The sequence below is a fragment of the Perna viridis genome, chromosome 14, assembly GCF_037379345.1.
Source record: "Perna viridis isolate PV_CMFRI_1.1 ecotype Kerala chromosome 14, ASM3737934v1, whole genome shotgun sequence".
Classification (NCBI taxonomy): domain Eukaryota; kingdom Metazoa; phylum Mollusca; class Bivalvia; order Mytilida; family Mytilidae; genus Perna; species Perna viridis.
In genome coordinates this window covers 28773821-28842078 of record NC_142458.1, presented here as the reverse complement: position 1 = coordinate 28842078, position 68258 = coordinate 28773821, and the positions used below count along the sequence as shown (strand labels likewise).

Here is a 68258-nt window from a genome sequence, read left to right as displayed (position 1 = left end):
GGTTCTTCATGTTGTGTTTGGTACAATATACTGGTGTTGGTAAAACAGTATAAGCTTGCAGATAAAATCTACAAGTATTACAAAGTAAGTGTTTTACATGTATAAAACACTGGTCCGTCCTATAGGCCCGAAAGGGTAGTCACGGACGTTGGAAATACCCCTGAAGAGTCGATCAAAATATATTGAATGGTATTTTTTTTAACCTTAAAAGTCTTGTTAAAATATTGATCACTTAGGCTCATTTGAAATCTATAACACTTTATAAAGGTACTCTTTCATATAAAAGCATGTTTGAACTGCGTTATTAAGTAAAAATGGCCAAAGGAGTAATCGTGGTTATAGCGGTAATCAAAAGAATATAATTCAGGGACAAAGACCAGACATGGAAAACAGACATACACAACAAAGAACATAAAATAACCAAAATAATACATACAAAGCAACATAAGTAAATGAGCAACTCGAACTACACTAAAATCTGGGAATATAGACCAGGTGCACCGATAGGGTAAGCGTCCTAATGTGTGTAACCCAAAAACGATAATTAAGTGCCTGAATTGAGCAGATGTGTTGGATACATCAGTATTTAATGTAATGTAATAAATGTGAGTTTTACGTGTTGGTATGTTGTGAATAAGCATTCTGTTTCATACTGAGACTTGTTTTCTAAGGGAAGGAAGGAATACATTTTATTATCTAGGATAATTTTTGACATGAAAAAAAAAGCTTTTCTTGATTTCATGAGGTGGACAATTAATTAATCTATCCAATGATACCAAATTTTTAGATGTTTTCGACGTGCAAAATGCTGTATAGTCCAATTTTATGGACTCTTTATGGAAGATCGAAAATCCCATTTTACGCATTTTTTGGGATAAATTCTGACTGAAAAATCGCCACAAATCACCAAATTATCTCAGGAGTATCAATTGCGATATTTTGGTACCATTAATAGGAAGTAATTTACTTCTTGTTTTCGACTCAACGAGGTTAAAAAAAATGCAAAAATATAAAAATTCTTCAGTTTATTCATTTTTGGCCACAAATTGATTCTGAAATAGTAGGTGTTAGGGTTCTTGAAATCATAGTGGTGTTGTTGATTGGTGGTTGGAAGGGGGATTGCACGAGACGAGGGTACGTTATCGCACTCCACGTAGTGGCATTCAACGATCAATACCACTTTTACTGCTTCCATGACCGAAAACGATCTACTATTCCTTTCTGTTAACATATTACTCCGCCCATTTTGAATACTACTGTTTTTTTTAAATCATGCACACTAAATGATTTTAACCATATAGCGTCCCTCCGCTTGTTGTGAAATTTACTTGGGGCATAATTCTTTCTGTCAAAGGCAAAAGCGTATAACCTGATATCTTTATTTTCATAATGAATAAATCATAATTATGTTCATTTGCTTAATTACTTGAAGCAATCAAAGTCATCAGTACAATGTTATAATACACGCATGCTACAGTACATATATTTCCGTTGAAGCAACATGCAACATTGCATGTGTCAGACTTGTGACAACATGAAAGAGTACATATGTCAGTCTTGTGACAATATGCACCAGTACATGTGTCAGACTTGTGACAATATGAAACATTACATGTGTCAGTATATGTCAGAGTTATGACTACATGCATCAATTCATTTGTCAGGACTGTAACAACATGCATAATTACAGAGAAAATCAGTTCTAATCTCTCAGGGGAACTGTCAAGAGAGCCGACTCTAGGACAGTTCTAATCTCTCAGAGGAACTGTCAAGAGAGCCGACTCTAGGACAGTTCTAAAAGTGTCATAGAACAGTCCTAGAACTAGCTTTTATGATCGTTCTACTAGCAGAACGGGTTCTACGAGAACAGTTCTGCTACTAGAGTCAGTCCTTTTGACAGTTCTGTCAAGGCTGGCTCTGCGAGAACAGGTCTTTAATAGTAGAACCGGCTCTGCTAGAACTGTCAGAAGAGCTGGCGCCAGATCTGTCCGAGACTATTCTAGATGTGTCATAAACCTATTGTTATAGAGGAAAGAGCTGATTCCATCTGTACATGTGTCAGTGATGTAACAACATACATCAGTACATGTGTCGGTGTTGTAACAACATACATCAGTATATTTGTCAGGACAATAACAACATTTTTTATAATAACATAACAAGCAGTACATTTGTCGGGACTGTAACAACATGCATCTGTACATTTGTTGGGACTGTAATAACATACATCAGTACATGTGTCAGTGCTGTAACAACATGCATTGATGCAAGTGTTGTGCCAGCATAACACAATTCAAACGTCAGTGTTATGACAATATGCATCGGCACACATGCCAGTGCCGTAACAACATACATCAGTACACGTGCCAGTTCTGTAACAACATACATCAGTACATGTGCCAGTGATGTAACAACATAACATAAGATATGACAATTCAGACAAGCAAATACAATAAAGTGGTTTCTTCTATAATTTAAGAAATAAAGTTCTGAATTTAAAAAAAATGCGTGGAAAAAGAATTTGCATAAATTACTCAATTTCATAACATCTTCTGTATTCTGATATAACTTTATTAGTTTGAAAGAAGATGACTCAGAATGATAAAGCTTAACATACCGACGTCTCAAACATATACTGTGGACATTGCAACACAAAATGAAACTTATTTTCCGTAATATTAATTGTGCACAATGCTCACTTTCTATTTGACTTAAGGTGACCAGATCAAGGTCTCCTTCGAAATAAGTTCTTTGCTTCCTGTCTGAATTTCTTGTCCATAGCACTGTATATTAAAGGATTTGTAAAATATGTAACCATATAAAGCCTCTGAAGCGTCACCAGCATTACAAGTTTGTTCCCGGAATATTTTTCCCAGAAGTCATTGTCTGTTGATTGGACTGCTAGAATAATTATACGAGGACTGTATGTTACTATAGCAATCAGAGCAATTACAAAAAACATAATGTTGATGTTCCTATATTTCCTGCATTTGGTGTTTGTCATTCCAGAGGCTATCGAAGTTTGTGGAGATGAAGACCCAATTGACGATAAGCTAAGAGCGGATGACCAGATATTCAAACATATTTTCCTTTTCTCCTGCCGACGGCTCCCGACAAGAGCTTGCGGAACCATGTTGATTTGTTCGCGCTAGATCAGCCTGGTTGCCAGCGCAGAAATCTTGCTTATTGATTTACCATAGAGGGTAACAACCGTAACTACAAAAGATGCACGAAAAATGTTGGTGAAAATGATATTCCAAAAAGTAAAACCGTTTAAATTATTCATATAAGGGAGACACATAAATATGAATTTCTGTATCGTAACATTTATTCTCTCTGTGGTGTAGTTTACATCCAGTCGACTTAATCGCTTAATGTCTGAAGTAAAAACAACAGATAGTGGATGTAGTAGTACGAAAACAAATGCTATGACATAAAAAGTTTTCGTGATCATTGCTGAATATCGCAGCTCAGGATGACAAATAACGAATCGGTGCGCGGCAATCAGTAATAGAAGCGAGCAAGACAAGCATTGAAATAAGTCCACAATGTACCACGCTGCTTTACATAAAGTCGAGCTATTAAAGGCGTTGACGTTTACGTTTTCATAGATAGAAAAGCTGGAACAAATCACAGCTGCAAACAAATCAGATAGCGCCAAATACGGTATAAATTTTCTGAAGTTTTTATTTGACCGTAACTTTCGCCATTGTACATACATAACAATTGTATTTCCGGAGATAGAGAGAGATAAAACTATCACAATCATCACTGTATTTGGGAGTAAGTCCAATCTCCGATTAGTTTCTTCCATATTAATTTTCCAATATTCTTTGGCCTTGTTTCTTTTTCTGCTGTTCGGGTACAAAATGAATTAGCAGAATATGTATACTTTTACCGCGATCATTACATAGAGCTGAATACTCAAACAGATGTTTTATTTCATGGAATTCAAATAAAAAACTGTTTCCTTTTTTTCTAAACTTTGCTTCGCTTTTTGTCTGTCCAGATGTCAATCACATTGGTCCAACATTTAAACTGACAGGATATACTTTTAGACTTTGGCTGTTGACATACTATCTCTCTTTTATTGTGTATTAAAGCTATATACAGTACCTGTATGGGATAAACTTCCCATTTTATGGGGTATGGGGCAATGGGGAACGGGGAATAGGGCAATGGGTAATGTGGCATTGGGAATGGGGTAAATGAATAGGAGAATGGGGCGATGGAATAGTTTTGATTGGTCAATCAAACAAATTATTCTGCCTTTGTTCGCAAGAAACGTACATATCATAATTCTATCACAACAATTAAAAAAAACAAGATTGTTTTAGAGTACTTTTTAATTGTTACAGGTGTCGCAGTTCATTGACATTTTTTAAAAATATTTACCGGAAATACATTTGTTATTGATTGAAAATTTTCGCGCTCATACGATTTCTAAACGTAAATTATACTGAAATAATTTCGTGTCGGAGACACCCGTATGGTTTTGATATTGACAAATTAAACACATTAAGCAATAATAACAAGATCATTTAAAAATAATAATAAAATGTTTATTCCCTTATCTTTCAATTGGCAGAAATATGTCGTTCGTCGCAACCTCGAAAAGGATAACAATATTGCCGTTTTTAATATTTTATACAAGAATTTTAGACCATTATTGAAATTAAAACTGTTCGCATCCTAACAATATGCAGAAATGTGTAATTTTCAGGTAATTGAACTGAAAGCAATATGTCACAGCCAAATATATGAAGCCTATTTTGACAATTTTAACGTTTTAAACCATAATATAAGACCGTAAATTTAATTTCAAGTGTTTACACTCATTCTATTTGCAAAAAAACAAAAAAAAAACATCTCATTTTCAAGAATTTGGTTTGAAATATATGTATCACAGCCATCAACAGAATAATAATATAGTCAATTTTAACATTTTTTTACAATACTAATAGACTAATAGGTATATCAAAAGTGTTATCATACATACACTTTGCAAAAATATGTCATTTTGAAAATTTATGACTGAAATGTGAGTGTCGCAACAACCAACCGGACACTAATATTGCCATTTTTTATATTTTTTAACAATAATTGTGGACCTTTATCGAAATTAAAATTGTTCGCACCAATACAATCTGCAGAAATATCCCACTTTTGAGATATTTGATTGAAATAAATGTATCACAGCCACACATATGATGTTTATTTCGACAATTTTAATATTTTGAACAATACTATAAGACACTTAAGGATATTTTAAGCATTAAATATTAAAAGTTTTATCACACATACACTTTGCAAAAATATGTCATTTTGAATGTTTTTGACTGAAATGTGAGTATCGCAACCATCAACCAGATACAAGTAATGCCCGTTTTAATATTTTTAACAATAATTTTGGACCATTAATATGGTTGTAATTAAAATTGTTCACACCCATACATTTTGTAGAAATACGTCATTTTTGAGAAATTTGATTGAAATTAATGTATCACAGCCCATATATAATGCGTATTGTAATAATTTTAACATTTTAAACAATAAGTTAAGACCATTAAGGTACTTTTAAGTGTTGGCACTCATTTAATTTGGAAAAAAAATATCTCGTGTTGAAGATTTGGTTTTAAATATATGTTTAACAACAATAAATAAAAACCTCATATGGACAATTTTTATATTTTGAAGAATAATTTTAGAAATCAAAATCATTCACAATGTATACATATATCTATATTTTTAAGAATATTGTGCATTATTACTTCTCATGCAGCTCGGAGTGTCGATAATACATGTAAAGTATGCAAGTATAGCGTGATTTCGGTAATTCTCGAACTCGCCGGCGAAATTCTAAAATCAATATTGATTGAACATAGCTTTTTGCATTCTTCGGAGTGGGGAAAGGCATTTGACAACGGGAAATAAGTCGATACAATGGGTGATGGAGCAATGGGGAATGGGGCTATAGGGAATAAGGTAATGGTGCAATGGAGATGGGGTAATGGGGGATGGGGCTATGGAGAATGGGGCATGGGGCAATGGGCAATGGGCAATGGGGGATGGGGCAATGGGGTATGGGGCAAGTGGGAAGCTTATCTCATACAGGAACTGTATTATAAAGTTATATATAATACTGCTCTTTAAGTAGTACTCCAACTAAGAATCAGGCAAAATGTGATTCATGGTTGGATAGCCTACATATTTCTATTTTTGATATTTTTTTAAATTGTTATAGTAAACAGAAATTGACATGTGGTTTTTCGTATAACCCGTGCTCTTAATAAAAATTATATAGAATGTACTGTGGAATTCATAGCTAAGGGAGTTAACTCTGTAAGTGACAGTGAAATACAATAGAAACTGTTGTATTTTCAATGTGGATTATCTCCAAAGAGCAGACAGATTGGAATAAATAATTATACATTTCATCATTTAGATCTATAAAAACAACTTAATAAAAAAAATAAAAATATGTAGCCTTTTTTTAGGTGGATCACATTTTGCAGAATTTGCATGATTCTTACAAAGACTGCTACTTAAATAGTCAACAGAGGTGTAGATCTCTCTAAGTTGGTCAATATTTATACAAGACTCCTTTCTCATTAAATTTGAACTAAAGGTTTCTATAGATAGTTTCAATGTTATGAGCGCAAGAAAACAGAGCATAGATGACAACGATTGGAGAGATGGAAGAATTCGCATTTACAAGCCAGATATACTGACAGACAGGCTGATAAAATGATAAATATAACTGTAAATGTACGGCCAGTTTTTTTTAACCCAGAAAGTAGATTTCCTTGAAAGGTTAACACTTACGTTGCAGTATAACAACACATATCCGTCCACTCGGTTTCAATGTGTACTACATGTACATGTAATTAGCATTGCCATTGCATTCAAGAGGGAGTATTAACATAAGATAACATCATGCATACATGTTAAAAAATAAATAAAAGGAGAATTGAGTATCGTTCTGTGTAAGAATCAGGCAATGGTGGCACATCATTTGTTTCTCAATTTCGTCGTTTATACGTAAAATACACCCAATACATTTAGGAATCAACTGAAGCATATATGATAATATACTTCAGACTGCCTATCTAGGACAAAAGAGATTGAAAATTTTCCCGCCATTTTTCTAAAGGTGCATTTCAACTAAATTTCACCTATCAATATCTTAAAAAGGCAAACTTCATAAAAACTTTGATAATTGTTTCTGCAGGTTATGAGGTATACAGACCTGGATAATGCCATACAATCTCTGTGTTTGCTCTGTTTGCTTCTTCACGTGCAACACCTAATACTCATTTTGCCTGATTCTTAAACAGAGAAGTTCTTAATATCAATAAATATTGAGTGAATTTTGAATCGTCATAACCGACCAATTGGAACGAGAATGTCCACTATCCATGCTAAATCTTCCATGTACTTAACAACAACATAGATCTGTTGATTTATCGTTTGAATACTTATAGTACTTTTGTGAGAGGAAAATACTTCGATTCGATTTTTAGAGGATGTCTTTGTCTTCCAAGTAAAATGATAACAATTTTTGTCATATAGGACAACCCGGACAGCGGTTTCACTTTTTTTCATTTCTGGTTTGTGTGTATTTTGTGTGTGTGTGTGTGTGTGTGTGTTGTTTTCCATGACTCTGATCTGCTTAAGGAATTTCTTTTCTGTTTACAGTACTATGAACGTATTTCCACACAGAGATTAAAATATTATATTTTCAGGAAATTGAGTCGAAGCCAAAATGCGCTTTTAAATTCTTAATCCCCGTGCAGGTCCGGGTATCAAAAGAATAGGCCTGCAGCAGCGCTAAGCTTGTCGTAATAGGCGACTAAATAGTGCTCAGAAACCTAGCCGGGGGCTAGGCGCTCTGCCTACAGAGCAACTGGGATCTGTGCCCCAGGTGCTGGATTGGGGTACCCCTGGCGTATGACATGTTGGGGTTGTCAGGCTATAATACGGAAAACCTGACCGCAAACCATAGTGGTGCACCGTGTTGGGAAAGATGCCACGTTCCTCGCACGTTAAAGAACCTTGCTGTGGTATTCGATAGGAGTAGGAACATTTGCGCTCCGCCACCGGAGGCTAAATTGCCCGATCCTACTCATCCCTCCCATTTTCTAGTGGCAATCAAAATTTGTCGACCCTATTATCCTTGTGTCCCATCCCTTTTTCATTTCATCATCATTTCATATTCATTTTATCATCCATTTCATGTTTATCTTCTGAATATAGCTGAAATATTGCTGCTCTGACGTTTAACCCCAACAATCATTCAATCATAAATTCTTAATAGATCGTCACAATAAAAGCAGCGACAGTGTTTATTTTGTCTGTATGACATTTGTAAATTGGCGTATCAGAGATGATGCTGGAAAGCACATAAAATTTTGTAAAAGTTTATAACTTGTTTAAAATAGAATAAGATCACTTGAACTATGTTTTCTTATTGATCGATTGTCTTTATTTCCTCCATAATCAGATATTTGATTTGCACGAAACATTAACTATAATATAAGACATGAAGACAATGTAATTTATATACATTATTATAAAAATTATTTATTATTAAAGACACTTTAGCAAAATACACATAAATTTTCCAAAACAACAAATGAATATTACTGTTGAATAACTTGAGAATTGGCCGATCAAAAAAAAAATGAACAAAAATTTGTTAATGTTTGTTTTACAAAATTTAGTTGTCTGCTGGCCTATATTTTACGTGATTTTATACATGTATCTATACGCGTATTCAATTGTTGACATTTCCTTACAACTTCCCCTACTTTTCTGCGTAAAGAGAATCTATACCCGTTTTGCTCATTATTTCCTCTATTCTCCACATCGGTTCTAATTACATGCTTCACAAACGGGTTGATTCTTTTGTCAAAGTGATGAAATGTCCAGTGATATTTGAAGAAAGGAGAAGTCAAAATATTAATGAACTTTTATTATCACCATGATAACAATAATAAATCAATACAGTTTCACTGTATTACATATGTACAAGAAATACAGGTTGACAGAATCATAGAATGACCAAATACATGCACATATACATGTAGGTACTTCCATATTTACTATCACTTAGTGTACACGCATCGGATCAACTACTGGCAAATACATGTATGACTATAAATATCTTCTTTCTGCTAAAAATAGAAATTTACACAAATAGCAAGATAAAACATACCATCATGTATTTATTGCCAGTTATCTATTATGTTTATGTCCCTGCACATTGGTACTTCCTAAACAGGTTTTTCACTTCTTTTCTAAATTTCGTGTCCCTAGCAGTGTCAACTATTGGATTTATAAAATATGTAGGCAAGTATAGCCTCTGGAGGGACAAGATGATAAGAAGTTTGTGTCCGGAATTGTCCGATGATTGGAGAGTTAAAATTATTGCACGAGGAGTATATATTACTATGACAACCAGAGTGATGAAGAAAAACATAAGATTGATGTTCCTGTATGTTCTGCATTTGATATTCGTCATTTCGGAACATGCCGTCTGTTTTGATGATAAACGTCCAGGTGCAGATGCATGTAAATCTGATGGTCAGATATATACCCAAATCCGCCCATTCATATTTCGACGATTTCCCATTGACTTTGGTGGTACCATATCATTTTGTTCGCGTTGTTTGAGCTTTTTGGCTAGGCTGGATATCTTGCTTATTGATTTACCACAACGGAAAATAATTGCTATAGCAAACAATGCACGGAAAAAGTTCACAAAAACAAAATTACAGAATGAAAAATACGACAAATCATCAAAGTATGGGTGACACATTGATATTGATTTGTTTATTGTCTCGTTTCCTTTCTCTGTTAGGCACATCTTGTCCATATTGCTTAATTCTTGATGTGAATATCAAACATAGTGGATTGATGAATAGCAAAATAAATGCAAAGACTTAAAACGTTTTCATTATCACCGCAGCATTCTTTAATCCTGGATGACACATAATAAAACGTTGGGCAGCTATCAACAAGAGAAGAGATCCTGATAAGCACTGAGATATGCTTACCATATACCATGATATCTTGCATAAAATTGTATCGTGCAAATTATTCCAGTTTTCATCTTCATAAATAGAAAAGCTTGTATTAATAATTCCAGCAAATAGATCAGAAAGTCCCAAATAGGGGACAAAGTTCGAATAGGTCTTAGTTGGTCGTAGTTTTCCCCATTGTATGTACAAAACAATCATATTTCCACAGATAGATAACACTAAAACTATTACTGTGACAACTGTAATCGGTCGTAAATCCACTTCCATCTGAATCTCTGCTATTTCTTTTCCTTTTCTAACACGGTTAGAGCGAATCAGTTCTATAGGGTATGAGCATATATCGTTCGTTGTAGAAGGTTATGGGTTTTTTTTTCTCTTATATTACATCGTTTCTTTTCTTGCATATTGAACTGCCTTTTTTAGAGGTCGAACATTCTAACCATTCTCTTTTGTAAGTGAAGGAAATATTTTTAAACTTTGAGCAAAACAATTCCATTTTACTTCGAACGTACTTTAAATATACTAGGGCAAGATTCATTTCTTCTCCGAAAATATTTTAAAGTTGGTTTTCACGCAAAGGGAATTCATTCTCTTCTGTCTGTGTGCTTTCTGGTGCTGTTGGTTTCTGTTTTTCTTCTTTTTTTCTTTCATGTTAGTTTTGTCTTTGTTTTGTGACTTTTGAAATTCAGATACATGTACATGTTGTACTGTAAAGTATTTCTGAACTGTATTGTATGAAAGGAAACTTAATATTTGCTAATAAAGAACAGTGATTTTCCCTAGAATTCTAGATCTCACACATCTGCCTTAAAATTAGGATTATTCGGTTCTTTCGCAGACACATGATATCCATAGAAAAGGAATGGGTGGCACACGACAAAATTTATTTTCAAGACATGTTCATCCATTTCATATCATAAATTCACCCGTTCTTTCAATTAATACATATTTTCCAAAGTATATAGTTAAGCAAAATTGACATGACTGTACGAAACGTGTTGAACACATTTGTGCGATATACAGCAAAACTGTACACTTCCGTTCCTGCACTGTGATATTGCGGGTGTTAAATGTGGCGACTTGAAGCAAAAATATTAAACAAGAATAATTTGCCTTTTTAATTTTGGTGCGTGCTAGAGTGTGTACTAAGTAATTAAACCCAGAGTAAACATTCTGTGGAATTTATGCCTGGCGTTTGAAGACGTAGCGCTAAAATATACAAATGTAAGAACCCCTGTTCAAGATATTAAAGTGGGCGAAATGACAACTAACGACGGTGTTTCAACAAATTGACAATGCTTTTTTTCAACATGGCATATTAGCATTCGGAGCATTGTGTATTTCTTATTGTTAAGAAATAGTTGCGTAATCACCAGGCATAATAGTATGTTTGTACGGAAGAGGATTTTACTTTGTGGCGATTTGAATATCAGTATGTACTATAAGACAAGCACCTTTCAATACGTCATCACCAGAGTGTTTTGTTTTGTTTTTGCGACAATTTTGTTTTAGGACATGCATGTATCATATTTGCACCAATTTAATTTAGCATGTAGGAATATGGCTAAGACCAGAGAACCACGGAGCACTATGTAAGAGAATTAGGAATTGAGGCGCAAATTGTTAAAAAAAAAAGCTTTGCCTTCTCTATAAATGAAAATTATGGTACTAAAATTTTAATAAAACACAATTTAGTTTTAACATGACTTGTATAATTGGTCGAAGGGACCGATTGCGAAAACAAATGGAAGGAGGTGGGGACGGGAGATTGGAATGGCATAATGTAAATTAGGGCATCCAATGGTGAATCAAAGAGGGTCTGGGGGTTAAATTTTTCCTCTCTTGGAATATTATGTTAATTATGACTGGACACATCTATAACAGTGTACAATGAGATTGTAACATTACAGATATATATTCCGATGAAATCTTCTTTGAAGTACTTTTATCGGCAGCTCATCGGTCCTTAATATAAAAATGAACACATACATTTAAGAACGAATTTGTTGGTTTGCTACTTATTATTAGTCTGAGAACTGATATAGGAATTTATTGTCATGATTATTATTATTATTTTTTGCTTGTTTGTTTATTTTTAATTTTGTTTTGTTGTTTTGTTTTGATGGTTTTGTTTTGTTTTGTTCTTCACCCACAAAACTAATTCACTCTCAGTATCAACAAATAAAAGTAGATTTTGAAGTTATTTTTGTTAGATTATTGCTATACCACCGGTTTTTTTACCACATTTTTTCATATCTTTTGTCATATATACATAATCATCTGTAAGCTCAATTCCATCAAAATCACCAAGTTTTGTCTCTACAAAGAAGCATATGTCATATCATTCATTTTTGTCTCTAAATTCAATAGATTTGAGTTTAGGCATCAGTCTACACACATTCAAAAATAAAACTTTCAAGTTTGAATTTGTCTGTTCCTTATTTTGTCATTGCTGGATTTCATGCCCTCTTGTATATCTGTCCTAGGTATGATTTTCCCTCTGACCTGTCTGCATTGGAGAATCCTGGCTGTTTTGTCTGTTTTTAGTTGAGTTGGAGGGGGATATGGCACAAAAGGACTCCTTGGCATAAATCTCTTTCCATCTATGTATAGCTTGTCCTCTGCATGATGCTGTTTGTCTCTAGCATCTATAAGTTAGGTATGAGCTCCTTTCTCCTCTCTATAATTTCGATTAGATATTGCTCATTGACACTGAATTTATCATTATCTTTAAGCTTATACATTGCCACACTCAAGACCCTGTTTTTGTCTTTTCTCTTCTCCAATTTCGGTATGATTAAGCCCTAGGGGATTTATCTGGTTTTGGTTTGAGCCTATGCACATCATGAAAATTGATATCATCTCCTATCTTTAATTCTGTCTTAATAGATTGAATCAGTGTTTCTTCTGTGTTCTCATCAGTGTCATATATATCTTTTTTGTTTGTTTGTTTGTTTGTTTGTTGGGGTTTAACGTCCGAGCAGCAATATTTCATCTATATTCGGACGATGAACATGAAGTGGATGATAAAATGAACATGAAATGATGAAATAAAAAAGGGATGGGACACAAGGGCAACAGGGTCGACAAATTAAGATTACCACCAGAAAAAGGGAGTTATGGGTAAGGTCGGGCAATTTAGCCTCCTGTGGCGGAGCGCAAAGGTTCCTACTCCTATCGAATACCAAAGCAGGGTTCTTTAAGGTGCGAAGAACGTGGCATCTTTCCCAACACGGTGCACCACTATGGTTTGCGGTCAGGTTTTCCGTATTATAGCCTGACAACCCCAGCATGTAACACGCCAGGGGTAACCCATTCCACCACCTGGGGCACCTAGTCCGCGGCTAGGTTTCTGAGCACTATTTAGTCGCTTTTTACGACAAGCTTAGCGCTGCTGCAGGCCTATTCCTTTGACACCCGGACCTGCACGGGGCCATATATATCTGTGATACCTTTGTGAGATTCTCTCTCATTGATCTGGACTGCTGTTTTTTTATCTTTTAATATTTCATTTTCTTGTTTAAGATTTGCCATTTGTTCATCTATATTTTTTAATCTATCATATGCATCATGAATGCCTTTATCCATTTTGATAATTGTCTAATTTTACGATTTCATGTTCTGTTTTACTTCACATGTTTTATTGTCAATTCTTTTAGAATTGTTCTCCATAGCTACAAGTCTTGACTGAATGCCATCTAACATATCTAAGTTTTTTAGCTTTTTTGTAACAGTCCTACTAAAAGCATCAATTTGTGGATGATCATTGAGAGGAGGTGGTGACGGCGATGGTATAGGTTGTAGGGATTGGATTTGTTGGGGCAACATATTGTTTTTGTATGAGGCACTAATGACTGGTTATAAGGTGTGAATGGGTATCATTGTTATGCTCCATAATGTAGTATGGGCTGTTGATAATACAGATACATTGCTTTGATCTAGGGTATTATAATACGCCTGTTTTAATTTCGTATCAGAGTCGGACCTATCCGCCATTTTATCAGAGAAGGGTTGTTTGAGCTCGCAGCTTGTTTACGTTTTCGTTTCTCTGTCTTCTTTTGATTTCTTCCCATTTATTCGTCTTTTCATCGTTTATACACATAAACAATAGTGTATGTTTCAAAATGTGGTAACATGTATTGTAAAAGTTCTTTGTTTCTCTTGTCTATTTCAAAATTTTGCGTTCGTAATTTTCACCGCACCTCATCCTTGCCGCCATCTTTCATTAAATTTTCGAAGATATCAGTGAGTCTAGCCAATTAATTATCAATGGTCAAAATGCAACAATAATGTCAATGAGTGGTGTAACAAATAGACACAAATTGTAGCCCAAACAATTAACTCATAGGAGTTATAGGGATGTAATAAACACCTGCATAAGTACTTTTTTTTCTGCGATGATGAAAATGTATGAATAGATGTATTAACATGAAGTTCGGAAATGATATATTTCCTTTCTTTGAATCATTTGAATCGGTTTGATATCATCTAATTTCTTCCTTGTATAATTATCTATAAAAACCCAGCATTCAGCGTGGACTGTCGACACAAAATAAACAGAAAATGAACTTTATATTTAAGTCTTGCAAATTCAATTGATCTACGAATTCGGTTTTGTTTGTACCATCCTATAAAATGTGTTTGGAAGTTTTAATTTAAATTTCCTCTGGTGTCAAAATTCCTATCAAAGATGTAAGTGTCCATATCAACAGGCTTGTGCAGCATATGTTTTAAATTGCTTGATTACAAATGACCCCTGTTTATTTATTATGATGTTAGGAGTGAGCTTATTTGATAAGGTATATGTTACCAGACCAGGCTAACGCTTTGTTTTAATCAATTGTAAGATAACTTCAAAAGTACATGCAATATGATGAACAATTGTATTTAATTGTCGACCAGGAAACTATTTTAGCCGTGATAATTTGTGAATTGTATCTAGAAACATCGTATGGTCTAGTCATTTATTAAAGTTCGTGAAACAATTAAATAAGGACAATCGTAACAATTCTCATGAGCATCTAAAACAATAGTTCGACATGGACGGCACCTTTACTCGGTCTGCTGTATATACAGACAATTCTTCACATGTGATTGAAATATTCAACCAGAAGGTAGCAGATGTGTTGATACCAAACACTGTTCTCCTCCTCATTGGCACAATCCTAGCCATTATCGGGAATATAGTGGTCATGCATATACATTGGAGGAAACTGAATTCTTCACAGAACTTTCGAATGTTCATACCATATCTCGCATTATCAGATCTTATCACCTGTGTGGTATGTGGTGCTTTATCGGTATGGAATAACTTTACCTGGTTTCCATTGATTGATAAATATGTATGTAGACTATGGTGGTTCGTCGCTAAGCTTTTTCAGACCACCTCGTTAGCGTTTTTGATGACGATTGCGTTTCAACGGTATATACGAATTTGCCGACCATTCAAGGGAGAAATTTCCAAACGTATTAAATTTGTCTTTGCTTTGTGTTTACTGGTCTTTGTCATCTTCCATTCTGTTCCATTCTTGATAATTGCCGACTTAAAGCACTCTAACGGGACATGGTTGAATCAGAACTTTTCGTTTAATGAATGCAGACGCTACGGAAGCAATAGTATTTTAAGTAATATTTATAGAATTTCAGAAAACACTTTCAGTGCAATGTTCGTACTTTTACTGATTTCCTTTTACCTCAAATCCGGATTAAAATTATCAAAAGTTGGAAAAAGGGTAAACCTATCCAAGTGCACTCATGTGAAAGATAATGCAGTCGAGTTTACCATTGATCCAGACGAAAGTTCTGTAACAATAGGTCGGTCCCTATTTTATAGATACCCTGCATCGTCGAACGGCAACCTGACTGAAAGTGGACCATCGACTTCAACAACTGTTAACTATGGAACTAATGGGAGAGCTTATCGAAAATTAAAAGCAAGAAACCGGAAATACCAGAAGATAAATTGTATGTTTTTAGTGATATCGTTGATTGCCATTATTGCTTTCATACCTAGAGTAGCGATAGCCTTTTTTGAAGTAGACGATGAACAGTTTTGGTATCCAACTAGAATGTCCACTAATCTTGATGATGAAATGCTCCTTTTTAGAGTATCAATGAGTAGACTTTACTTTACATCCTATGTAATTAATCCCCTGGTTTACAGCATCATGGATATTGAATTTCGAAAACATTTGAAACTGTGTTTTTGTATTTGCAGATTAGAAAACGCTCCTATTTGAAACAAAACTAAAAAGCAGCAAAATCACGACGTGGGTTTCTAAACAAGCAGGGGACGCTAACCCTACCTATGTATCTAGTCCATACTCTAAGAATTGAGTGGAATCCGAGTTCCTTATTTGCTTGTTTTGGTTTGTACGTATTATTTGGGTTATTCAATGTTCATTGTTGTGTGTGCCTGTTTTCCATGTCTGGTCTTTGTCCCTGGATTATATTGTTTTGATTTCCACTAGAATCTTGGTTTCCCTGATTACTCTTTCACAGATACCTACCTGTTTCTTGAATAAAATTCATTTGAACATTCAATTGTGTTGGTAAATGTCTTTTGTACAAAGCAAATTTGAATTGTACGTTAATATTTAACAAGTATGTGGAAACTTGAATTCGGTTCATATCGAACTACGTAAACCAAGAAGAATTACTATTAAAATTATCCTTATTTTGAAATAAAAACTAAGATTAAGCATGAAGAGAAAACCAATAACAAAAAACATAAAAAATAAATGATTTTTCTTTAAAGTTAGAAGATTTTTTGGATAAGCACTTGGGGTGAATCACTTATTTTTTTTTGTGGAAAACACTTCTGAAACCACGATGTTATTATATGGTTTTGTCTGTGAACATCATACTTCAGAATAACTTTATTAGTGGAAACAATATGTATACAATTTGGGAAAAACCATTATGTTCAGAAAAAAGGTTAAACATATAGATTTTATGTAAACGTTTTTATTAACGGAAGAAGAAATTGAACTCGCTATATCAAGTGCAAACATTTGCCATTAGTTAGTTATTCCGGGAATACCAATGTGTGTATAAAAAAAATACTACACAAAACAATCAAAAATAAAAAGAACACCAAAGTTGAAGAAATATAGACAACACTGATATCGAATATAACAGTTCTTTCTGTGATACGCATAGATTGTTTTACCCCGTTTGTGAACAAGCGTAAATTGTCCAAAAGTTGGTTATGCATGCATAAATTTGCCAATAGTTTAAAACATTTCTGATAACTTTTAATATTTCTATTCGATTCCAGTCAACATTAAGATGTAACCTTTCGTTTTGTAAAGAAATATATGAATATATGACAGCGTAACGAAGACATTAACGACGTCATAGTCTCAAGTTAGTGAAACTTACCTATCTTACCCAAGAGAATCAACTAATCAAATTCACTCATATCATAACAGGTTGTATTAGAAACGTGCTCTCTGATATTTTATTGTCCCTTGACATTAGTAGACCTTTGAAGACATATCCTTTTTTAACCACGCTTTTGAATCATTATTTAAAAAAAATGGAAATTGTTCACACAGATTGTTCGCTACTATATATGTTAGGGCATAGCTTTATAAGCAAAGACAGTTACAAGACAATTTAAGACATAATTAAAGTACCGCAAAACTTATTTAAACAGTACAATCACGCTACGGAGAGACAAACAATACATTTTCTTAGATAGTATACGATTGAACTTTATCATAATTAACCAGATGCATAGTTACAGAGAAACGAAGGTGTGTAAATTTATCAGACATGTACATGCATTATCAATCATTATGATGAACAAGTCATTACGTTAAAAGCGAGAAAACCGATGCTATTTCTAACTAAAAACCGCATATTCCAACAACCTTCCTTGTTAATACAAAGTTAAACAGGCTTATGATTCAATAGGGATCACTGAGTTCAAAATTCATTAAAGAGAGTAATCACGGAACCAAAATTCTAGCGGAAATCAAGAATGTAATCAAGGACAAAGACCGGAATGGTTTTAGAATGAGTTAAATATGCTCCTAGCTTTTTAAGAAGTATTACCAGTTGAACCTTGGTGTATTTCGCCATTTTGGTGTACTTTGACATAACAACTCAGATTTTGAAATAAATGCATGTTCAATTTAAAGATTTTCAGGTACGAATCAATTTGTCTGTAAAGAATATTCCTGGATTTTAATATGACGTGCTTCAAAGCTCTTTAGACCACAGCCATGGTAAAAAGTGATTATTCATGACCCACATTTCAACACATAGGCTGCTTCTATTAGAAAAAAATGAAAAAAAAACTGGTCCTATTAGAATCGAAATAAATCACCACATGGTATAAAATGGTCTGCCCGTCGTAAAACAATGATAAAATGGAGTTTCCGTGATACATTTCTTAATTCCTATATAAAAATAGAGCTTTCGCTGGCCGGGTCATTCCTCCTCGTAGGATTAATCTAGGGCTGTAACTTATTACACGATGTATGGTAGTACGGGACAGTTCATCTAGGTGTTATTATGTAGGATAGAGGATCAAATTAATGATACATGTCACAACAAATCAATATTATACAACGTCTCAGAATGTGACAACTCTATTCGCTACACTGCTCCATCGGATCAAATTGATACAGAAAAGATAACGTAAACTTATAGAAGGGTCTGAAAAATCCCAACGATGTTAGAACTGTCAAATATAACGGAGGGAACGACCAAAAATTTAAGGCGGCATTGAATGGACATTAAAGAATTAATGGCTATTTATAAATCTTTATTTAGATTGTCTATTTATACAATTTATTTTTATACTTTCGTTTTCTATTTTTAACGTTCCTATGTTGTTCTATTATAACGTAACGTCACAAGAACGTTACCAAGTTACTATATGTATTCATTCACTGAAGATCTGCGCAAGCAGTGAAAGTACTTGTGAAATATGTGAAATACAAAATGAAATATCTAGTCGTTTTGGAATTTTATTCGACAACTATATATATATATGTGTGTGTGTGTTTGTGTGTGTGTGTGTATTGTCTCGAAAGCAAATGTTTTTATTTAAATTGTTCTAGTGTCTGGGTCACTCTTGGATATAACTAATTCAGAAACTTTAAAAGTCATACATCTAACTATTATTTAAATTCAAAATAGATTGTCAATTGAATTCAAATGTGAACTGAGTAATGCATCCTGTTTCATGTTCAGTTTCATACAGATCACTTATTTAGCTTCCGTGGAGGAAAAGTTATCTGCAATGTAACAATACATTTCATTCATTATCAAGTAGGATTAGTCATTAATAATTTCTTCCCCATTTCACTTGGGTTTTCCATATAGTAGTTGTTTTCTTTTCAATTTATAGACAAGATTCTCACATCTTTTTCATTAATCCCTCGGAATGGATGTTTTATTTTCACCACATGACATTTATCACGAGAACAAGAATATCTTGCAAGTATTGTTACCAAATACTGTTGCCATCATCATAATAATGGTTATGGCTCTATGTGGAAATAGCATTGTTATGTTTATTCAATGGAAAAAACTTAAATCGTCACAAAATTTCCGAATATTCATTCCATTTTTAGCTCTCTCGGACTGCGTTGCCTCTGTCGTTTGTTCATCGTTTACTGTTTATGAAAATTATAATTGGTACACCTTTAAAGACAGAAGATCCTGCAAATTTGCCTGGTTTTCCGTTACGTTTGCTCAAACAACTTGCGTTATATTTCTCTTTCTGATTGCAATTCAGCGCTACATCAGGATCTGCCACCCATTTTATGCTGTTTTCAAACAGAAGTTGAAAATTGGAGTCGTCATCTCTGCAATTATCTTTCTTTGTTTTCAAACAGTACCTTTAATTTTCTTTTCGGATGTGATTCAACACGATAATATATTTCCTAATTTTACTGTTTATGAATGCAGAATGTTGGAGAATCACAGTACCATAAATACGACATACCGATATATTGATGATGGTTTGATGTTAGGTGTTATATGTGCAGTTGTCATACTATATACTAAATCAGGTATCACTCTATGGAAATTGGCCCAACAAGCCTTAAACCAGTCATCAAAGTACTGTTATAATGCTAACAATGTTTCAGACAAACCATCACCTGCGTGTTTAGATATGACACAAACATCAGATGAATTGTCGAGCTCGATCGGCGTTCTCGACTCTGATTTGCCGAAAACTTCAAAATCCACTACAAGGAAAAAATCAAAAACAATTTCGGAATCTAAATATAGAAAATATCGAAACATCAATATCATGTTCATTATAATAACAGTTATAACGGTCCTCGGCTACATCCCTCGTACAATATTTAATGTTATTGAACTGCACGTCGATTCTTTCTGGTTTCGTTTACCGGAAAAACAACTGAGGACGCTCCTTGTTCTTAAACGGCTTTATTTGGGAACTTTCTTTTATAACCCGATAATTTATAGCATCATGGATATTGAATTTCGTAAAGAAGTCAAGAAACTCTTTTGTAGCCGTTGTTACTTGTGAATTTGTTTTGATTTAAACGTACTTGTACATAAACTTTTTTTTTGTGATGTTGACAGCCACTTTATCATGGCTTATACAGCACTAGATTTTTTCAATCTACGCATATGGATAAAATTAATCTAAAAACTAATAGCATTGAGCCTCAAGGGAAGTTGAAAGCTTCACTGAGTTATGCTAATATTTTTCACAAAATTCTTTGTTTTTCTTACTTGTTCATGGAATTGTTACGACAACGTATATAAGTTATAAATGTTCAATATCAACGCTTTTTGCAGACAGTACGAAATTGGATATTTGATGCAAAATGATGAATGGTGACATTGGAATTAGCGGACAGTTTATCTTTGATGAATAACAAGCGGAAAATGCTTAAAACTCATAATCATAATTCAATGTTTTACTCTTTCTCATTGATTCCTGTATTTACAAATGTAGTTTTGACTTAACGTGTTTAATAGAAATGATATATAATACATGTAAGTGATTACTTTGATGTTATGTCACATATCTGTCATCGCCACCAACAATACGCCAGGTTAAAATCAGATAACTAATCAGACATAAATGACTTAGATACACCGCAAAATAAATCCGAATTTTGCTTTATGATAAAGAGAGGTGTCTAAGTAAAATTTGTAGGTCTTCTTTAAAAAAATGATACTGATTTAATACTAGCAGGCTTTGAATGTACGATACGGTTACATTGGCTCTTAATGAAACCAAACGTTAATAAAATTAACCTCTTAATATATGATACTGTTTTATTATAATAACAAAGTTGGGGACGAGAAACATGTTTTTATTTGCAAGTTCGATTGTTGCGTTATTCATTGAATGACCTTCTAGATAGGTCATAATAATTAAGAAAGATTTAAACATCAAAATGTGAAATATACATAATATTATTGGTATTTTAGTATTGAATAACCACTTGTTAAATGTCACTGGTGGAGTACGTATTAAAACCTGAAACACTGAGGCTTCATTTATTGTATTGCCAATAGTTGATCATCTCAGCAATGGATTCCTATTGTGGTAATTGCGGTTTTGATTATTTTTTGGATTAAGATCTTCCTTATACTGCTGATTAGAAATCATTCATGCAAACACGTATATATCTAAATGTATATCTCAATGTTTGTTTTCAACAGCCAGCGTTACACGAGAGACAGTGAACCACATAAAATTAGGCCTGCTGAATTATAACATTTTGGTTTTTTTTAAATTATACATATTTATAGTTATACTCTTTAACGTAAACTGAAAAAATACTTTCTTTTTTTTCAGCTCATTTAATAACATTTTTGCCTTAGGGCGAAAACAAAAAAACAAAAACAAAAAATAAAACAATATTAATAACAAATAAAAAAAATATGAATAATTATTTAAACACTCAGCAATATTACAATCAAAACAATTCCAAAAATGATTGTCCATCATTTGAAATTCATCATTGTCCCACAACACATCTTACCTGTTCTACCTGTAATTTTCAAATGTGGGACACTCAGGACATCCTGTCCGGGCATCGTGCAAATAGTATGTGACAGATAGAGAACAGAACACGTTCCTGGAGATGAAAGTGGCTTCAAATGAGAAGACTGTGAGGTACTGCGAGTTATTTGCAGAAGTTAACTTTACTAAGTACTATAGAATACAAAAAAACCTCCAGCTAATAATTAACAATTTCAACAAATGCTTAGTTGTCACAAAAATGACCAAAATAGCTGTTAATTAGGTAATATTTCAGACTGAAATGTAGGACTTTCGACATTTTCTTTCTTCAATTACATATGTGATGAATTATGTTTAGATTCTCCCTTCTCTCCGTGGTTCATTTTAACATTAAAACCGCACACACACACACACACCTTTCTCTTGTGCACGCAATAAAATATCAGTTTGAGATAAAACTCGCTTCAGTTCTGTAGTATTTTACAATATATATATATATATATATATATATATATATATATATATATATATATATATATATATATATATATGTCTGAAAAATTCCCGACGATGTTAGAACTGTCAAATTTGCGAAGCAAATTTTTGTCGTTCCCTCCGCGGGACTCGAACTCGTGCCGCTGTTACATCTATGGCAACACCGCCTGCACTAAGTCCAGCGCCCTAGACCACTCAGCGAGGTAGGCTATATAAAAATATAGCTTTCGCTGGCCGGGTCATTCCTCCTCGTAAGAGTAATCTAGGGCTGTAACTTAGTACACGATGTATGGTAGTACGGGACAGTTCATGTAGGTTTTATTATGTAGGATAGAGGATCAAATTAATGATGCATGTCACAACAAATCAATATTATACAACGTCTCAGAATGTGAGGAGTCTATTCGCTACACTGCTCCATCGGATCAAATTGATACAGAGAAGATAACGTAAACTTATAGAAGGGTCTGAAAAATTCCCAACGATGTTAGAACTGTCAAATTTGCGATGCAAATTTTTGGTCGTTCGTTCCGCGGGACTCGAACTCGTACCGCTGTGACATCTATGGCAACACCGCCTGCACATAGTCCAGCGCCCAGGAGGGTTGGTTGGCTATGCAACACCGTCCTCTGATGTGGAGTGAACGTGTTCTGATGGCCAAGAACCAACAAATGAAAACATATTTATTTCCGCGATGTTCTAATTTCTAATTTATTGTTTGACTTAAGGAGATAGACCTAGGGTAAGGAATACAACTCTTACTAATCATTGAAACGTTTGTATTCAGCATTTTACATCAATCTCATGTAGGCATCAAAGTGACTTGGACTGATTTCAATCAGTTTCAAACGCTAACTTGAAAGGCTCTGGTGAAATTAAATTTATACAAACATACCACCTTTAATAAAGGTAAAGGATGACTTGTGTTTATATTATATTATCTTAAAAAAAGATACTTATCAAATATTTATGGCATGAATCTCGAATTGCAGTTAATATTAAAAGCGCGTTCATGTTATCTTTATAAATATATAAATGACACGTTTTATTATGTAAAATACAATTAATAAGGTTAAATATCTGGTGATAATGAGAATACATTCACCTAATTTCTATATCTTCTGACAAATTTGTGCCTTTCAACGCACTAAGTCGCTAATAACCAAGTTGTTAAATCCTGAATGGACAAATTTTCCTGAAAAAGAAATAAAAAAACTTTGCTTTGCTTTTCCTAGATTATTGTTCTTATCTGAGGGACCGTCACGCAATATTTAAAGGGCTAGAGTGACAATTTCTTGTTAGACTAATGCGTCAGAGTGGGATGGCATGCCAATCTGGAGGATGTTCTTCTGTTTGATAAAGCAACAAAAAATCCTGCTCAGCGCGTCGGATAATTTCAAGGAAGAGTCACTGAAATGCATAAAATGCCTCCCATAGGAGGTTAAACCATAACCAAGCAATCAATCAATCAATTATCTACATACATGGTTAAGGTGTTATAACAGAGTATTGGAATGTGGTAAATCTTTAAGTCAGTGACTACTATCTCTATAATGGCAAGGTGTCGTATGATTATTTGTTTGTAGGAAAAATTCCATTGCGTTTTAGTGAAACCAGGTCTAATGACAGTTTTCTGTTGTTTTTTTCTTTTTCTTTTTTTTCAGTTTTAGAAGGATATTTTGCCTAACCCCATTAGGGTTGGAGAATTGCTGCAATTTTTACTGCGCTGGACTCTGTATTTGGTTGATCTATCGAATCCCAATAATTAGATTAACATAACCATGACATATACTTTATCAGAATTCAACCACTTGAAGTTGACAATTCACAAGCCGAATCAAAAGTTCGGGAATATTTTTGAACTATCAAGGATAAAGAAATTTCAAACAGCTTATTCTCTCGGGCTGATATGTTGGATAATATCGTTCTCACAGGACACAGGAAACATGTCAGAATTTAAAAATTATAGCAAAACAAATGATATCATGGCAAATGCATTTATCGCAACAGCCATAGTTATTCGAAGCAATTGATTTACTACTAGTATATTAAGAGATTATGTTGTACCTGAAGCTATATCAGGTTATTTTGAAAATTCAAAGACCTTAATTTTATGTTATTCCTATAATATTTGATGTCTCGACTGATGCGGAAATCATCATGAATTATAATTCATTATGATGTCATGCGGTTTCCAGATTTCGATATGAATCCTGTGGCAATATATTTACCGAAGAGAAGAACATCATCGGGGACGGAGAAATTTGGGAAAAAATCCCAAATATCGTCCCTAACTAAAGTTGATGGAAACATTGTTGCAACACAATTAAAGACTTGTTAAATGTTTCTTCCAAACAATGGATTATATTACCTTTTAATTTTCATTTTATCTTCCAGCAAATGGTGTGCCACAAAAGTCTCTAAATTTTTAACTTTTACGTTAGCCACTGTAAAGTTATTAATTATTGCAATGTTATAAAATTTACTGTATTTGATCGTCTTCACAACATTTAGGATTAGTATTATTATGTTGAATTTTTTCTACATTGTTTACAACGCTGTCACATAAACAAATTAAAGAAAAGTTGTCATACTTGATTTAATGGTCCTTAATAAATCTGGCTCTCAATGAGTTTCCTGTATTGACTATAATGCATTTTAAACGAGATAACTACATTAATTGGACTTATTGAGATATGATCAATACTTTGATTTTTTTAGTTGATGGTATTAATATTAAATTTGATAATATCCAATGTGTTTCTCAACTATTTCGAATCATGGCTGAACTCTCTAAAACTCTTTCGAAACATGATATGTTACATAATGACACTTTTTTTATATATTGATAATATTTAGGCAATAAATAATCCTAACTTCGAAACTATCTTCTAGAAATCTACCCGAAATACTTTAAACAATAAAGTAACGGTAAGCCTTTACTTGTTTTATATAAATACTCTTCATACTTCATACTAAACTTTATGAAAAAAAGAGATGTTCAGTCCACTGGAATGATAATGACCAATTATTCCTATTGCTGGTGGGTTTGATGGTATTTTCATTCTTTAATACGCCTTGAGCTAGCTTTCAGAAGTTGCAAACACCATTTAATTAGATATCTTATTTTGTCGATATGGTATATGTTGAGGTATTTCATAGCGAAAGAGAGAGAGAGAGTAATCAAGGGAACCAAGGTTATAGCGGTAGTCAAAAGAATGTAATCCAGGGACAAAGACCAGACATGGAAAACAGACATACACAACAAAGAACATAAAGTAACTAAAATCATACATACAAAGTAACAAAAGTAAATGAGCAACTCGGACTCCACTAAAACCTGGGAGCAGGGACCAAGTGCACCGGTAGGGTAAGCGTCCTCTGCTTTTCTAGAAACACCCACCGAGTTGCTCATAAAAAGTCAAGTCCAGGGTAGACAAACTAGGCAAGGAAAACTATGACCCGTTGAATAAATCAGTTTTCATGGTGCAGATGGATACACCATAACGATCCACGAGTTTATGATGACGACCATAAAACTTCTGTAGTGATGACTTCAAACTTGTAACAACATAACCCTGTTCCAGAAGCCTATTTGTTAGAGTTCTAGCAAAAACTGTCCAAAACTGATCATCAGGTTTTGGAAGCTACTCAGGGAAGCGTGGAAAAGAAAAAAAGATGACAGAGTCATGGTTTAAAGCAGCAAAATGTTTCATAACAAAGGTAGATAACTCCGGTAAAGTAGAAAAGTTTAGAACAATCTCCTTGTTAAACATTGAGGGCAATTCTAGCAAGAATGATATCAAAAGAGGGATGCAAGAAGATGCTTGTGTAAAAACAAATCTTAAGGGAAGCAAAGCAGAAGAAAAGTGACTTGTTGAATGGCGAATGCGAATTTTGACATCATGGTGATGAGATTCACAGAAGAAAACTGCTAAATGAGAAATGTGGAAAGCTTAACGCAACACCAGCAGACATAGAAAATATCGGAGAAGTACAAGAACAATCGGGGGAATTGATTAAAAGGATAATCAAGCGAACTAAGATTCGATTCTAGCGGTAATCAAAGACCAGACATGGAACACAGACACACGCGACATAGAACAAATCTAACGTAATATAATATTTTTGTGCTGTTTTAAGGGGGGTCGACAATAATGTCTTTGCATTTGATTAATTATAGTTTAATATTGTTTTTATCAAGATTTTCTCCTTTTTATGACGATGTTTTATCTTTCTATTAAAAACGAAATGCTCCAGATTCAAAAGTTTAAAAATATATTAACTTGAATCTCACTGTATAATTACAAGCTTTTCGACATATATTTTATCTCGCAAGATTTTTAAGAAACGTGACCACGGGAAACTTTTACGACCAATCAAATCTTAAGCTATGATGCCTTTTCTTTCAACCCATACCAAAATTAGCCATGTGTTAGGTAGGTGCAATAAAAACTTTAACAGGAAGCTCGCTTATCATGTTCAACATTTTTTATTTGCACTCGATTTAATAATCATATTTAAGATATTTATTTAGTTTCTTTTCCCCGATGATTTTAATTGAAGAACAACTTTATAAAGAGATAGGTGTCGTCTGACATTCATGATATCACATTTATAAAAAAAACACATTTTTTTCCGAACTTTTGTATTCTTTTAATTATATTTAATAGAGTTTTTATAAAGTTAAATATTAGCACTGTAGAACAAAATAATTGATTAGTGGTATAGTATATTTTGTGACTTTCAAGTACATGTATGTTTCGGGCATACAATTCACATGTTTACACAATTATATATATTGCCAATATATCATAGCTTTTTATACAATTAAGCGAGCATTTTAGTTTTGTTATATCTAAACCTGAAAAAAATGTTTCATGATGCAAGCAATACCACTTTAATTGTCTACTGTCTCTTGTTACCCATAGCTAAAGTTTATGTTTCTCGAATTGAGTACCGCAATGTATCTTTTACGTTTTGATACTGCATAAGATACATATACTTTTAACACTCAAAATTAGGGATGATGCATGCTACGTTTTTATTTACAACTGGCCAGTGTCAACCATGTGGAGATAAAAGATGTAAGACTTGTACTCACTGCACACCCAAACGTTTAAAAGCTACTTCACTGGAAAGGAATACACCATTTTTACAACGTGACTTGCAGAACCGTAGGCAGCAGATCTCAGATGGCGACTAAGAGGGAGGTCTGGTTTTCATTTGTAGTCACTGCAATGGCCATTCATTCGCCTGTTGAAAGGTTGTTCTTTCTCACCAACCTACTGCATCCAACATCGGCACTGCAGAGGGTGTGTAGTGAATACACCATTTTTTGCAACGTGACCTGCAAAACCGCGGCGGGAACGACAAAAAATTTGCTTCGCAAATTAAACAGTTCTTACATCGTTTGGAATTTTTCAGACTTATATCTTGTGTTAATTGTTGACTTGTATACGCATGTGTATTCATCAACGTTAAATTAAACACATTATGAACATTATCATGTGATTGCACCAGATTGTGGAATTAATTAAAGATATTTTTTACCTTTTGAGAATAATATATTTACACTTAAAATAATAACTAGTACTCATGTATACATGCTTTAAATACATGTGCCTTTGTAAGAAGCATGCGTATAACGCATTTGGAACATGTGGTATTTTTTCATAGTATTAGTTATATCACTTTGTGAATAATTAAAACTAAACTTGTTTAGATTAAAGATAGAATGGATATTTACAGAAAATCTTTTATCGTAATTTCTTAAACTATGAAGTAACATGACAAAGTTCGTGTATTTATATATCTAATGAGCTTCACACGAAGACTGTCGTTAGTGATGCAAAGAATTCAATACCAGGATCTTCCTTGTGCAATTGAACATATGAACTAATGAAATCGTTGGACATAAAATCATGTAAATTTAGTGCATTCATTTTAATTTGCAAACATGTCTTCAACTTATGGATTGTACTGGTTTTACGTTTTATTGAACGGTAACTGGATATTTAAAATGCTTTGAACTTTATTCAAAATGCTGCGATGGACAATTGAAGATTGAAAGTGTAGAAAACTTACATCATGTTTATCATATAGGGTATAAAATCTATCTTTTTATTATGAGTAGATGGCGATGAAACTCAGGAGTAAGGCGCTTAGCATATTAATTGTATTCACTTATAGGTACACCCCCTAAAACATGTAACATTCCCATTTTAGCGTGCTTCGTGTTCTTCGTGTGCGTGTATCGTGTGATTCGTATGCATGGTTTGTAGGATCGTGTATCGTGCAGCGTGAGCTTCGTGTGCGCACTTCGTGCTTCGTTCTTCGTGTATCGTGCAAAGTTCTTCGTGCAACGGTTCTGTATTTTGATTGGATGATAAAAATAGCTCTTATGGTAGATCAAATTTTATGGAATGTCGTAATTTCGTTTTCTACGTCAAGATCAATATTCCATTGAAAAGACAATATTTTGTCAGAAATCAACATTTGTAGTAATTAATTTGTTTCAAACATTCGAACATTATTTGTAGATAAATTACCTTAAATATTTGAATGGCATTCCGGAAAGTTCGAGGAAAAATTTTTCGAACTATAACTGTTTATGATTTTATGGCGATCATTCCCTAGTGGAAATAGTTTGTCTTTTGAGAATAAAAATTGAGTATATATTACCCCAATTTTATGAAATATCAATATTTTCATACTTTCAGACAATGGACACTTTTCATATCAACAAAGCAGCATTTTATTATTTAGACAAATAAAATTGTATAGCATTAGCTAAACTACCTAATTTATTTGAAAATAGATAGCTTTTTACCAATGCATTGTGAAATTTTGGTATTTTTGTTCCCCTGGAACAAGGAAAATGTGTTCCCAATAATCTACATACAACAAATATGGAAATTTTTCATATAAAGACTACTTTCTTTTCATATTTAGAGCAGTTATATGGTATCACATAAGCAAAACAACTCTTTAATCTAGAAATTGAATATATTTTAACAAAATTTATAGAAATTTCAAAATTTTAACACTTTGAGACCAGTCAAAATGTTTTCGAAATGACCATGTATAATAAAATGAACATTTTTCATATCAACAATGCAGTATTTCCTCTTTTATACCAATAAGATGGTATTCCTTTAGTCAAAATAATTAAATCATTTCAAAATAGAGTGCTTTTTATCAATACCTTATTATGAAATTTTGGTTTTTTTATTCTCCTGGGACAAGGAAAATGTGTTCACAATGATCTATATTCCCCAAATATGGATATTTTTACATGAAAATAACTTTCCTTTCATATTTAGAGCAATTAGAAGGTTTGGCATAAGTCAAAAGTACTCTTTTTTTTCTAAGAATTGAGTATATTTTACCCCAATTTATTGAAATTTCAAAATTTTGATATTCCATGACCAGTAAATGTTTTCGCAATGTACCATGTATTATAAAAATGGACATTTTTCATATGAACAATGCAATATTTTCTTTTTTTAGATAAATAAGATGTTAGCCAAAATAGCTAAACTATTTTAAAAAAGGGTATTTTCTACCAATACTTTATGACTTTGGGGTATTTTTATTTCACCTGGAACAAGGAAAATGTATTCCCATTGATCCATATACAACAAATATGGACATGAATTAATATTAGTTTCGTTTTGCAAATTAAAAGTCAAAATATACCAATTACTGAGAAGAATACTTCCGGCGCACACGATCATGCGTTTATCGGTGTTCATGCAACGTGTTTCGTGTGGCTTTCGTGTATCGTATGCGTCGTTTGCGTGTTTCGTGGGATCGTGTTTCGTTTTTCGTGTGCTTCGTGTGCGTGGGATTGGGAACGTTACACGTTTCAGGAGGTGTAAAATGAACTTTTGTTTCTGAAAACAAGACCACTTGAAAACGTAAGTTGTTTTCATAACTGTTTTCATTTTGCTGAAAGAGTAATCAGGGGAACCGAGGTTATGGCGGTAATCAAAATAATGTCATCCAGGGACAAAGACCAACAAAGAACATAAAGTAACTACAAAGGTAAAAAGCAAATGAACAACTCGGATTCCACTAAAAACTGCTTTTCTATAAACACCCGCCGAGTCGCTCATAAAAAGTCAAGTCCGGCTATGATTCCATGCGTAAAAACTTTTCCCTGCTTCTCAAGAATAATTACCAGTTCAAACACGACTCATAATGCATGAATGATGCATGTAATAATACTCGGGAACACGTTTTTATATCCATTTTTTTTTCAGAATGGTGATATATGTGATTATAAAGTTAAACTTTATTTGAAATTTAAAATACTAAGAATACTACTTCCTATCATTTTTTTTCTAATATAACGTCCTTTAAAGACTGTTGGACCATAGCCTTTGTTTATTGTCGATTGCCACGTGAGAAGCACCCACATAAAGTTCAACTGTCCTCCATTGTTGTTAAATATTTAGCTGTTTATGTTCACCTAATGACTCACCCTAATATGTCGGATATCTCAGGTTACCTTAGATAACAAATGTATGGAGAAAACACCATAACTGTACTATTGGAATCGCTATATATCACAGGAACTCCATTTTATTATTGGTCTACCACGGGATGACCATTCATTGCCATAAATATTTTATGCAGAACACTAAAACAGTCGACAGTGATGCAGAAATAAATAAATAAATAAGTATAAAATATAGGAAAACAGGAACTTCCTTGTACAATGGAACGAATTGGAAATTATGTAAATTTTGTGTATTTAATTCTAATTTGCAAACATATATTCACCTTTTGGATTGTATTATTTTTACGATATATTGAACAGTGACTGGGATACTTAAAATGTATCTGAACTTTAATCTAAGTGCTGCAACGGACAATTGAAGATTAAAAGTGAAGAAAACTTACTCGATGGTTATCACATATGACATAAAAGCTATCTTTCACGAGTAGATGGCAGTAAAAGAAGGATTAAGGCGCTTATCTTATTGATTATATTCATCTATAGATAAATTGAACTTTTGTTTTTTTTTAAATACAAGACAACTTTAAAAAAGGTAAGTTTCATCCAATTATTTCGGCAAAATGTATGTCTCCCACACTAATCACAGCCATTGATAATTTGTAATGAATAACTTTACAGAAGTTACTTACTACCAGAGGTTTCTCTGCCCTAAAATACATGTTCATGTATATCACATATTGTTTAACATCTTTGTCTGATAAGAACCCATCCAGTTATGTTTTTGTTTTCTGTGAATTGTAATTAGTGCCCCCACTAAAATAGGCAAAGCATGGGTTGCCAGGGGTAGATTTAGGCGGTTGTAAGTTGAAACTTTAAGTTCTCGAAAATTTTACCACAAAAAATATCTACAATGCACCCACTCTAGGAGAATATTTCAAAAATTTAACCTCAAAATATTTTAACTGTGCGCTCCCCCCAATCTAACATTCCCGATCCGCCCTTGTAAATCATTATAAAACATGCAATGATTTCATTAAATAATCCACTTGAATATGATATTACCCATTTAATATCATCTCATCTAAGTATATAGTAGCTTTCTGAAATACTAATCAACTGCCCAAATTATGTGGAAGTGCAATTGACAACAAAGGTGCCAGTGATATATTTTTCATGGCCTACATTTGTACATGTAAATAAAGAATCCCTCATGCTTACATGAGTATGGCAGTTCATGTCTTTGATCCCTGGCTGAGACACGCCAGAATATAAAAGTGGTAGTCGTGCATTGCTTCTCTGTGCCATATGAGAGATGGCATTATAAATGGTTGGCATGGAAACAGAACAATGAGTCTGACTGCCTAACTGCAGGATGTTACAACTGTCAGGTCAAGCACCATGCAGGGTAAACTTTAATGGTCAAACATTCTCGTCCTGAAATGCATGAAAAAATGGATAAATCACAATCAACAAAAACTAGATAGAAAGGAACATTATTCAAGTGACAGGTGAATATGAAAAGCTAGCTATCAATTTCAATTTGCATTGAAAACACAGGCCCCATTTCAGACAGAGCCTTGCTCTATAAGTGCTACCACTCTTGTGTGGTAATGGGGTCTGTGCTTTAATATTATGCTTTGTAACCCACTATGGCATGACCATGTAGAATATAATTGCTATAAAAGACTTTAAAAATCGTACCTTTTTAAACTAAACTGTAATTTATAGATAATGAAGTCCCCATAATGGTACTCAATAGCAATAGAGTCAGATACCACTTTAAAAATCGTACCTTTTTAAACTAAACTGTAATTTATAGATAATGAAGTCCCCATAATGGTACTCAATAGCAATAGAGTCAGATACCAAACACAATGCCCAGTGGACAGTATGTCATTGACTTTCATACCTGGCTCAAATTTGAGGATGGTGACCTAAATAGCTGCAAAATCATAGCTACTGCCATATTTTTTTTATATTTAGTAATTTGAATGGTCACAACTAGTAAATATAATAAAAAATAATGAATGAGCAACCTCAATAGCTGCATGTTTGCAGCTACGGACTGATGCAAGAGTAATCATGGGAACCAAGGTTATAGCGGTAATCAAAAGAATGTAATTCAGGGACAAAGACCAGACATGGAAAACAGACACACACAACAAAGAACATAAAGTAACTAAAATCATACATACAAAGTAACAAAAGTAAAATAGCAACTCGGACTCCACTAAAAACTGGGAGCATGGACCAGGTGCACCGGTAGGGTAAGCGTCCTCTGCTTTTCTAGAAACACCCACCGAGTTGCTCATAAAAAGTCAAGTCCGGGGTAGACAAACGAGGAAAGGCAAACTATGACCCGTTGAATAAATCAGTTTTCATGGTGAATTTCATTACAAACTTTTTCCCAGATTGTGTAACTTGTGAAGAAAAATAAATTGAAGATGATTTAAAGCTGTAAAAGGCACACATTTGTTGAATTTTTAATTTACTTACTTCATGCTTGTACAGGTTACATCTGCCTCATATTATATATTTTGTATTTGTAATTTTTACATACCCGAATTAACTGGTACAATATGCTAGTGGTTGACAAGTTCATCTCTGGTCTGATTTCTCCTTCTGACAGAGCAGTTGAAGCAGAATAATCTTATAAAATAATAGTACATTGTCCTCCAAAGTTTATGGCTGATCTTAAAACCAACAACATCTTTGTTGGAAACAAATTGACTCTTTCGTAAGAAGTTCATACAGGAATATGATTTCTGGTATTATTACATGTGCATGGACTGGGAATGAATTACACTTTACTTCCTTAAGTGCTTTAGAGTGTCTGTCCTACAATTAAAAATTAGTTTCTGCTCTCTAAAAAGCGAAACAGATGGACAAGATCCAAATGGTGAACAAAACTTCTCAGAGTAATGGGGGATGCCATTTGTGCAATGAAATATTTTACCTCACAATTGAAGAGTGGTTACCTGGTATAGCTTTTCTTACATAATTTGCTGACATTCATGGCCAGAGATGATTGTTAAAAACAAGTATTTCGATTGGAAATAAATTGCTACATATTTATTGCAACGTAAATTCAGGGCTATTTTAACAGTCATTTTTTTTTTAAACCGGCGAAAACCCAGACATACCAATTGACATGAGAAGAAAAGTTGGTTTACCCAAACCAGTAGATTTCCCCAAAAATAATGCGTCCATTCTATGCTTTTATACTGGGTAAAGTTGATACTAATTAAATCATAGCTGATATGACGCCATAGCAACATGTCATTTACTGTTTTGAAAAAATTGTAACTCATACTAGATATGTATCATTACTTTTCACATTTCTATTGGTATTTTGTGGAAATAGCAATCACAAACCTAAATTTATTTCATTTCATTTTGTTATTTTTGGCTCGATATTTTTCGTTCATTTTTATGCTTCTCAATCCCCTCTTTTAAAATTATATAAAAAAAAAACAGACGACAATGCATTTTTATCCTTTAAAACACATATACTTTTAAAATCTATCGCAATTTTAAGGTTTGCGAATACTGCAGAAATTTATATTTTTCAATATTGCCTGGTTTTTTCGTAGAATGACAGTTAAACGGATTAATAGGGAAAGGAAAATATTCTCTGAAAATAACAGTTTGGAATATACATTTTCATGTGTCGATTAATGTAGCGATTTACAAAAAGGAGGAGAAACTGTCCTGGAAAAGAAATTACATGAAAAGACTCCCGAGAAAAAAAATCGACTGGGCGAATTACATTAACATGATAAACGATTGTATCTCCAGTGAATATATCTTTCAAACGGTTATGTGTACTCCTGTTTGAGGACGAAGTGGAAGTTAAATATATAGATACATTATATCTACAAAATCCTTCTCGTAGCTGTTTCCCTCTTGTCGCTCTTTTTTTTATAGACATTTTCATATTTTAATGGTTTTATCACATTTTGATGCTTCTTGACACTTCTTGTCGCTAATTAGTAAGACCGGTGTTACTTAGTGTTGGTACATCGAACTTTCAAGCTGAAGCCAGAAAGGCCTTTTTTATGGCATGTCGGAAACGAAAAATAGTATCTGAATTTAGATAATTATTGAAGAACATGTAATTAATTAAATTTTGTTTTAATATAGATCATACGCAAATGGCGAATTATGTATGGGAAGCGGCGAAAGACGTGACGTCTTGTGTGGCTTTCGGTGCCTCCAAGTTATGACTTAACTTCACATTAAATACGTTCATTAGGACTTTAATTTGAAGCAACATTATTTCAAATTCGATACCACAGTAATAGTTCTCATCGTATTTACAATCACGTAATTTCAGTTCTGTCTATGAAAAGTTTGCCAAAGTGTTCAACCAACCTACATTTAAAAAAAATTACTAAATTGTATATTGATAGAAATTAAAGATTATAGATTAGTATCTTAACATGGCAGTTTTCTCTGTTTTACTACATAAACATAGTAAAATAAGGATACGTCGTGTACGTTCTTACCAATGAAGAGGATCAAATTTATATCAAATGCTAAAAAAGGGTGATGGGGAAAAGGGTATTTATTATCTAATAAACTTCATTTAAACGTTGACACTTTACTACCTTTCAGTACTATACTGACCGCGTTCTGATTATCAGTATAAAATGTTACTACGCTGTTTGCTAGAAATTTAGAAAAAGCTAAAATACACAACTGAATGGCCTTAATTTCTCTCCAAGTGGAACTTTTCCCAGATTCATTATCAAGCCACATTTTATGCCTGACAAAACTAGAATCTTTAACGTACACTGCGGAACCTGTATCACTAGTATCTGTAAACACATGAAACTCTGAACATGAATTTGAAAGATCTTTAGAATTCAAACACCTCAAGTTTGTTTTCCAAAATGATACTTCCTGCAAACAATTGGGATGTAAATTAATATTGACATATTGATCCCAAAACTCTCTCTTACTGATGACCGAAAACATACATCTGGTCATAATTTGAGTTACATTACCTAGAGCGGGAGTCAAAGAAATTATCTTTCCTGTGATTTTTGCCAAGTGTCTTATTTGAATTCTACCATAAAGACCATATAAAAAGGAAATTAGCTCAGATATTTTCTTTTCTGGTATATACATCGCATAAAGTCCAAATAACTCCGAGCCACTCAACCTTTTGTTGAGGCTCCCATAAACTCTAATCTTTGTTAGGAACAAAACCAGCTGATATGAAATCTGACTTCACAAAAAAGATTGAGATTTACTAACCTCAAAGTCTTGGTTAATGCTGAACCCATCATCTAAATACACAGCAATATGAAGACTGTTATTACGCCAATGTTTGACCAGTTGTCTTACGACTTTACTGAATATATAACAACTAACGGATAACCCAAACGGCAACACAGTAAAAATATAATGTTTAACCTCTTGATTTTGTTTCCATGCAAATCCGAAATAAGTCTGATATGCATCAAAAATATCTACATGATGGTAACTTGATTTTAAGTCAAATGTACACGCATAACAATTAAGTGATAAATACTGCTACATTGTCCTCCAATCTTCAAATTTCATACTGTTTACCTGAATATATTTATTAACATGTCATAAATCTAGAATTAATCTATGTTTGGAATATCACTGAAACTGACAAAGGATTTATAACATGAGGTTTAAAAGTTACACATTTAACTAATCCGCCTTGAACAAGATCAAAAATAGCATTGTCAATAAATTTACAGTGTTCAAAAGCGGAACGATTATTTCTAACGTAAACATTTTCCGGTTGACTTAATAGAGGAATTTTATATTCGTCTCTAAAAACGTCTAAAATAAAGGAGGATGCACCAATATTCTCCCAAAAGTTTATAGACTGTCTAAGTCTAACTTTAACACAAATATCTTTTACACCAGAATCATACTCATAAAAAGATTCAAAAAGATCAAGGTTTTGTACATGTAGTTTGTCCATCTGCCTTTGTACCTTAGTTGGAGGTCCCTCGTTCGTTCTGGTTGATGTTTCTGGTCTCTTTTCTACAGCTACGGGCCCAATGCCCGTACAAACCACAGGCATGACACTGGTCGGTAGGTTTCGCCCTGTTTCTCTGGGTAACAAAGTGTTGCCCACTCCCGTGAAGGGGCTGGTTATTAGCAGGAACATTAACAACATTCGTACGAATTTGTGAGGCAGAATCCGCTGCTTCTGCTGGCCTTTAACGTACATTTCCATACTTTTTATCAGTTTTCGAAGCTTTCAACTTCTTAACCGCACGATTATCTGCTGCACGGATCTTCTCGTCCTCGGAATCACTGGGACGTCGTCCGAAAGATATTCCTAGACGGTCTTTCAGCCAACTTCACTTTTGTCCACAATACGGATCAACTTGTTTCTCTTTTTTATCAACGAGAGGGATTCTTCAAGAATTGACTCTGCTTTCGACAAGCGCGTCTTGTCAATATAACGCAAGGCCCGCTCAATATTTATCCAGAAGATCAGAATTAAATTCAAATTGAATTTGGTGTTCCTTAAAGTTAAAGTTAATTTCAACTTTCTCGACTTTCTTAGCAAGTGAGCTAGTAGTTTCTTGGAAGTTACTTTCTATACCGACAAATTTAGAGTTCATATATGTTTTCATTAAAGATAGCAAGTCTGCATTGGTCACCGATTCAAGGTTTGCTGAAACAGAAGCGTTTACTGTATTATCTCGAGTTACCTCAATCTCTTCTCTAATGTCGAGTTCAACTTCTGAGTCGGACATTATACAACCTTAACTTCAGTAATGGCTTCTTGGTACAACGTGTACCTACACAGAACTTGATCATCGGCCTACTCATAATTCAACCGTATTCAAATAAAGCTGGAAAATTCCTCCGCGATCGACCGGATTTAAATTTATTTATTCAGTCCCTCGATGAGTGAGTATCTAAGTTAATGAACATATGCATGTTCCTAATGAAAAACACATTTGACTTGTATATGCTCTGTGAAAAAACAACAACAACAACAAACAACAAACAACAAACAAACAAACAACAAAGAAGCTTGTTTACCCACTATTTTAGTCATAAACGTCTTTACTCATTCAAGACCATAAAGTTTTTGCCGATCTTTCTGATTTTAAAGATATGAACACGTTTCTTCTTGTAATTATTTCTACTACTAAGTGTTTGATTATCACTTCAGTAATTTTGTGTTATTAGCATACTGACGACCACCGTTTTAATTATTTCACAGATTTCAATTTGACTGCAAAGATTAAATAATGTTGTGGAATATTAGATTATAATATTTTTTCAACGAGAGGGAGTTGACAAAATATTTAATGAAATGTTTATCGCTGTTTTGCTGAGTTGTAAAGTATTAGTTTTCTTTTATTTTCAGTTTTCTTGACCTGAATATGTACGTTTTATACGAACTGCAAAATTTCCTTTCGGGACTATTTTTCTGCGACGTGCTACGTGGCGTCACGTATGTTGTGCAGCTGTGATACATATTTTTGTTAAAAACGAAATCGGTTAATTCTAATCGGGTTAGTAACTGTATTTAATCATTTTCCATTGTAGACTAGAAAATATTGCCACAATTTAGCCATTATTTCATACGTAGTAAACAAACAGATGGTTATTTGCGTCGTCAAATATTCCTACACTGTTGCTTGTATGTTACGCGAGGACATAAAAACTAGTGATAATTTTTCATTCTCACTCGACCGGCGTGAGATTGAACATTATCGTATAGCAAGATCGAGGGCGTTTTAAACAAAGTAGCGATAATACACGAGTCCTGAGTATGCTAAAAATACAATTATATAGTTCTTAGTATAGATTCCTCATAATTTGTACGAAATACTTCCAAATCATCTTCCAAATATACAGAAGGAGATGTTTACAAAATGCTGGAATTTTTACTCGACAACATATTTGTCCAGTGTGGTGGACGCATTTTTCAACAAACGGTTGGCATTCCAGTGGGAACAACGTGTGCTCCTCTACTTGCTGACGTATTATCTTTAAGGATTCCTAATTTCGGGCATTTGATACATCGCATCTACCCCAAAGAACTTGAGATAAAGGATACTACAACCTCATATCTTGACCTTCACTGAAAAATCGATGATAATGGAAAACTATTGACCAAACATGACGACAAACGTAATGACTTTTCATTCAGAATTGTCAATTTTCCTTTCATTTGTGGCAATGTCCCTTCAGCACCTGCGTATGGAATGTTCATATCATAACTCGTACGTTATGCCAGAGCCTGCAGAAACTTTGCAGATGTTTTGTATCGCGCTGGACTTTTAATAAGTAGGCGTCTGGAACAGGGTTATTTGGCTACAAGATTGAAGTCATCACTACCGAATATTTATGGTCGTCATTATGATCGTGACAGTGTATCCATCTGCACCATGAAGATTGATTGGTTCAACGTGTCATAGTTTTTCTTTCTCCTTTGACTTGACTATTTATGAGCAAATCGGCAGGAAAAGCAGAGGACGCTTACACTACCGGTGTACGTGGTCCATGCTCCCAGTCCGAGTTACCCATTTTCTTTTGTGACTTTGTATGTTTTATTTTAGTTACTTTGTGTTCTTTGTTGTGTATTTTTGTTTTCGATGTTTCTTTGTCCCTGGATTACATTCTTTTGGTTACCACTGTAACCTTGGTTCTCTTGATTACTCTTTGTAAATCTAGTTTGAAAGCGTACACGATAACATTATGTCTGAAACGTGAAAGGGGAAATAACATCACTTAAACAAGATATTACAATTTTACAGAACTTACAGTGTAGATAACCCATTCGTAACGTGCATATGTGCCCAAAGCTTACATAAAATAGAAAATAAGTGTGCTAGGCTTTATCTTCTTATCTTCTCATCTTCTTCGTATGCACTGATACAGACACAAAATGACCCTTTGTCCATATAGAAATTTATGTATAGAAATATAGAAGAACACAAACTTTCATAATTTGTAATATCTTTATTTATAAGTCTTTGATACTCTTTAAATAAACTAAACTTCCATAAAACACTTTCAAACAATATGTTACTTTTGACAGGCTCTCGATTCTGGTTGCACTTAGTGTAGTCCGGAGAAAACAAGAGAAGTAAAAAGGATAGCCAAAGTTACTAAAGTTCAGATTTTAATATAACACACCACTATAATGCTGCGTTCACACATTATTTGTATTCAATTCGCATTGAAGCATTGGAAATGTTCAGGCGTACTTTTAGCTTTCATCAATGGTCATTTGAATTTGCTTGGCGTTTATATGCAAAACATTACATTTTCATTGGATTACAATTAAAAAAATTGCTTTCTTCGAAATCCTCCATTTCAACGGCTTTGAACGCGAACTGAATGCAAATCATTGAACTCGCATTAATTTCCTTTATCGATGATAGCGTATCCAGGTGCGATATGAAATAATGCGTATGATTTCAGGTCGCATTGATTTGCATTGATTGGAAATTCGTTTTCTTGTTGTCGAGTAACTGAATTAGAATTCGCATTGCTCTATGAGCAGAGCACTCTAGCCCTTGAATGTGCATTATGTGACTGTTTGAACGCACCATAAAAGAGAAACATACCGAATAATGATCAAATATCATCAACCTCAAACAAAAAAGACAGGAAAAGAACTTGATGATTTAATTGCTTAAGTACACCACAATTCTGATATACGGTAAGGATAGGATATATTGTTACGCATTATTCACTTGGCATGTGTTTCAAGAACAAGTATATATTTATAGAGTGTAGTATTTCCTGCCTGGATAATCCACCAAGAAATTTATTATTAAATATTTTGTATTGTATTTATTGGTTCAGATATATTTGGCGAATACACTCGATGTGATTTGTAGAATATGTTTACAATTTTGATCCGCTTACTTACTCAAATGCTTTATATTCAATCTCGCAAGATCATCTCTCACATCAGCTGACATGTTAATGAATTAGGACTAACTATATGTTTTCATGAATGATACATTGAATTAATGTATTCTGTGCTTATATTTACTTAAATATTAATTTTCATATATTTGTTTTTATTTGGTTGTATTCAGATAACATGACAAAGGTAACTTGATACTTATATGACTCACCAAGAATTGCTATAAAACCAATGATTTGCATCAAATAATTTTCAGGCATGATACTATTGACATGTTATATTTATCCTTCTCTCCTGACTACTAAGTAAGATTTTGAACGCTTTTTTTAATTGAGGAAACTATTGATAATAATTTATAACTCCACTCGATTATATCTTCATGTCTTCACAAATATCAATAAAGGCTGTTTGTTTACATTGAAATTTAAAATATGACACCAAATCAAGTATTGATAAAAGCAGCGATAACTAGCTCGACACAATGCAAAACATTTTCAAAATATTATAAAAAAAACATCATATGTAGTATTTGTTGGATGTACAAGCTAAAACAGAAATCTGTAAAAGGTTTATCATTTTAATACAATGGAGTTTATTTACTAAATATCACAAGACGTTAGTGGTAAAACCCAAACGATTCAGGTTGATCAATCATTGAAAAGCTACATTGCTTGTTCCGTTGTTGTTGTTTGTCCTTGTTTTGATTTGTATTCATTTTTGTTTGTATTTGTAGTTTTGGGATATTTTGTATTAGATTTGAGATGAACACTTGACTGCACATTTGGTGGTTATTATAAGTTTTAAATTTACATCGATTGTTTTCACAGGTTTAAAACTTTTTTTCACAACTCTCTCCTTTTAAACTGATCGATTAGACCTGTTGCTGTCGATAAAACAATGAAATGTTTTATTCGATATTAAATCTGGCATGTTGGACTAACCTAAACTGCATTAAATGCTTCTGTTTAGCATATATTTTATCATATCCATCATTTTGTCAGCCATTCCAAAGTTTTCTCTAATACACTTAACTAACTGAGTAATTAGTATAACTGGTATTCTTAATAGACATCTAAGTATCGGTTGGATTTAAGCGTTGTCCAGTACTACTTTTTCGTCTAACTAATGTCAAAGTTCAGTAGGGGTCTTGGGCCAATAGGAAATACCGCTGATTGAAGTTATCTTTCCTGATATAATCAAATGAGTGTGATGTCCTGTACTTCTCAAAGAATGTTCTTCTGTTTATGAAAATGAATAAGCAAACTAAATCATATTATGCGATGAAATGGTATCAACATTTAAAGGAGATTCAAAGTATTTGTATTCCACTCCGTTTAATTTGATTGATATTACATTTCAATATTACTACTAACATTGACTTAGTACCGTATATGGGTATGTACTTGTATCAAGTTACAGCTTAGTGCCTAAAACTATATACAAAAAATGTAACTACTGGTAACTATGTGGTAGCTAAGGTATCTCATTAAAGCTATAGTACAGAATATGTTTTGATTAAAAAAATGTCATTTTAAAATTATTTTACTCCTTTGTTTACCGATTTAATGGGAGCCTGTACACGGTTGTGAAAACTTGAGGTTTTCATGGCTAGGTATTTATCAGATGTTAATCTGATATTTTAAACTACATGTGTATGTACGTGGATCAATTGAAAAGAGTGAAGAAAATAAATTATGACTTTGAGCTTTTAGCCTGTTTTGCTTGACATTCATCAAATATTCCCCTTATATTTATTCCTATTTCATCATTCATCATATCGCACCTAATTTGCTGATTTCTTATTATCTATCAAAAGTACTATCTTGAGCTAAACTGCTAGAACATTAATAATTAATTTACGTTGCCGTATTCCTTGAACACATTAATAAAACCTTACAATTCCATGAAAAATAAATAGTTTAACTCTCTGAAGCAGCTTACTTCCATTGATGTTCGAGGTCGTTAGGTTTTAAATTCATCTAATATTTCTGCTATATAGGCATAAATAAGTTGCTGTCATCATCACAAATTATAATAACCGTGAATGTAGAAGTGCGATATGAAATTTAAGTCAATTTCAAATAACTATACAGTGTGAATTTATTTATATTGTTTGACTACTATTAATTTCATTTTTATTGTGTTTTTCTATAGAGAAAGATTTTAGATTTGTTTGGTTCTATGTTTACGATAACTGATGCATGTAGTATTTTTCATAACTGGTGCATTAAACTGAGAAAAAATACATGTAGCATAGTTCAATTTATTCGACAACAACAAATCAACACCATTTAACAATGTGCTTTAGAAATTGTATTTCCTGGAAATATGTCATCCTTATTTTATTGTCATAATTTGTTAAATATTACTTTTGCTGAATAATAACAGAGCTTTTGATTTTCAGCCTTAGAAACAAAACAAAACAAAAAATATCAGATCTCTCGATAATAAAAGCCAGCTTTCTCAAACACATCGTCTTGTTTTGCATCATTTTTCTACTTTGAAAAGTCGTGTCGTATATTTTTTTCTTTTTTTTTTGGAACCTAACGATGTTTCGAACATATACAAAAAATGTAAATTGCCCTGCTACTTTCGACCTAACATATGTTGTAAACACCATCTGATAAAGTTTGAAGTTATTGACACTACAATGTCATGTGATATTTTTCACTGTAATAAAATAGAGACTTAATGATATTATCGTGTACTACGGAAATAGCAGCAAAATGATATGTTTACTAAACGGTAGATACTTTATATTAGTGTTTTATATATCAAATGAAGACTGCCGGTAGTGATGCAAAGAATTTGATACAGAGATCTTCCTGGTACAGTTAAACATATGCAATAATGAAATCATAGGCCGTAAAAATTATGTAAATTTAGTGTACATCTATTCATTTTAATTTACAAACATGTCTTCATACTATAGATAATAATGGTTCACGCTATATTGAACGGTTACTGGGATACTTAAAATGTATCTTAACATTGACATAAATGCTGCGACGAACAATTGAAGATTAAAAGTGTTGAAAACTTACTTGATGCTTACCACACAGGGTCTAAAAGCTATCTTTTAACGAGTAGAGTTCTTATTGATTATGTTCACCTATAGGTAAAATGGAACTTGTGTTTTTAAAAAATCAAGACAACTTAAAAACGTAAGTTGGTTTTTTTCATTACTGTTATCATTTTGCTGACATTTTAGCAATGTTTCCGTGCGTATAAACTTTTTCTTGCTTCTCCGGAATTATTATCAAATCAAACATGATGCATGTAATACTATACGCGAATATGTTGTTTTTTTTTTTTTTTTTCATTTATTTATATATTTTTTTTACCTATTTTTTTATTTGTTTCTATATAATATAACGTCCTTCAAAAGCTTTTGGGTCACAACCGTGGTTAATTGTCGATTGCTACATTACGAGCACGTGCTAAAGTAGGTGTGGTTTGCGTCTGTATTAAAATCCAACTGCCCTCAATTGTTGTTAAATTTTCAACTGCTGGTATTCACCTGATGACTCACTAAAATGTCAGATAACTTTGGTTACCTGAGGTCACAATAAATAAGGAAAACACCATAAATGTACTATTTGAATCGTTGTAATCATTGGTCTATAACGGGATGACCACTCATTGCCATAAATGTTTTAGGGGTAACTCCAACTGTAGGCAGCGATGCAACAAAATAATAATAAATAGATATAATAAATAAATAAAAAGGAAAACATGGAATTCCTGATACAATGAAAGAGTAATAAATGGAACCAAGGTTTTAGCAGAAATCAAAATAATGTAATCCAACGACAAAGGCCGGACATGGAAAATAGACAAACATAGCAAGGAATATAAAGTAACTTAAATAAACATTCAAAGTAACAAAGGTAAACGCGGACTCCACTAAAAACTGGGAGCATGGACCGGATGCACCGGTAAGGTATGCGTCCTCTGCTTTTCTAGAAACACCCGACGACGAGGTGCTTATAAAAAGTCAAGTAGTCTAGCGCGTTACAAAAAGTCAGCGTAGTTACGGCAAGCTGTGGCATAACATAGGAACGTATTGGAAAATATGAAAATTTTATGTATTTGATCTACTTTGCAAACATGTGTCCACCTTTGGGATTATATTGTTTTTGTGTTATATTGAACAGTGAATGGGATCCTTAAAATGTATCTGAACTTTAGTCTAAATGCTGCGACGGACAATTGAAGATTAAGATTGTTGAAAACTTACTTGATACTTATCACAAAAGGTATAAAAGCTATATTTTAACGAGTAGATGGCGATAAAGCTCCGAAGTAAGGCGCTTATCATATTGATTATATTCACCTATAGGTAAAATTGAACGTTTGTTTCTAAAAACAAGACAACTAAAAAATAAAAGTTTTGTTTATTGTTTTTGTTTTTGTTTCTTTTTTTTTGTTTTTTGTTTTGTTTTTTCGTTTTTTGTTTTTCGTTTTTGTTTTTTTTTTATTTTTGTTATTATTTTGCCGTCATTTTGGCCGTTTTCATAGCGTAGAAACTTTTCCTTGCTTCGCATGAATTATTACCAGTTCAAACATGACTTATATGGATGACGTATGTAATATTATGCGGAAATATGTTTTGTATCTATTTTTGTTCTTCTTTCAGAATGGTGATTTATGTGGTTATAAAGTTTAATTTTATTCGAAACTTAAAATACTGAGAATATTACTTACTGTCATTATTTGTTTCTAATATAACGTTCTTTAAAGGCTTTAAGACCACAATCTTTGTTAATTGTCCATTGCCACATGAGAAGCACGCGCCAAAATAGGCGTGTCTTGCGTCTGTGTCAAATTTCAACTGCTCTTCATTGTTGTTAAATATGTAATTGTTGGTTTTCACCTAATGACATACCCCAAATTGTCGGCTAAATAGGCTACCTGGGGTCACAAAAATATCCCCTCTTCCAAGAATTCTTTAATAGAGTACATGGTGAAATAAAACACGGTTACATTTAAAGTCATTTCTGTACAATAATCCAATGAAATTATCGAATATTACGGAAGCATAACGTTACCATAGGTAACACAAATATGAAAGAAAACGCCATAACTGTCCTATAATAATCAGAATTATGTATATGTGAAGTAGACTAATGCTGTAAGCCGTCAAATTGCCAATATAAATTTCGATAATGATTATTTTTCAGGTTCACTATTTTATGACTAGCCGGATCTGGTGATGGAAAAAGCAAATGTCATTATAATTGCCTTTTTACAGTGTTTGATTAAGTGTAAAAGCGAAGGTAGGCGGTAATGGATTTTTAAGCTTTAAAGTGAGGACTTTAGTTAACTTTGGTTAATCTTTCTTTTTTTCTTTTTTTTTAATCGCAAGTAAACGGGGAACTGTTAAATGATTCAGTTGTTTACACCACTAGTCAACAATTAAACAGGAAATAACATCTAGGCATTTTTTCTGATAATATAGATTCAAATGCTAATCCCTTAAGTTCATCAGTGAAATGATAAGGTTACAAATAAATTAACAGATAGATGGATGGATGGAAGAATATATGACCATATGTGCGTACATATATGTATGCATTTTGTTTTAAAGAGAACATATAATAGACGTATTCGAAAGCTAGTTCATATCAGTTTTTTACCATTAAGTAAAGTCTCAGAGATATTTTTTACATTGTACTTAATGTATTACTATTTTTACACGACTGTAAGAATAAAATTATTCCGATCATTTTAAAAAAAAACTCATTGTTTAATTATGATTTTTAAAGCTAAAAATTATATTACTTCAGTAAAGGTTCTAGCGGTAATCAAAAGAATGAAATCAAGGGACAAATATTAGACATACACAACAAAGAACATAAAGTAAGTAAAATCAAAAATACAAAGTAATGAATGCACATAATCAACTAAATGTAACAAGGTAAAAGCGGACTAAAAACCGGGAGCATGGACCAGGTGCACCGGTAGGGTAAACGGCCTCTGCTATTCAAGAAATACCCGCGGAGTTGCTCATAAAAAGGTTAAGTCTGCGGTAGACTAAAGAGGAAAGGAAAACTATGAAAATTATTTATCGATTTCAGAAATCATTATCTGTGAAGGAACAACGAGAAGTTTCCAATGTTGTAATGGGGAGTCGATAAATATTACAAATGCTATATATGGAAGAACACAATCAGGGGAACCTGCTTGTAGTGAAACGACACTGGCAATGTTACCATCGACAGACCCTTGCTTTAATGCTGTTGATATTAACGACATTGAATGTCATTTACAAAGAAACTGTACATTTACACCAACTAACGGTTGGATATATGGAATGGATCCTTGTAAAAATATAAAGAAATATTTAAATGTGACATACACGTGTGGGCAGGGTAGGTCTCTTCCTTATTTTATCGAACACTTGCATTCACTCGTTTGATATTAAGTATCACGTCATCAAATAAATTGTGTATGTATTATTATCCATCAATAACAGTCAGTGCAATGACTTTTTACGCGTATCTATTATCTTTTTAATACTTCCAATCTACTGCCAATAATTCTACATATATGTAACATTCATCCATCTGTGTTAAATGAAAAATATTTCGTTAGTTTATTTTTTAAGTTTTGTTAACAGTAAGTCAGTAGTGGATTTCACAAAATAATCATTATTGTACAATAAATCGCATAAAATAGATCTTAAGAATAATTTTGCTAAATCATTATTTACGAACAATTTTACATTTCCAACATTTTGAGAAATAAACCACTTTATCACTAACACTTTGGCTGCCTTAAACAATGTACTGACCATTGTTCAGGTTTACTAATCCCCGTCTTTATTAAAAACTTAAACTCTCATTCGCAATTACAAGTAATTCTTAGAATGGTCTAAATCTAGGTGCAGATATTATATATTTTCTGAATTATTATTTTTACTTCTTATCACCAATCTATAATGATCCTTCTTCTATTGCAAAAAGTAAGTTTTACTACTGTAAACATATTTTTTCAGGTCTTGCAATAAGACTGCGACTAACATCGTATTTACAGTTTTCAGTTCAATGAATATTGGTAAATTAACATAACTTTACATTACATTTTTTTTTTAAATAAATGAGGAATTCTTACCGCGTTTTAGACATATTCAATATGTAAGTATTAATTAAACAAATTCCTGGCGTCTGTAGGATAAGGTCATGCCAATAGAACCTGATTTTGTTACACATTTTAAAAAAGCATTATCCGTACACAGCTTAGTTGCTGATAGAAATTACGAACTAAAATTACGATATTTAGGTAGCAGTCCGCCTTAGAATTATGCAGTAGGTGATTTATCGATGTCAGATATTTTATCCGAATTTACTTTAAATCAGTTGGATATATTGGAAAACAATAAATAAAATGAAAAAATGAATAATATTTTCACCGTTACCATAACAACGACCACTCCTTAGTAACCAGCAATTTAGGGCCTAATCATCATAAAAACATTACAATTTGAATGTAATTTTATATATTTAATGGTGGAAATATGTCAATCCACATAATCATATTAATAAAGCGTGTCTTAAGGAAAATAATTTACAATAAAGAACAAAGCAATTTGATTGGTTTAGATCTGGTTACCATAGCAACCAGAAGTCTTGATTTTTGACATTTTGAAATATACGAAAATAGGCTATGTTCAGACCCGTTTTGCCAGCACTAGAAAGAAGATTTTATCCAAATGTATGCAAGGATGTGTAGCACGACTTCTCCACTGAAACATATCAAAAATAAAAATATGTAACCTTTCTCTGTTTTTTGCTCATCTGGACCTGAAATCACCACCCATAAAAACTTTTGTTTTTCTCAAAGCTTTTCATACTAACATTTTCCAGACCATAACTTTTTTGTCTTTTGACCAAGACTTCAAACATTTGATATGTTGGTATATCCTCTCAGGACAGAGTATTGCGTACCAGAGAAAGTGACCTTTGACCTTGACCTTTAACCTCAAGGTCAATTAAATCACATACAAATTTTGGCATAAAACGATGCATAATTTTGTATGTGCCAATATTTTTTGTGTTTTTACTTTGATTTCTGATTTTTGGCATTTAAGTATATATCACCAAGGCAGAGAGTAATGTTTTAGGTAAATCACCTTTGACCATAACATCTGACACCAAGGTCAAATAACATATAATTTTTTATATAAATACCATACAAAACTTCGTCTTGGTCATAAGGTTTTTTTTGGTTTTTTTTGCCTTTTTTAGCCAGATATCTGATATTTAGTATGTAAGTAAACCACATTAAGGTAGAGTGTAATGTTCTACATAGGATGGTTTTTTACCTTGACCTTCGATTCTAAAGTCAAATGAAATACAAAAGTTAGGCCAAATACCACACAAAATTTTATCTGGGCCATAATTCTATTGTCTTTTTACTTAGACATCTGATATTTGGTATGGTGTTATATTTCACGAAGAAGGCGAGGCGTCACGTACTAGAGTGGATGACATTTGAACTTGACCTTTGACCCCATGGACGAATAACATGCCAAATTTTGGCTTAGTGTTAAATAGGTCGGATGTCGTATGACAGATACTATTTTTTTTAATTAATTTCTGTTTAATTAGAAAATTCAATTGGACCCCAGAATAATGTTTCTTGTTTTTGTTGATCTTCTCTTGACATAATATCCCATTTCTATTTTTTTTCTTTTTTTTTTGCGTTTATGTTTTACTGAAATGCACATCTCCTTATCAAAATGTCCCAGGGTTACATTTTCTTGATTTCCGCCAGAATCTTGGTTCCCTTGATAACTCTTATAAAAATGAACATGTAGAAAGTTTGCATAGGAAGTTTCAAAATGTTTTATAATTTATGATTTCGTTGCTCAATCATAATGTCATAATGCTGTGACTTTTTCAACATGGAATTTGGTGGCAGAAATTAAGATGAGAACAATTGGAAAATCAACAGTTGTAAATATATCATAGACATATTATAAATGGATAATTAGAGGCCCAAGAGAGACTGAATCGTTCAATTGGTTTACCATTTGCTTATTAGAAGAACTTGACAATGATACAGGCGAAGTTAATAATTACTGAATACTCAAATGCAAGAAATACTTTTAAAAGCATTTGGTGACCTGAACCAGAATTTTGCTGAAGGCAACAGTTTTTTAATTATTTTCAAAAAAATGTCTATCGACCACTATGTTCTGTTTTTAGTATAGGCAGCCATATATATTCAAGGATTAAAAATCACAAGTCATTTTTATCACAAATACACTAAAGGACTAATATGCTTTAATTGATTCAGGAAAAATAACTCCTACATTAGTATATGAATCGTTTCGAAAATTTCGGAATTGGTCTGTCTTATGATGCGGAATAATATAACTCCTAAAATATTTTGCTAAAGGCAACACATTTTAAGTTATTTGCAGAAACTGCCTTCTGACTCATATGTTCTATTTTCGGTAATGGCTGCCATGTTTTTTTTTTTTTTTTTTTTTTTTCACGGATTTAAAGTACCAACAGTCATATTGTGTGGAATACACTAAGGAACAAATACGCCAACGTCCATTGAATTATGTACAATGGTTTTAGAGAAGAATATTTACGGAGTTGCTTATGCAAAAACTGGCAAAAAATGTTTCAGGGGCTGTAACTCTTGAATCAAATGATAAATCGTATAGAAAATTCCGGCATAGGTCAGTTTCATGAAGTTGAACGATATTACTCTGCAAGAAATTTGCTAAGGGCAACAATCTTTGAGTTGTTTACAAACAAATTTCTTCTGACCCTAATGTTCTATTTTTAGTAACAGGGTTATGTTTTTTCATGGATGAAAAATCCCAACAGTCATTTTGTGTGGAATATCCTACGATACAATTATGCATACTAAAATTGAATTCACCACAATGGTTATTGAGAAGAATATTTTCAAAGTTGTACATACGAAGAATGCCAAAAAGCTGTTTTAGGGGTCATAACTCCTACATCGGTTGGCAATATCGTTTTCAGAATTTTTTTTTTTTTTTTTTTTTTTTTTTTTTTTTTTGTAGTTATTTGCAAAAAATGCCTTTAGACCCCTCTGATCTGTTGTTTTTTTTTTTATTGATCCCAACGATCATTTTGTGGACAATTCTCTAGAGGAGAAGATTTGTGAACATTTGTCGACGACGACGGACGCCAAGTGATGGCATAAGCTTACTTGGCTTTTGGCTAGGTGAGCAAAAAATAACAAATGTTTGTTTACTGACCTGTTACCCTACATCTATTACTTGTAGCTGTCTAGAAATTATGAGGGAAACAAACATGGGTATACATTTCATATTGTCGTGGCATTTAAGACTCAATTGCATAATCATCAAATGCGAACTACTTTTATACAATGTAGTCAAAAAGTTTCTACTTATTATTGCCCATACATGAGATCAGAAGTAAACTTTAACACAGTCAAAGAAGTGTAAAATATAGGTTGCAGATACAGTCATCATACTACCCTTCGTTTGGATGCTGATTCCCTATCCTTAATGCATCAGTATGTAACTTCAGTAATATGATCCTGCCTTTTATATTGATTGAGGTACATGTATGAAACCAGATGTACTAAATCATGATGAAATTTTGTAACGGTGAAAACACTTCTTAAACGTTTATAAAAGTTTTTTGAAATCGGTACCCCTTGGTGCTAAAGCTTTTCTGTGCAGAATGTGTTATGTTAAATAAAATTTGACACTTTATTACAAATACGAGCAAAACAGACCAGTTGTAAATGTTAATAAAGTAGGAGGGTGCTTTGGGAATATCACCGTCTAGGAATGGAAAATAAACGATAGGAAAATCGATATTGTCTTGTCGTTTTTTATATATAAGACCTTAGGCTAATACTTGTATCATAATCATATTGAAATTAGTTTGAATAGCATTCAAAAACCATTTTATTTGTGATCATTTTTTTCCCATTTAAGGAAACTAGCACAAGAACTGGCTAAAATTGTGCATACATTTTACATGCCGTTAAAGAATTAGGTTATTGTGACGTATATTTTCCGTTAAAGCAACTTTTGTTAATATATTTTGGTTTAAAGTCTTAATTCTTAGGTATCAGAAATGAATTGCAGTTGATACCTGGTCAGTCAATAGATCTTAGGAATCACAACCAGTTTCACTATGAATTTGACTATTTTCGGATTAGGAAGTTGATGAAGAAATATTGGAAAATCTACGTGTATGTTTATGTGTGTGTTCCAACCTAGTTGAATAGGTAACAATATAAAGAGGAATTTGTAAAAGAAAACAAAAATCTAATTTTTTGGTAACAACATCATGATTTAGCACTTTTGGCATCATACCTCATTAAATATAAAAGGTAAGATCATATAACTGAAGTTATATACTGATGAATCAAGGATCGTGAATTTGCTTCCTGGCAAAAGTGAACTATCTGCAATCTATATTTTACATTTCATTGACTATGTTAAAGTTTACTTCTGACCTCATGTGTGGGCAATTAATAAGTAGAAGGATCATGTAACTTTGTATACTTTCTTGTATAGTTCATATCTTCTATATTGCAATTACTTCTAATGTGCCACTACAAGATAAAATACGTAATTGTAGATTTCTCCTGGAATCTTTGTTCCCTTGATTACTCTTTCCTATGTTTGGCTTATTCATAGTTTCTGAATTGCTACACACCAAAATACAATACCCCACACATCCCCATGTTGGATACTCACGTGAATTTTTTCGTAAGAGAATTGCATGTATAAGGACCTACATCAAAAAGGAATTAGAGTATTAGATCAGACATTACAAAATATTGCAACCACATAAATTTGAAAAATGATTTTTGAAAATGATTTTTAAGGCATTAGAAAAGATTGTGACAAAATAAAATAAAAAAAAACTTTTGAAAAAGATGTTTGCAGGCAATAGAGAAGATTGCAACAAAATAAAATAAAAAAAAAATATTTTGAAAATTATTTTTCAGGCATTAGAAAAGATTGTGACAAAATAAAATTTAAAAAAGATTTTTGAAAAAGTTATCAATAAAAACAGATGATTGCAACCGACTCAAAGTGATTGCAATAGCTCACAGTGACATTCGTCCCAGGTGAGCTTAAACTCTACTATAAGGAAACAAACCTTTATAACTAAATTCTGGTACCCAGAATGGTAGTTTCAAAATCAAGACTTTAATTCCTTTAAGTTTTAATTAATCTAAAGTAAAAATCCTTGGAGTGGAACGAAACATAAATTTGACTTGTGACTTATCATGGTGAACTTAAACCAAAAATCCACGCCAATATCTGCAAATGCTTCAAAAAAGTCCGGAAAACTGAAGATGGACTGATGGACAGACAGACAGGTCAAAAACATTATACACTGCACAACTTCGTTGAGTGGGGTATAATTACTGAAGCTCATCTGAGTTCTTCTCCTTTAACACTTAGAAAACTTATTGTCCACAACAGAATGATGTTTAAATGATAATTAACCCTGCTTCTTGGGTTTAAGAACAATTAGGTGATAAAGGGCAATTGATTCGTTACATTTATGACTACGAGGTGAAATTTTGCATGAAATTAGTCATTAACTTAAGTCACAATTTTGTATGTCACTTGACCATAAGGTCAAAGTTCAAGTTCAAAAGTCAAACACCTTGGTACAAGACGCTCCGTCTTAGTGGCTTAGCGTGAAATAGCCACATACTTAATATGTCTCAGATATCTAAGAAAAAGAAAAAAAGTTATGGCCTAGACAAAACTTTGGGTAGTATTTTGCCAAACTTTTAATGTTGTTTGACCTTGAAGTTACAGGTTGAAGTCAAATGTCACCTACTCTGGTAAGTGACGCTCCACTCTGAGAGGATACCAACATACCAAATATTAGAAGTCTAGGTCAAAAGAAAAAGAAGTTATGGTCTGGACAAATTGTGTATGAAAAGCATCCAAATTTGGTATGTTTTTTTACCATGAGGTCAAAGGTCAAGTTCAAATGTCAACCACTCTAGTATGTGATGCTTCGACTTCAGGAAATATAATCCTGTACCCAAATATCTGGTGTATAAGTAAAAAGACAAAAGAATTATGGCCCAAACAAAATTTTGTATAGTGTTTGGCCTAAATTTTGTATGTCATTTGACCTTAAAATCGAAGGTCAAGGTAAAAAATCATCATATCTAGAATACTACACTGAACCTTAATGTGATTTACTTATATACTAAATATCAGATATCTGGGTAAAGAAGACGAAAAAACATTATTGCAGAGACAAAGTTTTCTATGGTATTTTGCCAAAATTTTTATGTTATTTGACCTTGGTGTCATGGGTCAAGGTCAAAGGTCATCTACATAAAACATTACTCCCTGCCTTGGTGTGGTATACTTGAATGCCAAAGATCAGATATCGAAGTAAAAAGACTAAAAATTATTGGCACAGGCAAAACAAAGTATAGTAATATGCAAAAATTTGTATGTGATTTGACCTTGAGGTTAAAAGTCAAGGTCAAAGGTCACCTCCTCTGGTACGCCATGGTCTGCCCTGCGAGGATATACCAACATATCAAATATTAGAAGTCTAGATCAAAAGACAAAAAAGTTATGGTCTGGCAAATGTTAGCATGAAAAGCTTTAAGAAGAACAAGTCTTTATGGGTGGTGATTTCGGGTCCAGATGAGCAAAAAACAAAGATAAGTTATATATTTTTTTTATTTTTGATATGTTTCAGTGGAGAAGTCTTGCTACACATCCATCCATACATTTGAATAAAATCTTCTTTCTAGTGCTGGAAAAACGGGTCTGAACATAGCCTATTTTCGTATATTTCAAAATGTCAAGAATTTGTTTGCTATTTTAACCAGATCTAAACCAATCAGATTGCTTTGTACTTTACTGTAAATTGTTTTCCTAAAGATTCACTTCATTAATATAATTATGTAGTTTGACAACTTTCCACCATTAGATATATAAAATGACATTCAAATTGTGATGTTTTTGTGATAATTAGGCCCTACATTGGTGGTTGCTAAGGAGTGGTCCTTGCTATGGTAGCGGTGAAAATATTTTTGTTTCATTTTTTCATTTTACTTATTTTTTTCCCAATATATCAAACTTATTTAAAGTCAATTCGGATAAAATATCTGACATCAATAAAGCACTCACAGTGAAAGAGTAATCAAGGGAACCATGGTTATGGCTACAATCCAGGGACAAAGACCAGTCATTGAAAATAGACATACACAACAAAGAACATAAAGTAACTAAAATCATACATACAAAGTAACAAAAGCAAATGAGCAAATCGGACTCCACTAAAAACTGGGAGCATGGACAAGGTGCACCGGTAGGGTAAGCGTCCTCTGTTTTTCTAGAAACACCCGCCGAGTTGCTCATAAAAGTCAAGTCCGGGGTACTTAATTATTTGAACTACTCTTGATTTAATTGTTTGTACAATTGTTTGTACAATTGTGGCCATGTTGGCATTATATTTTCCTTTCGTAATCTACAACAATCGATCAATATCATGACTATTTAGATTTTGAGTTATGGGCAGGTGTTTCTTTAAAAGCAGAGGACGCTTATCCTACCGGTGCACCAGGCCCATGCTTCCATGATTGTATTGGAGTCCGAGTTGTACATTTACTTTTGTTATTATTTATACATTATTTTAATTACTTTATGTTCTTTTTTTGTGTTTTTTTTCTGTTTTCCATGTCTGATTTTGTCCTTTAATTGCATTCATTTGATTTCCGCTAGCATATTGGCTCCCTTTATTACCCTTTCATATGGCGTTATTCTTTTTGAAGATTTCACGCAGAAAGAGACTGAATAAATATACGTATAATGCTAAACTTTTCCTATGGAAATTAAAAAAAATCGCACTCTTTTTACACCAACTTAACTTCGGAGTATTGGACTAATGATACACAATACTTCATCCTTACGCAGGTTCGGCTAAAATTAAATTAAATATTTTCGATTGAACTCATTTTTTCCATATTTTTTCTAGTAAATGTTGGCCCTGATATGTTTATTATCCAACGATTTATTGCTTTTTGATATCACGATTAAGATAAAATTCAAGATTTTCAACAAATAATTTATGAATGAAGCATCTTTCTTGTGATTTTTGCCTTAATCTAATTTTGTTTATTTCGGATGTTTGTCCACTACTTCCAACTTATCTCTTGCGCTTGCAATTTTAAAATGAATGATTTCACCATAATGTCAATGTTGATTATCAATGTGTCTTCGTATTGTTTTGACCTTTTAATTTATTTTGAAGGAGTGTCATTGCTCTGTTACCGTGTTAATATTGTTCAGGGCTCTTAGGGGCTTATTTAAATGTTTGTTTACACTTTTTGAAGACCTGTTTTGTGAACTCTGCAAATATTTACTATTTTTAGAGGTTTAAACTAAGGTGCATTTGTTGCTTTCCGCCATATTCGTCCCTTTTTTTCTATTTTTCAGGTTTAACTTCTTCATGTGTGGAATACACAATGACAACATTAGAAGTCACACAGCCAACCGGCCCAAAAGATAGTGTGACAGAACAGACATCTACATATATGATGCCAATAAAAAGTACAGCAAAACAAGGGGGAACAACTTCATTATTATCAACTATAACGGCAAGCCATTTGACGTCAACAGAAGAACAAATACCAGACGGAACGACGGTTAAGCGCGACCCGATGTCAACAGATCAAGTACCATTGAATTGTCAATGTCAGTGTTCTGAAATAGATCAGAACCAATGGGGTTATCTCTATGGACTTACGCCAAGTGAAATGAAGGTCATAATGAAATATCATTTAGATTCCCTGATTCAGAATGTAACAATTGATAGAAAAGCTACCAATAGAGTTCGACGTATGAAAATGTCAGCTTCTGACGATCGTAATTCGGCAAGGTTTATAGGATTCATAGGTCTGTCTGTTATTGTTACAGTTGTAACTTTATTGGTAGCAATAGATATATGCAACTTGTTTTCAATATGTATCGGGAAACCGTAGTCATTATTATTAATAAATGGATGGCAAACCTTCTGTTTGGTATGGGAGGTGCGTGTATCAACTTGGATAAAATAAAAAATAATTTTAACTTTCTTCACGAACGAAATATTTGCCCTTTTCAGTCAATACTGCTAACTGCTAATGTAGATTCCAAACTATTTATAAATATGCTGCACTACAATTCAACTCTCAGTTAATCTTCTTTTTGTTTTATTATTTCCTATCAAATTTAAATTCATTCATGATTTTGATGGCGGCTTCTAGCACCTAATGTCATACACAAGTTTCAGAATCGGTTGTGACGTCTTAAACTTTTAAGTAACAATGCGAGTTGCAAATATCTAAATACATTGAATGCTAGGTTCGGCAATCGGTTCCGAAAAAATGTAGCACTAGTAGATTAACCATTTTTTTTATTTACTGAAGCTTTGATAATGTATACACACCTTAAACAACTCGGCGGGTGTTTCTAGAAAAGCAGAGGACGCTTAGACTACCGGTGCACCTGGTCTATGCTCCAAGTTTTTAGTGGCGTCCGAGTTGCTCATTTCCTTTTTCCTTTTGTTCCTTTTTTATGTATCATTTTAGTTATTTATGTTCTTTGTCGTGTATGTCTGGTCTTTGTCCCTGGATTATGTTTTATTGATTACGGCTGTAACCTTGGTTCACTTGATTACTCTTCGATAGTGTACAGTTAGTGATAAGTAAAACTTTACATTTGAGATAAATTATAGATACCTACCTACCTATTTTCGTCGCTCCCATTTTACACAAGGTCTCTTCACTTAACATCTTTTTTGCCCATAACTTCTGTTCACCTTAAATCATCATCAACCCTTTCAACTTAGTTTCCGAAGATCATCGCCATGTTGTTTTTGGTCAGCCTTTGTCATATATCTTGCGGTGTTCATCTATGGGATGTCTGAAGTTTGCATTCTCAAAACATGCAAAAACCATTGTTATCTGGTCTATAATGCAAGTTATTTTGAGAGAGTTGTGATTTGTTATCGTTTTTCTTAAATATTAGAATATTCGAAGGTAAGCAGCTGCGGTGGAAATAAGAAATTAATAATAAAGTATATAACTATGTATTACTTGAAGAGGTTTGAGAAGGTAAATATTTGAACCTGAGCCAAGACACCGTGAACTAGTTGTAGTTTTGACAGATCCTACATTATAGCCTTAAATCGACACTAAGCATCATCAACGTTCTTTATATGCAGATGCCCTTAAACATGAATCTATAAAAACCGTTCTGTGATAAATGCAGTTGTAGGAGAATTTTTTACACAAAGTTTGTGCTATATGTTTAAGTATTCCATGAATGAAATTGAATAAATAAATAGGTTTATCTTATTGAGTATTTGTTTGTTATTTCTGAGCATTGCTAACTATGAAATAAGAGATGTGGATTATTTTAACAGAAATCTATCACCATGCGTAACACACCATGTTAAGTGGTTACAAAGAATAATAATGTCTCTCTTTATCGTTATACTAATCAGTTAGATCTAATTTTAAGGGGTGTGTACTCTTGTTGAATTGTCGTTTGGGTTCATTTTACTATATATGTACGAGTCCGTATTTCCTTTAGAATTATATGTAGTTCCAACTTGTGGTTCGGAGCAGTTTGTTACCAATTTTGAGTTTATTTTGTCAATTAAAAACACATATCCATTGACATTCTTTTCCGCTTACATAACGGATATTAGATCTATCATTAGCAATCATTTCCACAAATAAGGTGATTGACCCCTACACGTGTATTATATTTTACTTTTAACAAGTAGTACTTTATCGCTATTTTGTTTAAAATCTCTTTGATCTTGCTATTCGATAATTTTTAATCTCACGCCAGTCGAGTGAGAATGAAAATTATCGTTAGTTTCTATGCCCCACATGACATACAAGCAACAGCGTAGGAATATTTGACGACCCAAATAACCGTCTTTTTATTTACTGCGTATGAAATAATGGCCAATATTTCTAGTCAACAATAGAAATGATTAAACACAGTAACTTACCCGATTAGAATGAATAAATCCCAAAACTATTCCGCAAATTTTAACACGACTGTCATATATAGTTAACCGATTTTTTTTTCTTAAAAAAATGTGTATAACAGCTGTACAACATACATGAAGTCACGTAACACGTCGCTGAAAAATAGTCCCGAAAGGAAAATGTGCTGCGCTTATAAAACTTACATATTTAGGTCAAGAAAACTGAAAATAAAAGAAAACTAATACCTTACAATTCAGCAAAACAGAGATAAACAGATTATTAAATATTTTTCAACTCGCGGGACTTTCTCATGCTCATCTCGTCTCGCGGCAAAGAAACTCCCTCTCGTTGAAAAAATATTAAATAATCTAATATTCCAGTATTTCAAATTTCAACATATCATTTAGAATCATAACGTGAATCTGTTATTAGAAACGAATTCATTCATGAAATGATACTTTACTCACTTTTAAATATAGATGTACTTGAAAAGGATTAATACGTGCTCTTATCTCTCAGTCGTTATCTGACAGTTATATTCTATGCAAGACATGGAAAGCTCGATACTCACCCAATAAGCTAAATAAACCGTTGAACAGGATCATTCGTAAGGGATCTGGTTCTGAAATTGTCAAATCGTTAAGGATAACATCGTTTGGTTGTAACATTTATTCGCTTATATGGTCTTTACATAGAAATACATACACATGTGTGTGTTTAATCGTGTAATATTTTTCCACATGGCCAGATTTTGAAAAGGGTTGTGATCACGCCAAGGTACGTAAATCTGCAGCATATTTTTTGCGCCTGTCTCAATTTCTGGCCCCTGTATGTTTAATTTCGCTTTCACCTTTTGTTTATTTTAATGTTACTTGAGTATATAGGGACAACCATTTCGCTGTACTTGTGTATAATGATGTTCTATGGACATCTGCAGCCTGACCTGTGGTATGAGGGTTTTTTGTCGTTCATTGAAGATTAAATGGTGGCTTTGACTCACAGTTTCATTCCGGTGGTGTTGATGTCCTTTTGACATATACACAGTACATAATTTCGTTATATACAATTCATTGGACAATCGTTTTTCGTAAGATACAGGAACGTTTAGATTTTCTTTATCCAATATTTTAGTGTATCTTGTTTTTTATTTGTTTGGTTTTGTTTGTGTTTGATTGGTTTGGGTTTATTTGTAGTTTTTTTTTGTTTTTTTGTTTTTGTTTTTTGTTTTGATTTGTTTTTGTGGTTTTTTTTTTCTTTCTAGTATTATTCGTTGTGTTGTTTTTTTATCATTTTTCCGTCGTCCTTGTTTTTTTTTATTATTTGCCTTTGAATAGGATTTACAGACTCATTACTTTACTTAGATATGCATACCTTTATTTTTTGTTTATTTTATGTTTTGGGTGAATAAAGCACGTATATGGTTGATCATGTTTATTACTGATTGTTCATTGTACACCAAATAGCAGTTACAGACTCTTTATCATTATTATCTCTCGGGTGATAAATGGGCAATAATAAACCTGTTACAAAACAGGTTCATTATAAAATTACTTACAAAAGAAAGAAAAAAATACACAATGGAAACAAAAAATACCCTAAAAAATACCACACAACACCATCATCCGTCCAAAACAAACATATTATTAAATTACCCCAGATAAATGAAATCCTATTTTTTTTCACATTAAAGCACACAATTACCCAAGTCGCATAAGATAAATAAGATAAACACGCTAGACAAAGTATAATATTTAACTGCATATGATTATTCATCAATGAGATTATTACTGTTGTATCAGGTATGAGAGTTGTCAATCCATACATAAAATAATTGAAAGAATTAGTAGCGTTGGTAACATAATTAATGCAGGTAAACAACGGATTTTGGGTATTTTGAGAGACATGAATGAAGTTAATGTTTATCAATCTACAATCCTTAGTACAGCATTTTATATGCAATGACTGATCTTTAATAAGAATGAACTTTTGAACAAAGAAAATGAATAGCAGCCAAGCAAGTACAAGCCCCACATTCTATGTCTATGAAATCTTCACCATTTTGTCGGCAGGATTAAACGGCACCTATAACACTTTCCTGGAACAAGAAGTAAATGTTTAAGTAGCATTTGTTTTATAAACATCAGACGGTGTGATACATCCCTGACAAAAACCCACCAATTTGATTTCATTTCTAATTAAGTATCAGTCATAGACCATATAACCAGTCTTAGTTTGTACAGACCATATAACCAGTCTTAGTTTTATACAGACCATATAACCAGTCTTAGTTTGTCATTCGGTTGTTACACATTTGAGATGAAAAAGTGAACTATAAAGATTGTGCATGGAAATGGCACATTGCTAGAGTTATTGGTTTTTATTGTGTTTGAGTTCAGTGATTTTAGTTGGAGATTGATGAATTGATGTAGGGTTTTCTCAAAAGTACCGAACTGAATAAGGAAAGGATTAGTGTTACAAAATATACCATATGTAGACTGATAAAGCATTGATTGTGCGGTTGGTTTTCTACTACGTGAATCAACGTTAGTCTTCGAGATTTATCTAATCAACCACCTCGACCAATAGTCAACGCTTTGATTTAAATTATTTCCGGTTGCTCAATTTAATATTTACATGTATATATATGGGAAGTATAAATTTTCATTTTCTGATGCTGATTTTATTCTAGATTCAAGTTGTTTTCTTTATTCCTGTTGTCGGATCACTTTTTATGCAAAGGGAAATACTTCATAAACCAGGCGATCAAGGTAGTCAAAACAGGAGATATTTTTTTTAACTAAATTCATCTGAACTTTGGAAACTACTCTTATCTTTTTTTTTGTAGTTTTATTTTCTTTGAAAGCAATACAAATACCCGGTACTAGGCAGCCAACTAGTCTGCCTTCTCTGTGAGTTATTTCCATTTAGGTCTGGAAACCTGAACTGTTACTGGAAAAGAACTGTTAAATTATTCATTTTATTATTGAAAAAATCAATTAAAGCAATATGCCTTTTACATTAATTTTGTATTATTGAAAAAGCTATAATCAATAATATAGTGCACTTACACAATATAAATGCAACATACTCATTTCGCCATCCCGTTGATACAAAAGATGTCCCAGAGCATGTAACATCGGTAACTTTACCGCTTGATTCTGTCCACTGAAAGAACTGCTGTACCACACTATCGCACGCCAATGGATTATTTCTAACCATTCTACAATAAAAGAGTAATCAGTAATCAGTAGTATGTTATCATTACCCAATATGTGAGCAACTATGGGTTATGGTCGTCAGACAGATTTGTAATTAGCCACAAATCAATAGTGACTTTGAATTTTATACTTTCTTCTACATAAAATGTATAGGACGCTCGAAAAAAGCTCCATCTGAGAAAGTAAAATCCGTTTTATAATGAGGTAAATGTAAAGCATTCATGTTGATAAAATTATATAAATGTTGTTAACAATAGAAAGCCAATATTCCGTTGTTACCAATTATAGTCAAGATTTCGTGGTTAGAATGAATTTTCGATTCGAAAAACTAAATACGAAATAAGTGAAATATTTTTTTCTATACGTCAAACGAAACAATGTGTATAAAATAAGACTTCAGATTTGTCAATTATTTGTGGAGAATTTTCCTATAATTAGTTTAAACGAAACAAGATTGGCAGTGTTTAATGAAATTGTGTTGCTGAAAATCAGTTAAAAACACACACAAAAAAACACAAATAAAAAACATCAGATTTTAAATTTCATAAGCTTAGATATTCAATGTGCGTGAATTAAATCTAAATATTCGTAAGCCTTTATCTAACAGGTCGTGAACATTCAAAACAAAATAATATACGTTGCGTAAGCTTCATTGCCCTATGTCCACCCATGGACGAAGTGGAATAAATCAAGCTTCATTACAATTGTACTTAAGTGTAAGTTTTGTAAGAATCGGACAAAATGGGAGACACTCAAAACATGCATGTCAAACACGCATCAAACTGACAAATTAATTTCACTCCTGAATGCTTTCTCTATATAAGAAGATTATTTTTTTTATCTCTGCAAAAGTGGGTTGCTCTGAATTTTGTTCAATTGAATTTATTAAAAGAGGTTTTCGACAGAGTAATCAGCACTTGAAAAGTTCATTTTCAGTGCATTCAATGGAAATATATTTCAGTTTACCAAAATGATATGTCTTTTTTCCTTATTCTGATATTCGAATATAACTTTAAAAGTGGTGTTTGTTTTAATACCATGTTTCACTGACTACATGATTCTTACAGAGACTAAAACTTAAGCTTCACGTGCATGTAAAATATCCAAATTTACGGGAAAGATTCACTCGCAAAAGATGAATGTTGAACAGTCCTGCTATTGAGTGATATGTTGTAATCAAGTACAGTTTTATATAGTTAATACTTACAAATACTTTAATTTTGGTAAATCTTTGAATGTGTCCTTTTTTATAGTTGATAGCTTGTTATTGTATAAATACCTATGAAAATTATGACTTCGGTGGTAATTAATGAATTACAAAAAAAAAAATAAACAACACGCTATCATTTTGAAGACGCTACATCAATTTTACTCGATTTGGTTTGAATTTTCAATATACGGTTTAAAACAAATCCTAAACGACGCTTCAGTATGGAACAAACTAGGTTGCAAATGTTACCCTCTATTGAATTAACAACAACAACAACCCACACCCATCCCCCCTAAAAAAATCAAGAATTCAGTGAATATATATACAACCTCTCAGAATGTGACGACGCTATTCGCTGCACTGCTCCATCGGATCAAATTGATACAGGGAAGATAACGTAAACTTATAGAAGGGTCTGAACAATTCCCAACGATGTTAGAACTGTCAAATTTGCCAAGCAAATTTTCGGTCGTTCCCTTCGCGGGACTCGAACTCGTACCGCTGTGACATCTATGGCAACTAGAGTCGTCACATTCTGAGACGTTGTATAATATTGATTTGTTGTGACATGCATCATTAATTTGATCCTATTTCCTACATAATAACACCTAGATGAACTGTCCCGTACTACCATACATCGTGTACTAAGTTGCAGCTCTAGATTAATCCTACGAGGAGGAATGACCCAGCCAGCGAAAGCTATATTTTATATATAGCCTAGCTGGCCGAGTGGTCTAGGGCGCTGGACTTAGTGCAGGCGGTGTTGCCATAGATGTCACAGCGGTACAAGTTCGAGTCCCGCGGAGGGAATGACCAAAAATTTTCTTGGCAAATTTGACAGTTCTAACATCGTTGGGAATGTTTCAGACCCTTCTATAAGTTTACGTTGTCTTCCCTGTATCAATTTGATCCGGTGTAGCGAATAGAGTCGTCACATTCTGAAAACGTTGTATAATATTGATTTGTTGTGACAGGCATCATTAATTTGATCCTCTATCCTACATAATAACACCTAGATGAACTGTCTTGTTTTACCATATATCGTGTACTAAGTTACAGCCCTAGATTAATCCTACGAGGAGGAATGACCCAGCCAGCGAAAGCTATATTTTATATATAGCCTGGCTGGTCGAGTGGTCTAGGGCGCTGGACTTAGTGCAGGCGGTGTTGCCATAGATGTCACAGCGGTACGAGTTCGAGTCCCGCGGAGGGAACGACCAAAAATTTGCTTGGCAAATTTGACAGTTCTAACATCGTTGTGAATTTTTCAGACCCTTATATATATATATAATCGTCTAAATAATAGTCAACAATCACTCTTACGGGGTGATGGATCGTTAAAAACGATGCGAAACATAACAATAAATAAAATAAACGTCTAAATATGTTTAACATCACCAGAAGATGGTAAAATTTAAATTGAATATTTCGGATAACAGATATATATATATCATATAGTTTTATGAGTTTTATGCTGAGGAAGGATATCTGTTATCCGAAATTTTCAATTTAAATTTTACCATCTTCTGGTGATGTTAAACATATTTGACGTTTATATATATATATATATATATATACTCTTAAGAAAAAAATAGTTTCCAGTCGTTCACATCACAATTCACACGTTATACCACAGCTTTCCGTAACTATATAGACTTTTTGTATCGTGCTGGACTGCTAACAAGTATGCTTCTAAAACAGGGTTATGTTGCTACAAGATTGAAGATATCAGTATAAAAGTTTTTGGTCGCCATCATGAACTCATGGGTCGTTATATGCTATTTATATAGAATCAAATGTGGAAACAGTATTCCGAATATATGTTCAAAGTTCTCTAACATTCAACTAGATTATGAACAGATCAAAGAAATATTACAGTCTGTATCTTCCATAGATACTCTCATAAAATCTAAATTCGAATAGGTTCGTCACTGAACGGTAACCGAGGAATCTAAGGTTGGCGGTAGTATATAGGTTTAGAAGGAAACACTTGAATCATGCTCTTCCGTTAAAAAGATATTAAAGTCTAAAGAGAGGACTGCATCCACAGAAACAAAAGATAAAGATCGGGCGTTGATTTCACAAAAAGTCGTAACTGTATAATTGATCGTAAGTAATGTCATCACAATCGAAAATAGCGTTGTGACTTCATAATTTACGATCAATTTCAGACTTACGACTTTTTGTGAAATCGACGCCGGAGTAAACAATGCGTTCCTTTTTTTGGAAACATTCTACAAATGTACAACGAATACTTACAGATGAACTAAGTTTGGAAGATTCTTTAAGTCGCCAGCGTCAATACTGGTTATTAGGTTCTTTGTAAGAAACCTATAAAGCAATTTTAATGTATGGTAATTTATGTTTGAACAATATATTTGCAGTGTACTCTTAATTTCCCATTCGCTATTTTTTTTACGGATTATGTATACAATACTTTTTGATGCACAATACTTTTAAAATATGTAGTTTTGTTTACATCGAAGTGATACAATGAAATTGTTTCGTCATTTCAACAGACCAGAGACTCATTTTTTTTCTTTAAATGACATCATTATAAAAAATTAACAATTCTCATCTCAACTAACAGCGCAATACTAATTTGGAAACAATAATATATTACGCATCGCATAACTCAAAAATATAGTAGAAAAGATTCCACGTAATATATCAGTTATGTCGATGACAAATAATTAATACGGAAAAGTGATAACAGCCATTACATGAGACAAACATTGATAAACTGTTGAGATAGGAAAGCTAGATATCAAATAAAAACGATGATAAGAAAACGCAATGCCCATTTATTCCGTAATCAATAATTTCCTTCCTATATTTTCCCTGTCTCTTTCTATATTTTTCGTTTTTATTTTGTTTTTTTTTTTTTTTTTTGTTTTTTTTAATTTGTCGACTGATATTGAGGGTCAACGGAGGGGGTCGGTTTTCCGCCTCCCTAATTCTCCACGGTTTACGCCTTTTATATTATGCCGAAAACGACTGGACGCACTCCCTAAATGCAGCGTGAACAACAGAGAATGGCAATATTTTTATACGTCTTGTACTCACAGGCGTTTTAGCTTTGGAAGATCACTTATGGCATTTCGTTGAATATTGGATATTTGGTTCTCTTCCAAATTCCTTTATATAAAAATGTAGTTAAATATAAGTATTTACACCTATATTTATTAAACAAAGAAAGCGTTCATTTAGGCAACGTGACAAAACCGTACTTGTCTGTATTAAATAACCAGAAGTTTTATTGTGGTCACTACTTCAGATAACTATCTAAGGAAAACGACAGGAATCTCGTTTTAAACCCCCATAAAGGTGGTTCATATAAAAAAGCGTATCGACGTTACTTGTTGTTCATGAATATATATATCAAGGGCAGTCACTTTCAATGTATCTAGCGGTATAACAATTAGATCATTAATAAAATTCATGGTCGCTTTGTAATAAATAGCTATTTAACATTTCGATGTATATAGTACAGAAAATAATGTACGTATTGGACTCGCCATATGCGCGGCTTGACCAATACAGATATAATAAAAAGGACTCATACGATATTATCATCTATTGTACATTAAAGGAAGTTTAATATATTATTTTAAAAATTCAATACATGTTCTTAACCAGATCTTCACCGTTTGAAAATGGAAATGTTCCGTAACTATCGTTATACATGTCATCGTATAACCAATCGGACATGTTTGAAATGTAATCAAAACTGTTTAAATTCGGTGTATACATAAATATTGTTTTTATGTACAAATAATCTCAAAGCAAAATTAATGAATGCATATTAGATAGGATGTTATTTGTAAAGGAGACAAAAAAATGATTTATTAATGTCTAATGAAGGTGAATTGACATCTATAGCTAATAGAAGGTCAATACTGAAACACAAAGTCCGAGAAGCAAACGAATAATGATAAACATTTTTGTGTGGTGACGACATAATTTTTGCCACTTTGTTTTATCTGATAAGCTTGTGCGTAAGGCACCGACTACTATGTCGAAAATGTTAACAATGGCCAATGTATAGCAACAGATGTGAATTTTAAGAAAAAAAAATCACCAGTTGAGCATATTTTACTCACAGGACTATAAGATCTACAAGATTCTTCAAAACGTCTCCATTTAGTATTGAAATCTGGTTTCCTGTCAAGTCTCTGAATTCAAAATATTTTATTTTACATTCTTGGAATTAGAATTAGTTTGTATTGTGCTGTTCAAATGGGTATTTCAAAGAAAACACGATAACAGATTCTGTTTATTATATGACGTTTTTATGGAAGATGTGAATGCATTGTTTGTCTCTTTTAAGTTAACAAGAATATGTACTCTTAGTTTATGTACCATGAATATATCACATCTACCTTAAGAAAGTCTTTCAATCAAGGGCCAATGATACTCGCTGTAAGATTTTCGTTAAATAAGTGAATATTTTTGGAAAGTCCACGTGTATACAGTATACGCGTATGCAATATTTTTATAGTGCTCAGTTTACTTACAATCTTGCAAGACTAGGACAATGTTTCAGAGCTGTTGGGAGACTGGATAGTTTGTTGTGAGACAGGTCTCTGAAAATAAGAAAAAATAGAATGACTAACTACAATATAATGACTACAGTTATCTGCAAATAAAAAAATCGCAATTCTTCGTGTTTTTTTAAGCAAATGCATGTATCTTAATATCAATTCAGAATACAATGAACAAATAATCTCTATTTTTTTGGCGAAATTATACAGCTTTGAATAAGAACATATCAATTGTTAAGTCGCGAAAATAAAGAGTAACGAATTTGAATTGATATCGCATAAAGCATAAATAAATATCTTCGAAATTAATTAGGCTAAGAGTAGTACTATAACATCAAAATTTTAACATTAACTGTGCACAACTTTATTACTTACTCATCAAAAATAAGAAGAA

The 68258-nt window shown here is 32.9% G+C and overlaps 1 protein-coding gene, 2 long non-coding RNA genes and 1 pseudogene across 3 annotated transcripts; 1 reads left to right on the top strand and 3 right to left on the bottom strand.

Annotated features, from left to right (window-relative positions):
* Positions 1-36960: 36960 nt before the first annotated feature.
* LOC148598904 (uncharacterized) lies at positions 36961-37734 on the bottom strand (annotated as a pseudogene).
* Positions 37735-43887: 6153 nt separating this feature from the next.
* On the top strand, positions 43888-58152 carry LOC148598903 (uncharacterized). Its single transcript, XM_088562216.1, has 4 exons — positions 43888-44041; positions 46061-46156; positions 46958-47251; positions 56344-58152. The coding sequence occupies exons 2-4, from the start codon at positions 46093-46095 to the stop codon at positions 56886-56888; spliced, it is 903 nt and encodes a 300-aa protein (XP_088418342.1). The 5' UTR covers positions 43888-44041; positions 46061-46092; the 3' UTR covers positions 56889-58152.
* Positions 58153-59916: 1764 nt separating this feature from the next.
* On the bottom strand, positions 59917-63380 carry LOC148598902 (uncharacterized). Its single transcript, XR_015918587.1, has 3 exons — positions 63318-63380; positions 61961-62112; positions 59917-60987 (listed from the first exon to the last, which is right to left on the bottom strand). It is a non-coding gene; the product is annotated as an uncharacterized LOC148598902 (long non-coding RNA).
* A 2205-nt stretch (positions 63381-65585) lies between these two features.
* LOC148598901 (uncharacterized) lies at positions 65586-67495 on the bottom strand. The gene is made up of 3 exons (XR_015918586.1): positions 67424-67495; positions 66387-66458; positions 65586-65651 (listed from the first exon to the last, which is right to left on the bottom strand). It is a non-coding gene; the product is annotated as an uncharacterized LOC148598901 (long non-coding RNA).
* Positions 67496-68258: the final 763 nt, after the last annotated feature.

What these genes read in the sequence shown, in the direction of transcription:
- LOC148598903 (XM_088562216.1), top strand. Translation starts at nt 46,093, where the DNA reads ATGGAAAAAGCAAATGTCATTATAATTGCCTTTTTACAGTGTTTGATT. An exon ending in GATTAAGTGTAAAAGCGAAG is followed by an intron (nt 46,157 to 46,957) that starts GTAGGCGGTAAT and finishes TATCGATTTCAG; the next exon opens with AAATCATTATCTGTGAAGGA. An exon ending in GACATACACGTGTGGGCAGG is followed by an intron (nt 47,252 to 56,343) that starts GTAGGTCTCTTC and finishes TCTATTTTTCAG; the next exon opens with GTTTAACTTCTTCATGTGTG.